The 71513-nt window shown below is 35.5% G+C and overlaps 5 protein-coding genes, 1 long non-coding RNA gene and 2 other non-coding genes across 9 annotated transcripts in view; 1 reads left to right on the top strand and 7 right to left on the bottom strand.

Moving 5' to 3' along the window:
* LOC136071322 (uncharacterized) overlaps positions 1-1423 on the bottom strand; it is a 2856-nt gene extending 1433 nt beyond the window's left edge. Inside the window, exon 1 of the long non-coding RNA XR_010632608.1 lies at positions 476-1423. This is a non-coding gene — a long non-coding RNA (uncharacterized LOC136071322). The remainder of the gene's footprint in view (positions 1-475) is intronic.
* Positions 1424-3271: 1848 nt separating this feature from the next.
* LOC111986227 (uncharacterized) lies at positions 3272-5869 on the bottom strand. Of its 2 annotated transcripts, none has more exons than XM_024017862.2 (2): positions 5655-5869; positions 3272-4895 (listed from the first exon to the last, which is right to left on the bottom strand). In XM_024017862.2, exon 2 carries the CDS (start codon positions 4709-4711, stop codon positions 3689-3691), a length of 1023 nt encoding a protein of 340 aa, XP_023873630.2. In that variant the 5' UTR covers positions 4712-4895; positions 5655-5869; the 3' UTR covers positions 3272-3688. The 2 variants fall into 2 exon arrangements, with proteins under 2 accessions (XP_023873630.2, XP_065638526.1); XM_065782454.1 differs by having other exon boundaries at positions 3272-4876.
* A 15705-nt stretch (positions 5870-21574) lies between these two features.
* Positions 21575-25645, top strand: LOC112031833 (uncharacterized). The gene is made up of 5 exons (XM_065782453.1): positions 21575-22189; positions 22819-23092; positions 24601-24699; positions 24851-25065; positions 25294-25645. Exons 1-5 carry the CDS (start codon positions 21735-21737, stop codon positions 25367-25369), a joined length of 1119 nt encoding a protein of 372 aa, XP_065638525.1. The 5' UTR covers positions 21575-21734; the 3' UTR covers positions 25370-25645.
* A 733-nt stretch (positions 25646-26378) lies between these two features.
* LOC111986236 (probable galacturonosyltransferase-like 10) lies at positions 26379-28003 on the bottom strand. Its single transcript, XM_024017872.2, has one exon. The coding sequence runs from the start codon at positions 27835-27837 to the stop codon at positions 26704-26706; it is 1134 nt and encodes a 377-aa protein (XP_023873640.1). The 5' UTR covers positions 27838-28003; the 3' UTR covers positions 26379-26703.
* A 2268-nt stretch (positions 28004-30271) lies between these two features.
* Positions 30272-33529, bottom strand: LOC111986238 (uncharacterized). Its single transcript, XR_010632607.1, has 3 exons — positions 33477-33529; positions 33288-33348; positions 30272-30685 (listed from the first exon to the last, which is right to left on the bottom strand). It is a non-coding gene; the product is annotated as an uncharacterized LOC111986238 (transcript).
* Positions 33530-38848: 5319 nt separating this feature from the next.
* On the bottom strand, positions 38849-53139 carry LOC111986240 (paired amphipathic helix protein Sin3-like 2). Its single transcript, XM_065782452.1, is given in 36 exon segments — positions 38849-39088; positions 39199-39357; positions 39578-39689; positions 40150-40325; positions 40407-40559; positions 40635-40773; positions 40853-40953; positions 41041-41655; positions 42262-42353; positions 42501-42572; positions 42723-42794; positions 42948-43577; positions 43720-43974; positions 44126-44253; positions 44628-44782; positions 44891-45084; positions 45292-45321; positions 45409-45447; positions 45450-45483; positions 46658-46722; positions 46725-46777; positions 47220-47499; positions 47502-47545; positions 47627-47781; positions 47891-47928; positions 47931-47988; positions 48718-48901; positions 48991-49118; positions 50297-50433; positions 50886-51183; positions 51270-51434; positions 51544-51642; positions 51724-51907; positions 52002-52247; positions 52778-52861; positions 52989-53139. Coding segments are annotated over 34 exon segments (5337 nt in total). The 5' UTR covers positions 52855-52861; positions 52989-53139; the 3' UTR covers positions 38849-39088; positions 39199-39228.
* Positions 53140-62306: 9167 nt separating this feature from the next.
* LOC111986228 (uncharacterized) lies at positions 62307-62836 on the bottom strand. Its single transcript, XR_010632606.1, has 2 exons — positions 62751-62836; positions 62307-62612 (listed from the first exon to the last, which is right to left on the bottom strand). It is a non-coding gene; the product is annotated as an uncharacterized LOC111986228 (transcript).
* A 115-nt stretch (positions 62837-62951) lies between these two features.
* Positions 62952-64560, bottom strand: LOC112013817 (paired amphipathic helix protein Sin3-like 2). Its single transcript, XM_024046193.2, has 6 exons — positions 64376-64560; positions 63995-64165; positions 63714-63904; positions 63534-63632; positions 63273-63424; positions 62952-63175 (listed from the first exon to the last, which is right to left on the bottom strand). The coding sequence occupies exons 1-3, from the start codon at positions 64450-64452 to the stop codon at positions 63844-63846; spliced, it is 309 nt and encodes a 102-aa protein (XP_023901961.2). The 5' UTR covers positions 64453-64560; the 3' UTR covers positions 62952-63175; positions 63273-63424; positions 63534-63632; positions 63714-63843.
* Positions 64561-71513: the final 6953 nt, after the last annotated feature.

The raw sequence follows: 71513 nt of genomic DNA, 5'->3' as shown, positions 1-71513 counted from the left end.
TTCTATTCATTCAAACATTTTGTCAAACATAAAGTACTCATATTAAACAGGAATATACAACCAATTTTCTCAAGCATGCACCTGTTCCACCATATCCACATTTAAAATAAAAATAAAAAACCCACGTTTGATTGATTACAGATAGCTGTAAAACATACATAAAAATTGTATATAGCTTTTGAATATACTTTTCTTTTGGTTTCTCAAGCCCCAAACAGATGAATAATAAAAACCCCATATCAATTTGAAGATGGATGGCAGTAGTACTAGTGGGACACACGCACAACAAAAGCAATAATACTCGTCACCACTCAACCAATCATTTCTTCCTACTTTTCTCTTGTTTTCCTACGGTTTCTCAGCTCCCAAACAGAAGGAAAGCCCATAAATAAAATAAAATTAAAATTAAAATAAAATAAAAATTTTTAAAATTTTTAAAAATTTAAAAAAAAAATGGTTAAGGGAAGAAAAGTACCTGGTTGGAAGTTGTTTGTGAAACCAAACGACCACCTTAACTTTTTGAAGTGACGAATGATGATTTATGTAGTTTTCTATTAGGTTTTGAGGTTCAGTGGTGGTGTTTACCCGCCACTCATTCCGCGCCTTATTTCAAGAATGAAAATAAGTAAACAAATAATCTAGTAATTCTTTCATAATAAATTGCAAAAAATCTAGTAACACAAAATAATTTACATTTTTTGTCGCAACTCTCTGTGTAGGTGACTGTGATTGATGGAGGAAAAATAAAAAGTTTATGTGAAAGTGACATGTATTCTGTCATTGTTATATACAAAAATTATGATAAAAGTTCCGGGTTTGTTTGGGGCAAAAGAATTGAGGCCCAATGTAAGTTAAAAGAAATTTAAAAAATTACACCCGCCACAACTCAAAGATTAATGTGAAAATGTTGCACCTTTCTCATATTTTATTTCATAGACATTATAACCATTTTGGTAAACTCCTTTCCAGAGAATCTCATATTTTCTTAAATTTTTGCTCTAAAGTCATCCATTTTCACAAGAGATGTAATTAATTCATCGAGGCTAATTCCATCTTGGCCAAAAGAATCATCATTTAAGACACACTTGTGCTAATTTATTTTCTGATTTGCATCCTAATAATTTTGTTGAGTACCATATTTGCGTCCTTCATTTTTTTTCTTCATTGTAGGGATTTACTCATCACCATCAACATTGTATTTGAGGCCATATATAACATTAATGGTCATGGCCTTACGAAGCTTTCTTCATCCAAATCTTGGCTGGGTCCCAAAAGTCACCAAGGTAGGCTGAAGTGTTGCTATTACTTTCTCTGGCACATCTAAAAAGACTAGCCCTGAGGTATTCTGTAGCTCTTCAGCCATTTGTTCTAATATGGCGTGAAGACCATGTTCAAGCATGTCAGTCCTAGCTTCGATGTTATTCTGAGCTTAAACTTCATAACTTGTAGCTTCGATATCCTTACTCCTAGCTGTTTCTAGCATATCTCTCACTATGGTCGTCAATTTGTTTGAGAATATTTTGTTTTTAACCTGCTTAAATTGATTACAAGTAGTTTGATGCCTTGGTTCAAGTCTTGAAATGGTTGATTATGGGTTCGTGGTGGATTATTTGACTTCGTACTTAAAGGGATGTGGTTCGATATTACCTCAATTAAGATGACTTCTGATGCTCAATATAGGAAATGCAGGTAATAATGAAAAATGGAAAGCAAGTAAATAAAATCCCAAGTTTTCAAGTATCTCTCACAAGTGAAATATAATGCTAATGATTTCTCAGAAGCTAAGTTATCCATGAGTACACTAAAATTGATTGCAAGAAAAATAAATCATAGCTTAGGCTGCCTAATAATTAACAGATCGAAGCCTAAGTTATCATTCTAGACATCAAATTGGATTAAAGGCGAAGCATTATGAATCAATTAAGACAAACAATTAAAAACTTAAATCAAAGTTCACTAAACCTGTATAAAGGAGATTAACCACTTTAAAAAGCCGTAAGGAAACACTTAGAAGTATGAACACTTCACAAAGCCCTAAGAATTACGAGAGAACCTCCTAGCCTCCAAGGAACTAATATTTCAATTACCTTTGTGTAAAACATGTTCTTCAATGGAGTGTGGTGGTCCTTTCTTCTTTTTATTCTGATGACTCAAGGCATACAACATTTCTAGGGAGCCAACTATAGAGGAGTTACATTCCTCCGTCAAAACATCCAGTAAGCCAACTAGCCTAGTGCTGTCATAGTCGTGAAAGGCATAGCATCACCATCTTCTAGGAAAAAATTGGCAAATGCCATTTTTAAGCAAAAATTGAAGCGTTTTACCTTATTTTCTAAACTAATTAGGGAAATGCTCCTCTTTTGTAACTCAATTTGAGATAAATCGAGTTAAAAAAAAAAAAAAAAAAAATCCAGAGTCCTATAGTGCAGTTTTAAGAAGCCTATAGTGACGTTTTAAGAAGCCTATAGTGGCATTTTGTAACTCGACCTCTATGAAATTATAACTCGAATTCATGAAGGCCGAGTTACAAAACGCCACTATAAATCCTTAAAACGTCACTATAAGCTCCTTAAAAACACCACTATAGAACCTAACTCGATTTATCTCAAATTGAGTTTTAAAAGATGGACATTTTCCTAATTAGTTTGGAAAATGAGGCAAAATGCTACATAATTTGTGCAAAAAGGGCATTTGCCCATTTTCTCCCCATCTTCTGAGTACCACATATTCATGTTTTATAGTGCAAAAAAATATTCATGTTTTAGTGCAATTGTAATTAGAAACGTATGGCAATGATACAATGGAGGATTAAAGTTTACTTGTAATTTTTTTTTTTGAATCCATTCGTACTTAGTTTCCGCAACTCTGACATTCTGGAAAGAAGCAGTTAATGGTGAGTTGCAATGAGTGAAAAAAATAATAAAAAATAAAAAAATAATAATAAAAGAAGCCCAGCCATATGTTTCTCCATCTTCATCTATCTACTGACATCTTATGTTCTCTTTGAAATTAAAAAACCCTGCATATTTTGGTGTTCCATCCAGTCACATTTATGCTTCCCAGCTCTGTGATAGATCAGTACAAGGTTCCAAGCTCGTTAGTTTATTAAAAATCTAACAATCAAGCCAATACCAACAACAAACAAAAAATACATGAAGAAATTTTTACTGGCTGGAAGACAAAACATTGTTGGATTTTCATATCACAAAAATAGTTGTGCAGTTTGCACTAGTGGACCATTTGAGAGCTGCAAAAATGGGCAGCAGGAAACTCAAGCAAACCTCATAGCAAGTAATTTTCTTCAATGATTAGCCATCAAAAAGAGTTCTAAAGTCATCAATAAGGGGAATAAAAAACAATAAATATATAAAGAGAGATGCTACGTCTACAACAATTTTACAACAATTTTACAACAAATCACAGGTGGTTAGTTGTTATTGGTTCAAATTTGAAACTAACACTGAGATTACTTTTTTGCCCTAACAATAATAACCAGTAACAACCTGCCACTTAGGATTTGTTGTAGAAATGTTGTAAAAATGTTGTAGACGTATCATTTCTCATATATAAAACACTTCAATGTCTTGTCCAAATGACTGCTTCAATAGAGGTAGGGAAGATGAACAAGAAGAAATCCTAACTAGTCATCAACCAAAGAATTCACACTGCAAGACAGATGTGGAAAATACTAGAACGGGTAATTGCCTTGGTTAAAATCTGGCATACGTTTTCCTTGCATGATTGGAAAAGATTTGGGATATCTTTTATCCAAGAATTGAACGCCGTATTTGTTAGTTACACTGCCAACTTTGTATATGCAATTAGCACATTGTTGGTGACCGTTCCATCTGGTTATGTTGTACAATCCTGAGCCCGTTCTATGACCCAAAAACAATGCTTGATCTCCTAAACTCTGCCGCTGAACCCATTGCATCTTTGAAAAATTTAGCTCATAAACTGAATGATAGTCAAATTCAATTATTCCACGAATCATCAGGAGCTGTTCATCAGAAGCCAGTAACCGAAACTGCAGTCGACAATTCAAATCTGCAATGCCTTTTACTTTCAGCAGGGTCACATAAGGATGAGAATTCAGATTTAGTATCCCAATTTCAGCATGACTAGCTAAAACATATACCTTGCCCTTGAAGACAGCTCCATCAATTATCATCCAAGGATTGTGTCTAGGACTGCTGTTAAATTTGTCATTATAATCATATACAGTCCAATGGACATCTGTGGATCTACGAAACTGGAAATATGGCTGCCATCTACAAAAAGCTATGAGTACAAACTCTGGCAAAGGCGTAGCTAAAGCAGCAAGGATGAAGTGACAATAAGTTTTGGGAGGGCTCGGGAAACAGAGTTCATGTCTTGTAAAAGGATTCAGAAGCCAAATTTGAGAATCTGTCCTTTCTTCCTTGTCCTTCAGGACCAAATATCCACAAGTGATCCCCAAACATGATTTGCCAATAAGGTTGGGCAGTATTGCCTTGTATAACTTTCGATCAAAGATACTATAGAAGTAACAAGCTCTCCTAGCATGTGTTGATAAGAAGAGAACAAGTGGAGGTTGGGATGCCAAAAAACCTTTTTTATATGTCGCAACATATGACCTCCATGTTCTACAAACACACCCAAACATGAGATAGTCTATAGGCCCTAGTGACTTTGTAATAAGATCAAGCATAGATCTGGAAGGTCCGGCCATGGCCTCCAATTATTATACTCATCCAGCTTTTTCTTCTTACATCTAGGCCCCTTGAGATTTATATAACTTGCCCCTAGCACCACCATGATTACCTACCCACAAAAAGAAAATCATCCAGCTTTTTCTTCTTACTTCTAGGCCCCTTGAGATTTATATCACTTGCCCCTAGCACCACCATGATTACCTACCCACAAAAAGAAAATTTAGATCAGATCCTATACATGACACTAATTAAACATCTAACACGTCTACATTCATAACACTATCTAATGTTTCCAACCCAATTTTCCATTTTACAAGACGTTTAAACTTAACAACATATTATGCTATACTTGGAGCCAACATCCATCTTAGAAGATGCCAACCAGTTTGAATGTTTAGGATGACAATATCAGCATTCAGCACCTCTATCAGGCAAATTACTTCAACCACCATATAAAAACATAATAAAGGAATCGTAAAAGTACACACATATACAAATACTTAAATCATGCTCTGAGGTACAAGTCATAATAAAATAGATTCTATTCTTTCAAACATTTCTTCAAACATATAGTACTCATACTTTATACAAGAATACACAGATAATTTTCTCGCGCATGAACCGTTTCTAACACATGACAAATCAACATAATGAAACCCCATATTAATTTGATGATAGATCGTAGTAGAAACACGATCCAAGGCTGTTCATTATTTTGGTACACAACAAAAAGCAAAACTCACCACTCAACCAATGCTTTCGCTGAGATAAAAACTCCAAAAAAAAAATTTATATATATATATATAAATATATTTTTTAACATAAGACTCAAACTTTTCTTAGTAATTTTCTTTTGCTTTCCTGCAGTTTCTCGGCTGCCAAACAGAGGGAAAGCCCAATACAAAAACATGACATTAAAAAGTTAGAAAATAAGAAATCGGTGAAGTAAAAGAAACGTACCTAAATGGAAGTTGTTTGTGAAAACCAGACGACCACCTTAACTTTTTCGGAGTATGCGGTTTTAACTTTTAAACGACAGTTATTAAGCTCTGGAGATTCAGTGGTTTTGTTTTCCCGCTATTCATTCCGCGCCTCAAATTTCTATAAACAAAAACGTGAGTAAATCGTATTTGTTTCATTATATGGTTAACATTTTTTTTTTTTTTTGGCATATGTGTTAAATCTTTTTTTTTTTTATGACTATATGTAGTCAATCTTGACCGTTCATTTATTAATTAATATTTAGGGTAAATTACGACCTTAACGTTTGCATTTTTCTTCCATTATTTAACGGCATACATGCATGGCTGCCATGGCTAAGGCAGTGTTCACACAAGAATACCATGGGCATGCAACATGCCCAAAGGAGGTTATTTGGGTATACCAGAATGCCCAAAAAAAAGTTATTTGGACATATTACTATTAGGGACTAGACAGAAACATTTGAAATGTTAGTAACTAAATTAATATATAATGTAAATATTAAAGATCAAATTAATATTTACTAATAGTTACTATATTAGTCTATTATATATAGTCAATCTTGACTGTTCATTTATTAATTAATATTTAGGGTAAATTACGACCTTAACGTTTGCATTTTTCTTCTATTATTTAACGGCATACATGCATGGCTGCCATGGCTAAGGCAGTGTTCACACAAGAATACCATGGGCATGCAACATGCCCAAAGGAGGTTATTTGGGTATACCAGAATGCCCAAAAAAAAGTTATTTGGACATATTACTATTAGGGACTAGACAGAAACATTTGAAATGTTAGTAACTAAATTAATATATAATGTAAATATTAAAGATCAAATTAATATTTACTAATAGTTACTGTATTAGTCTATTATATATTACAATATAATATTTTAGTTGATGTAGTATTATAAAAATATTATATTAAATAAAGGATATCTATATTAAATCTTCCAATGTTGCAAATGACAAAAACTTGATAGCAAATTTACCTATGCAGTCCATATTGGTCCTATTTGGTCCAGCTCAGTCTATTTTGTTTACTTCAGTCTTATTCGGTTCAATTTAGTCCTAATCAGTCCACTTTAGTTCTATTCAGACAATGCGGTCTTATTTGGTCCATTCTATCCATTTTGGTCCTATTCGTTCTTAATCGGTAAACTTTTGTATTAAGTTCATTTTGTCCACTTCTGTTCAATTTGATCATATTCGGTCCACTTTAGTTCTATTCGCTCCATTTGGCTTTTTCAATCCACTTTGATACCATTCGGTCTTATTCGGTCCACTTTTGTCCTATTTGGTCCTAGAGGTTATAGTAGCTTCTTTTTTTTTTTTAGAGTTATAATATGCTACTAACCTTACAGCTCGAATCCTTTCTTCTCTAGACCCTTAAACACTTTATGTATGAATAAGTTTCAATTAAACTACAAGGCTCTTGGCTATGGTGACTTTTTAATGGTAAAAAATAGTTGCTATACTTGACATCAGACATATATCATGCTCTGTCTGTTACCAATATCATGCATTCTTCCCATGTGTAATTTAAAGGTGATTCACTTACAGATTAAAATACTAAAAAATTGTATATATGAAAAATCTCAACTTATTTACCTCACAAATCTGAACTCTCTCTCCCCTGATCTATGTAATTATGGAGTCTTTTAACCCATTGACACTAGCATCCTTCTTGCTTAGAAGAAAGCAAAGATATCAGATAAATACTTAAATGAGAAGAATGGAACAAGCAGAGAGGTGTCACCGCGTACTCCCTGCAGATACAAGAGGAGCTAATAATTTATTACTTTTTGTCCTTGATTAATAGGGAAGCATTGTGGATAACCTGGCTTTGAGAGCATCACTAAGTGACACTAGCTCACATCCGTTATGAAAAGAAACTGCCTGTCCTTTCACTTTCCAAGAATAACTGATCCTGCAAACAAAGAATCTAATTTGGCGTTAACAATAAGTCTAAGACAACTTCTTTTTCTTCTTCTTTCACAAAATTTGGTAGAGTCTATTGTGAATGATGCATAATAGAAGTGGTTTTAATGCTAGATCTAGGTGAAAATAATGTTACTCCAATCACAATATGTTATGTCAGCAGTTGAAAAATATATTGTGTCCCTAACATTACTATTGGCTTCAAAATTCATGGAAGAATTACAATTTACAAGCATCACTAAACATAGCTATTATCTCATATTAAGGAATTGATTGTAATCCATATGTCCATATTTTTTATCCATTTTTATGATCACCTCATTAGTATAATTGTATAAGTATACTTTGAAAATGAATCATGCTGGTAATCTAAGAAGCACGGACATTAACATGAACATGGACATAAGTACAGGACAACACAGTAACACAAGCAATTTTTTAAAATTATAACATGAAATTGTTAGTTCAACATTGATACAATACAGGTACGACGTCCTAAATGAAGTATCCGTGCTTCCTAGCTCGTAATACACGATAAGTAATTGAGGGTCTAATTGAAGCAGCTTTCTGAAAACTGTTCTAACAACACCCTTCTTGCTGTTTTATGATATTCACCCCTCAGCTGTGTGGTTTCTGTAATTCAGGGCTTGGTTTAATTGAGATATAAAAAGAGTGCATCTTAGACAATTAGGACCTACCAAATGGCATTATAGACATTATCTCTAGTTCAATATGGAAAATGGGGTCACAGATATCTATCTGATTACCGTATCAATTTACGGAAGAAGGGTTAAAAGTAGCAATATTTGTGGTGCTAAGCTGCAGTGGTGTTGGCATCGGAGCCATACCAACCACTTAGTGATTGGTCCACACCCTGAAGTTTTGTGGTTCATTGAAAGAAACTGGACCTACATCTACATAGATACGTGACTCTCCACGGTTATCCATATTCAATTTCTTCTAATCTGACTTCTAGTTGGTCAATTGTTGTGGCCCTTGATATTGTTAAATTACAAAGAAAATGGCTCAGCCAATAAATAAACAATTTTAATGAATAATATAATTAAGAATAACTCTGTCTGTGTACGTGTTTAGTATCATATATTTATTTCACACGTTCCTTTGAGAAAAGGAGGAGGGTTACAAACTTACAATAGAATTTTTTTTTTTTTTTTTTTTTTAGGGAGAGGGTTACAACACTCTTTTATAAATTCACTACAAATAGTATTATGGTGTTCTCTGTTACATGTGTTCCACTCGAACTAATTTATGGAGATCTATAATTAACCCCAAAAGTTTGAGACTAATAAGACTTTATTGTTGTTAATACTTGCATGTTCTTAAACATGACCGAGAGAGAGGGGGGGGGGGGTGGGGGGATGTAGCATCTGACAACACAGTCTACTACACATGATAATTTTAAGAGTAAATTGCAGATTACACCCCTAAAATTTTAGGGTATTGGATTTTACACCCTGAAGTTTGAATTTGGATTTTACCTTTTAAAGTTTGGGAGTGTTTGGATTTTACACTAACATTTAAGAATTTGGATTTTACCTCTTATATTTTAGGAGTATTTGGCTTTAACTCCCTAAAGTTTGGGGTATTTGAATTTTACATCCTAAAATTTCAGAATTTTGGGGTGTAAAATCCAAACCCCTTAAACTTTAGGGAGTGAAACCCAAATTCTGAAACGTCATAGTGTAAAATTCTAACACTCCAAACTTCAAGAGATAAAATCCAAATTCTAAAAATTCATGGTGTAAAATTCAATCCCCTCCAAAATTTAGGTGTGTAATTTGCAATTTACCCTAATTTTAAATTAAAAGTAAACCCACTAAAGATCTTGTCTTAAGTCTTTTTTTTCTTTTTCTTTTTCAAATAAGATAATGTCTTAAGTCTTAATTGGTCTTTATATAAGAATTTTATTCCCTCTTTCTTACGTGTATGTTTGTTTCTTCAAAAAAACAATATTATAAATACAATTATATTCATAACCACTCTAGTCAAAATTGAAATTGGAATATTGTTATTCTCCCAAGAATTTATTATAAATCCTATGTCTATCATGTATTAATCATGAAAAATATGTTATAATTATTAAAAAAATTATTTTGTGCATATAAATTTATTGGAAAATAAAGAAATGGGTGAGGGAGGACAAGGCAAGGTAGGGTCATGGGTGCCCTCATGCCCTATTATCTCTTTGAAAAAAAAAAAAAAAAAACCTTGTGTGGGATGAGAGCAAGGCAAGTCATGTTCAGGGCAAATTAGAAGTATTTTACTAATTTCAATAAAGTGGCTATGACACTACCGCACACCATTGGCGCGATGGTCATTCCACAAAAATAAGTACTTGTGGAGTGTAGGGGCAAGGGTCGGAGTTCAAATCTTCAGAAGGGAGATTCATACACATATACACTTAGATTAGGTTATAGTATAATTTCTATCTTGTATAAAAATAAAAATAATAATAATAATAATAGTGGCTATGACATTAATGAGAAAAAAATTGATGATGTATGGAATCAGTTAGTTGAACACTTCGGCTTCGGTGGACTATAGCGCTAGCGGAGGCCTACAAAGAGAGAAAGCAGTCAAAGGGTGACCAGGGTGAGCCGGCCAAACACCCTCCGATGATGAAGTTAGTTTTTTCTCTTCTAATGGAGTTTCAACTTTACTCAATGTAAAATCTCAAGAAATTCATACCTTTGCGTGGTGAAGACCGGGCCTTATATAGGGTACTCTAGGGTGGTTACTAGTTCAATAACTTCCCCCAGAATCTTGTAATTCGGATATAACCTCCTCAACGGCTACAAAAAGTTATAACCGCCGTTGGAAGTTACATGCAGTGGAGGGATTGGCGGCGATGAACGCGGGTTGATGAACCGCTACAAAGTTCGCCAAGTGTTCGCGTAGTCGTCCATGTGCTCTGCGCATGGACGACTCTTTGTTGTGTCGTTGTGTGGTCGTCCATGCACCTTGTGCATGGACGACTCTCTCGACTTGATTCCTTGGAGTGATCAATTGCCCAACATCCCAATGACGAGATATCTGGACGAATTGAAGATGGCCTGATGTTTGGCTAACCGCAACTCTCTAGACGACCCGTCTGGACGAACCATAGATGTGATTTTTGGTTATACATCAGTTGCCCCCTTGTCCAGAGTGTCGTCCAGGGACATTATGGAGATTTTATCCCATTTATGTGGCCACGTGTCACGGTTTAATTCGTTGAGCAATTAAATCGATTGCGTTTCCCCACACTATTGCCACGTGTCATTTTCTTAGTGGGTGGTGTTGCTTCGCTGACCCCACTTCTGGGCCCTATAAATTGGCACATTCTCTTTCTTGTCCTTCACCTTTCTCATAAACTTCCTTTCGCTATCTCGTCCAAGAATCTCGTCTAGCGTTTCGTCCTAGTTCTCAGGTACTTCCTCTTCTTTTTAGGTTTTCGTCTTCACCTTTACTTTAGTTATTTCTTCGTCCAGTAGTACAGAAAGAGAAATAGATGAGTATCAGGACGTTTCGTCTGGAAGCTATGAGAGTGGTGAGAGTAGTACTAGTTTAAGTAACAGTTCCTCAAACGAGCAGTATTCGTCTGGGGTGCTTGACATTTCCTTAGAAGAATTTCAGGAAATGCAACGTAAGATGGCTTCTGGGACTGGGGCTAACTTGTCCAGAGTGCCACCCAGCCCTCCTCAGGACGAGGAGGAGGAAAACATTATATATAGCTGTGCACCTGAGGTAGCATCCACTTTGGACGCTCCTAAGTTAAAAACATTAGTAGATAGATACCAAATTCCTACCGAGTTTAAACCTCGTCTGCCTAGGGAAGGAGAATGGTGTTGTTCACCTTCTTCTGGTTTGGGGGTTTACTCGTCTTATCTCTTAGCTGGTCTAAGGTTTCCCCTCAATTCCTTTTGTAGAGGTCTCTTCCATAGGTTAGGTATTGGTCCCAATCAACTTAATCCCAATGGTTGGAGGACGATAGTCGCCATGCAAGTGTTATGGCGTGAGGCACTGGAAGGGGACCGTCCTATAACAGTGGACGAGTTCCTCTATTGTTATAAGCCCTCAGAAATCAAACAGTCAGCTGGTTTTTACCAGTTCTCGTCCAGAGGCTCTCCTTATAGCTTAATAAAGGGCCGTAGCTCGTCTGATAGGCTCTAAACAAGAATTTTTTATCATTTCTGGTAACTGGGCTGGGGACCCAACAGATGTTAGTAATGCCCCCTTCCCTCCTTTTACAGCCCATAGGTCGTCCTTCGTCCTAAGGGTATGTTTTTCTTTTCATGTGATTCACTTTTATTATATTCTCTATCTTTCATTCGTCTAACCATTTTTCTTTTGTTGGTGCGCTGTTACTCGTCCACATTTAAACAAAACTTTCTTAGAACGAATTGATCGTGTACGTGCCTTCCCTAGAAGGACCTTCCACGATTTAGTGACTCTTAGCAGTTTAGCCACGTGGGGTCTTGGTCCAGAACCAACTGCTGAGAATCTAAGCCACGAAGAAACTACGCGTAAGAGTAAGTATCGTCCAGCTTCTTCCATTTCCATATTCATTATTAACATTGCTTATTTTTTATTAACTGACTTCCTTCATTGCAGGAATATTTACAATGAGAGAGAATAGAGAAAAAACAGTAACTAGTGGGGACGAGGATGCTCCTCCACCTCCAGTCGTCCAGAAGGCTACCGTCCAGCCTGGGAAGAGGAAGTCCAAGAAGATTTCAAGTTCCGTGGACCTGGATGACCTTCCTAGTCGTCGAGGTCCTAAAAAATCAAAAACTACTCAGACTCCTCTTCCCAAGGTCCCCAAATTCACTCCTCCCCCCACGGTGAATTTGGACGAGTCTCCTACCAACGTGGAGCCTGTCCAAACAGTTCATCCTGTTCAGACTAACCATGCACCTTCAACCAAGACTTCTAGGAAGCCTCATCCGTCAGAGCAATCAGATCGTCCTTCTAACTTGGTGCTGGACGAGGGGTATGCGTGGAGGACGTTCAAAGGGATCGTCACTGACAATGAGGTTAACGAATGTTACAACATGTCAGTGAAAGAATTTGAACGTTCTGGCATCCACGACCTCTTTAAGGTAGACTTTAACTCATCCTTGTGCTTTGCTTTTTTTATTTTATATATATATATATATACATATATCTGGCTAACTCTTATTCATCCATGCACACAGGCTATGTCAAAGTTTTATACAGCAACGTGCCAGGCTAAGGAACTAGCTGAGGAGGCCAAGACGGCAAATGAGAAGGCTAAAGAGTTAGGTAATGAAGTCTTGCTGAAAAAGGGGGAGGTGATCAGGCTGACGGATGAAATCAACCGTTTGCTAGGAACTGAGACGAGATTGAAAGATGAGGTTGAGGAACTTAAGGCAGATGCTGTTGAAAAAGATACTCGCATCGCCTACTTGGAGGGACAAGTTTCAGAGTTTAATTCGTCCTTGGAGAAGGCACGTGAAGAAGCCATATCAGCCTTCAAGAAGTCTGGCGAATACAGGAATCGTCTAGACAGCCATTACGCTGCTGGGTATGAGGACTTCCGTGCTGATGCTAAAGACGCATTCCCTGACTTGAACTTTGATGCATTTAAGATTCCTCAAGCCACAGAAAGTTCCTTGCTTATGACGGGTTCTGAGGACGTGAATATGGAGGACGATGCCACCAACGAGGTGAACCAGGACGACCCGAAGAACCCAGCGAATTGAATTCATCCAGAAAGTTTTTATGTTTTTTGTTTAAAGTGCCCTAGTGTTTTGGGCTTTTACTTTTACCCTTTTTTAAAAAAAAATCTATTTGAGTACAATTTCTTTGTCCAAGTTTATGGACGAGTTTTATGAACAGGCACTCATTACTCTTTATGGGTTTTTGGACGGTGGTCGTCCACCCTATGAATTTTATATGAATGTATGAATGCTTTTCCTTTTCATTGTTTCTTGTGCTTGAATATTCCTTAAGTTTTGTGAACAAAATTTCATTTATATCGTCCATACCATTTTTGGTTGTTGTGGGATTTTCCTTATGTGGATATTTTATCTCGTTTTGAACATATGGACGAATTCCTTCGTGTATAACATTATGAAATGTTCATTAAGTAATGTTCGTCCATGAACGATGTCCTTTTGCCAGACTTAATCGTTACTCAAATTTAGGACGATTATTTATTCGTCCTTAATAAAATTTTCCCAACAAATTCTCGTCCATGGGCTGGATTGTTAAGTTGGCTAGATTCGTCTATGGGCCCATGGTGTTTTCACACGCACATTGTTCGTCCATAGTGTAGACGATTGCTCTTCAGGTTTGTCTCGTCTTGAGCTTAGACGGACATACCTTCGTTTATTTTTCTTGCTTTATCCTTCTCTAAAGGAAAGCTTTTAGACGATATTTCCTTGCGTCCAAGGATTTTACTCGTCTTTGGCCTTTCGCCTTCCGTGGATCATTTTGAATCATAGAAAATGGGGGATTCCCATACAATCATACACATACTTAAAACGCATCATTTTCAGAAATCCATACTATATAATCATTCGTCCACAATCATGGCACATGCTTGAGAGCTTGTGCTTTTAGGGAATTAAAAATACATAATACAACATAACTTCGTCCATGAGTAGCATAAAATACTTATCCACTTAAAACACAATAGTAATAAGCACACTGGAAAATAATATTTAAACACATTACTTAAAACGTCCAAAGATCTCGTCCATCTCATGGCTCGTCCATGATCACCTTTCATTGATAGTACCTCCTTAGGTGTTCAACGTTCCACGGGTGCTCTAACTTTCGTCCATCCAGGGCTTCCAGATAGTAGGATCCTGGTCTCTTGGAGTTGATAACTCTGTAAGGTCCTTCCCAGTTTGGTCCCAGTTTTCCGTGGGCCGGATTTTTGGTGGCCAAAGAAACCTTCTTCAGGACGAGATCCCCAATGTTGAAGCGCCTAGGTTTCACCATGGCGTCATGCTGTCTTGCCATGAGATTTTTGTACCTTGCTACTCTTTGCTCCGCGTCCATCCTTACCTCGTCTATGAGGTCGAGATTAAGACGAATCTGTTCATTATTCTCTTCATCTTGATACTTCATCACCCTATGGCTGGCCATATGCACTTCTGCGGGCATGACTGCTTCGCTCCCATACGCTAACTTGAAAGGAGTCTCTCCTGTGGGAGTCCTCACTGTTGTTCTATAAGCCCACAAAACACCTGGTAATTCGTCCGGCCATACTCCCTTTGCCCCTTCAAGCCGAGTCTTGATAATTTTTAACAAGGATCGGTTTGCTACTTCTGCTTGCCCGTTGGCCTGTGGGTGGGAGGGTGAGGAGTAGTGATTTTTGATCCCGAGTTGTTCACAAAATTCTCTGAAGGGTGTATTATCAAACTGTCGTCCGTTGTCGGACACTAACACCCTTGGTACTCCAAATCTGCATACAATGCTCTTCCAAACAAAGTTTTTGACATTTTGCTGCGTGATTTTCACTAAGGGTTCAGCTTCCACCCATTTAGTGAAATAATCTATCCCCACCACCAAAAACTTCATCTGTCTGGTTCCAATTGGGAAGGGACCCAAAATATCCAAACCCCATTGTGCAAAAGGCCAAGGGGCCATCATTGGGGTAAGGTATTCAGATGGTTGCCTAGGAATATTGCTGAATCGTTGGCATTGATCACACACCTTAACATACGCCTTAGCGTCAGCTTGGATGGTTGGCCAATAATACCCTGCACGGATGACCTTGTGGACGAGTGATCTGGCCCCCGAGTGGTTACCACACGCTCCTTCATGAACTTCTCTTAGTAGATAATTAGCCTCGTCTGGGGCCAAACACCTTAGGTATGGTTGTGAAAAACCTCTTTTGTAGAGAACCTCGTCCATGAGGATGTACCTGGCCAATCTAACCCTGAGCTTCCGAGCCTCGTCCTTCCCTTCTGGAAGCCTTCCGTCCCTCAGGTATGATACTATTGGGGTCATCCAATTCTCCTCACCTTCTATTGTAGCATTTCTGGGAGATCTATGCTGGGCATGTATCGTATTTCATCAAACTTGTCCATTGCTTCATTGGTAGAGGCTTCCTTTGCTAGAGTGTCCGCTTCCATGTTCTCTTCCCTTGGGATTTGTACAAAGTTAGTTTCCCTGAATTTCTTTGCAAGGCGTAATACTTTCTTCAAATATTTTTTCATTCTATCTTCCTTGGCTTCACACGTCCCATTTACTTGGCCTATGACCAGCTGTGAGTCTCCCATGACGAGTACTGAGTCCGCTTCTACAGATTTGGCCAACTCCAACCCTTTAAGAAGGGCTTCATATTCTACTTCATTGTTAGTAGTTTAGTATTGCAAGCGAACCTTGCACTTCAGCTTGTCTCCTTCTGGTGACTGTAGAACAACTCCTATGCCTCCTGTATGCTGTGTAGATGATCCATCTACGTGGACGACCCATCTTTCACTATCTTCTTTCGCATCCAAGTCCTCATAACTTGGAGTGAATTCTGCAATGAAATCTGCCAGGGCTTGAGCTTTTATTGCATTCCTCGGTCGGTACCGAACATCAAACTCACTAAGCTCAACTGTCCACTGAATTAATCGTCCTGCAGCTTCAAGTTTGTTCATTGCCTTCTTGAGTGGATGATCAGTCATGACATTGATGACATGACCTTGAAAGTAGTGCCTCAACTTCCTTGAGGCTGTTATTAGCGCGAAGGCTAATTTTTCTATCAATGGGTACCTTCCTTCTGCTCCTCTTAGTGCCCGGCTAGTATAATACACAGGCTTCTGTACCTTTTCTTCCTCTCTGATCAACGCTGAACTTACGGCATGTGGGGACACTGCTAAATACAAATATAGTTCTTCTCCTAGCACGGATGGACTTAGCAACGGGGCTGTGGTAAGATATTGCTTTAGGTCCTGGAAGGCCCTTTGGCAATCGTCCGTCCATTCAAACGCCTTCCTGAGGATTTTGAAAAAGGGTAAACACTTGTCGGTGGCTTTTGAGACAAACCTGTTCAGAGCTGCAACTCGTCCAGTTAAGGATTGGACTTCCTTGATGTTCTTCGGTGGCTCCATATCCAATATGGCTTGGATCTTGTCTGGATTTGCCTCAATTCCTCTCTCTGAAACCATAAATCCTAGAAACTTTCCCGACGATACTCTGAATGCACATTTACTTGGGTTCAACTTCATCTTGTATCGCCTAAGCGTTTCAAAGGTTTCCTGAAGGTCGTCCAAGTGGCTACCTTCGTCTAAGCTCTTCACAAGCATATCATCCACGTACACTTCCACATTCCGTCCTATCTGTGGACGAAACATGTGATTCACCAACCTTTGATAAGTTGCCCCTGCGTTCTTCAGACCGAAGGGCATCACCTTGTAACAAAACAAACCCTGGCTGGTAATGAAAGATGTTTTTTCCTGATCTGCCTCGTCCATCTTTATCTGATTGTATCCTGAGAAGGCGTCCATGAAGCTCAACAGTTGATGGCCAGCTGTAGAATCAACCAATTGATCAATACGGGGTAAAGGATAACTATCCTTAGGGCAAGCCTTGTTTAAGTCAGTAAAGTCGACACACATCCTCCACTTGCCGTTTGCCTTCTTTACCATTACTACATTTGCCAACCAATCTGGGTAGTAGACTTCCCGGATAAACTGTGCTGCAGTTAGCTTCTGAACCTCTTCCTTGATAGCCTTCTCTCGTTCAGGGGCAAACACCCTCTTCTTTTGACGAATAGGCTTCGATGAGGGGGATACGTTCAGTCGATGAGTAATTACACTTGGATCAATACCAGGCATATCGTCATGACTCCATGCAAAAACATCGGCATTTTTCTTTAGGAACTGGACGAGGTCTTCTTTCGCCCTCTTCTTCATACTTGTCCCAATTCTAGTAAACTTTTCACTATCATTTTCTTGCAATAAAACATCTTCCAATACCTCAGTCGGTTCTGCAACAATTTTTCTTTCTTCTATAATCATAGCTTGCATTTGCTCGTCCACAGCCAGCATGGCTAGGTAGCATTCTCTGGCTGCCAATTGATCTCCTTGTGCTTGCCCTACCCCGCACTCCGTAGGGAATTTAACTGACAGATGATAGGTAGATGTTACCGCCTTCCAGCTATTCAAAGTTGGTCTTCCAATGATGGCATTATAAGAGGAGGAACAATCCACCACAAGGAAATTTACATCTTTGGTTATCTGCTGCGGGTATGACCCTACTACTACAGGTAAGGTAATGGTGCCTACGGGCTGCACTTTCATTCCCCCAAATCCTATCAGTGGCGAACATGCAGGACGAAGCTGATCTCGTCCAATCCTCATCTGCTGGAAGGCGGGATAATACAATATATCTGCGGAGCTTCCATTATCCACCAACACCCTCCTGGTTTTGTAATCTGCTATGAGCAGGGTAATGACAATTGCATCGTCGTGCGGATGATGGATCCTTTCAGCTTCTTCGTCCGTAAAAGTGATGGTTGGTTCGTCTGTTTCCTTCGTCCTTGGGGGTCGTCCAGAGAGTTGGACGTTCTGCACCGCTTTGAGGTACGTCTTCTTCGCCTTGGAGGACTGCCCCGTCGACGTCCCACCAATGATAACTCTTATTTCTCCGAGTGGGGGCCGTGATGGTTCTTCCATCTTCGCTTTCAATTTTTCATCTTTATGATCTCTTCCAACGAAATGCCTCAATTTTCCTTGTCTGATGAGATTCTCAATCTGCTGTTTCAAGTCATAACACTCATCCGTGTCATGACCATGATCCCTATGGAAGCGACAATATTTATTCTTATTGCGCTTGTTAGGATCTCCCTTCATCTTTTCTGGCCACTTTAAGGAAGGATCATCCTTGATCTGCATGAGCACTTGATCGAGTGGGGCATTCAAGGGTGTGTAATTCTGATTCCGTGCTGATGGGCCTGCCTTCCTATTATCCCTGTCTCGATCCTTCTTGTCTTCCGTTCGTCCCTTCTTTGGACGAGGCCCTTGGTCAGGATGACGCGGGGGGTTGGCTTCCATTCTCTCAACTCTCTTCCTCTTCTTAGCTATGATAGCGTCTTCTGCATTCATAAAGTTTTGGGCTGAATGGACGAGTTCAGCCATGGATTGGGGCTCTTTTTCATACAACTTGTGAATAAATAAATCAGAGTTAACCCCATTATGGAAGGCTGCCAATAGGAGCTTGTCGTCCACCTCGTCTACTGTCAAGGCTTCCCTATTGAAGCACGTGATGAAGGAACGCAGGCTCTCATTTTCTCCTTGCTCTATGGTCAGCAAACTGGACGAGGAACGTTTGTGTCTTTGTCCCCCTATGAAATTATTGACGAATAACTTGCTCAACTCCTCAAAAGAACTTACAGAATTCGGGGGTATTTTGCTGAACCATACACGTGCTAGTCCCTTAAGGGTGGTAGGGAAAGCTCTGCACATGATCTCGTCCGGAACTCCTTAGAGAAGCATTGTTGTCTTGAAAGTAGCGATATGATCGAAAGGATCACGCGCTCCATCGTATGAGTCTAGGGAAGGCATTTTAAACTTAGGCGGCAAGGGATGCCCATTGATGGAAGCAGTAAAAGGGGAATTTGTTCGGTGGACCAAATCCTCTACGGGATTTGCCCTTCTCATGTTCTCCTTCACCTCATCCATAACCTTCCTCATCTGATCCATTTCATTCTCCAGATGTGGCACCCTTCGCGAAGTGGTGCCTCTTGATTGAATCTCGGGCTCAGCATTTCCTCCATCTCCTCGACTCTGGGATTGTCTCTCAGCTTGCCCTTCTCGTCGCTACCTTTCTATCTCCCTAGTCAACTCTTGGTTTTGGCTGGTTAATTCCGCCATCGCGGCCGCCATGGATTGTATGTGTTGGATGGAAGGCGACTGCGTGACAGGCGCTGATTGGTGATTTCGATGGGGATGGCTAGAAGCATCCCTACTCCCTTGATGGCCTGGGCTAGTAGCCTTCGATCTGGTCCGAACCATTTGACTTTTGTTCCAGGAAAAGCAAGTCGCAAATCGTTTTCACGAAACAGTATATTCCCACAGACGGCGCCAACTGATGATGTATGGAATCAGTTAGTTGAACACTTCAGCTTCGGTGGACTACAGCGCTAGCGAAGGCCTACAAAGAGAGAAAGCAGTCAAAGGGTGACCAAGGTGAGCCGGCCAAACACCCTCCGATGATGAAGTTAGTTTTTTCTCTTCTAATGGAGTTTCAACTTTACTCAATGTAAAATCTCAGGAAATTCATACCTTTACGTGGTGAAGACCGGGCCTTATATAGGGTACTCTAGGGCGGTTACTAGTTCAATAACTTCCCCCAGAATCTTGTAATTCGGATATAACCTCCTCAACGGCTACAAAAAGTTATAACCGCCGTTGGAAGTTACATGCAGTGGAGGGATTGGCGGCGATGAACGCGGGTTGATGAACCGCTACGAAGTTCGCCAAGTGTTCGCGTAGTCGTCCATGTGCTCTGCGCATGGATGACTCTTTGTTGTGTCGTTGTGTGGTCGTCCATGCACCTTGTGCATGGACGACTCTCTCGACTTGATTCCCTGGAGTGATCAATTGCCCAACATCCCAAGGACAAGATATCTGGACGAATTGAAGATGGCCTGATGTTTGGCTAACCGCAACTCTCTGGACGACCCGTCTGGACGAACCATAGATGTGATTTTTGGTTATACATCAAAAATTATATAAGAGGAAAATGTGACCATGAGAGTAGTAAGATAAAATGATAGGCAAGTGTTTTGAATATTGTAATAGAATATGTATAAAAAATATATAAATTATTACTAGGCCATGTATATAAGTGATTTGTTTTTTTGTATAAATAATTTAGATATGTATTGTGGGGGAGGATTAATCTTGGCCACCCGCAAGCTTGTTTGTCCGCTTTGGAGAGTCAAGCCCGCGCGGTTTTGTTCTCAAGCAACATGGGAAGACTTTGAGTGCAATTCCACATCGACAAGAGAAGCGCCCCACTCATGCTTTATAAGTGCTTCGCACAGGCATGAGTGTACCACTATTACACATGTACTATTTATTATATATACATTTGAGGCAAGGCAAGTAAAACCCATCCTCACCCCCATCAAAGTGGAAAAAATTAGCCCGAAGTGAAGTGCGAATGAGAATTTTTGTCATCCCTAAAATCACTAAAAGCTCATTTGTAGCAAACATTAGAGAATAAAATCACTCAAAGACTAAACTTTAGCATATGGTTTAAAAAATAGACTATTAGTATAGTATTTAAGAAAAAAGAAAAGGAAATGGAGAATATAAGCTTTTCAAAAAAAAAAACAAAAAAAAACTCTTCACTGAATTATTCTTCAATATGGAAAGTGTAAATTTTATTTTTTATAACAAAAACATAGGAGGAGGCGATAAATGTGGCTTCTTTACCTCTTTATTACTATAATAGCATTCCACCTGCTAGTTCCACGCTTATAAATAGACCACCATTGTCGATTGTGGAATTTACAATAAAAAACCCTAGTGACACACTTAAACCTAAACCCAAATTTGTGATTAGTCTACTAAACCCATTTACAACTAAGTGAGTGTTTGGATTGCACTAAAATGGGAAACACGTCTGCATTTGTGCGTTTTGCTGAAAAAATGGAAGTCTCATGGTACTGTTCACAAATTCACAAAAGTTATCCAAATACAAATTTCAAGATGAATTTAAATCCACAACACTATTCACACATTTAAAAATTATTTTACTATAGTATTTTTAGTTTTCAGTAATAAGCAACATCCAAATAGACTCTAAGCATGTTATGAAATTAGATGTATGGATTGATTTGCAATTTTAAGCCAAAGAAAAGAGAAACTTGCAATTAAAAACAAAACCAAGTGCAAATGTTAATGTTTTCACCAAACATCCACTTACAAAAGCAAACAAACAAAATAAAAAGATCAGACTTGAGGCCAAGATATAAGGGTAAGAATAAGTAAGAAAAAAAAAATAATAACAATAATTCGAGGAAGCCGTGAGAGCAGCCCGTAGAGGCATCATCATCATCAAACAAAGATAGAGAGCAAAAGCCAAAAAGAAGAGAAAATCTCTTCGTTTCGTCTCCGCTCACCAAAATTCTTCATATCATATGGCCTCTGCCTCAGCTGCTCGAGCTTTCATTCTCTCTCGCGTCACCGACCTGTCTCTCAAACCCCTCCACAACCACCAACCCCTCCTCCACCACCACCCTCAACTACTACCTTCTCGCCACCCCAGACGGCCCCGCTATGCCGCGTCGGCGTCTTCCGCCGTCAACTGCCTGATCTCCGGCGTCGACGGAGGCGGCGTCTCCGACGACTTCGTCATCTCGACGCGGAACTCGAAGCTCGACCGCGGATTCTCCGTCATCGCCAACATGTTGAAGAAGATCGAGCCCCTGGATACTTCGGTTGTATCCAAGGCGGTTTCGGATTCGGCCAAGGATTCCATGAAGCAGACCATTTCCACTATGCTAGGCTTGCTCCCGTCCGATCAATTCTCCGTCACCGTCTCCGTTTCCAAACGGCCACTTCATCGCCTCCTTGTCTCCTCCGTCATCACCGGGTACCACCACCACAACCATTTCTTTCAATTTATTAATAATTTTATTTAAAAATTCAAAAAATTTAAGTGATTCTTGTATTGCTTTTAAGTTTATTAATGTTATTAGGAGGAAAAAAAAATCGAAAATTTTGGATTATTAGGAAAAATATTTATATTAAAAAAAAAAAAGTGATTCCATGTGTTAATTATTAAGAAAAGAAAGGTATCCCAAAAGGTAAATTATAATTGACCCCTTTTGCTATCAATTTTGTATTGTTGACAGGTTTAAGAGTTGTCCAAATTGATCAGTACATCGTAATTTCTGTTAATTATAATTGACAGCAAATGGTCATGTGGTGTGCATTTGATAACTTTAATATAAAATGAATCATTTTAAAAATAATATGTGACCATTTTCTGTCAATTTGGACAATTCCTAAATCTCAGGGGTCAGTAATACAAAATGAATAGCACCCCGAGATGGTCTTTTTGCATTTTGCCCCAAAAAATTGGATTGGGTTAATTATTGGAAAAAGAAGTATAAATTTTTTTACACAATTGATGTAGCCTTTACAATTATTAATTATTAGAAGAAAACTTATATGAAAATTTGGATTGGTTTTGATTGGATTGATTGGTGTTATGGTTAGGTATACGCTGTGGAACGCGGAGTATAGGATATCGTTGATGAGGAACTTGGAGATTTCGCCGGATAGTTTGGAGAATTTGAAATGTTCGGAGCGGAGGCGCGAGGTGGAGGCGAATAAGGTGGAGGAAGAGAGTAAGGTGAGGGATAGTGGGGGTGGTGGTGATATAAGTATTGAGGATTTGGAGAGAAGGGCACCTCAAATTTTCGGGGATTTGTCACCGGAGGCATTAAATTACATCCAAAAGTTGCAATCGGAGTTGTCTAATGTAAAAGAGGTCAGTGTTTGCTCTGTATTTTGGGTAAATTTGTTACTTTGATTGCTGTAATACTGCATTTTAGAATGTGTTTTGTGTAGTTTTGCTCTGTTTTTTGTGTGATTTTGTTACATTGGTGCTATGAATACTGCATTTTAGAATGTATGGGTTTTCTTTTTTTGGTAATATTTCTCTGTATTTCACAGAAATTGTTACTTTGTTGTTGTCAACATTGCATTTGAGAATGTATCTTGTTTAACTTGCTCTCTATTTCGCATAATTTGTCACTTTTCTTGCCCTGAATACTGGATTTGAGAACATATTTCGTGCTATTTGGCTCTTGTGTTTTGTGTAATTCTGTTACTTTGTTGCTGAGATTGTTGTATTAGAGAATTTATTTCTGCAATTTTTGTTGTATTTTGCATGATTTGGGAACGTTTGAAGTAGGAATTTTCAAAAATGGTATTAGGTGGTGTTTAGTTGGTATTTTATGGGTACTTGATTTGAAAGGAAACATTTATATGGGTTTAATTCTAGGTAAACAAGATCTTAGAGATGACTCTATTTCTAGGTTTGCAACGCATGCAAAGCATGGTCTTTTAATTAAGTGATTGAAAGCATTTCCTATGCCTCTTCCAAATGGAAGACCTTGAATTGTTGTTTCCTTGATTTGCTTAATGGAATTTGTCCTTTCCAATTTGCTTATGGTTGCACAACATTGAATTAAAATGTTGCCACTCTGGTTGAACTTGACTTGATGTGCTTTTTTTTCTTACCTGCATCTATTAAGTATTGTAATTATTACATGACTTGAATTCTTTTGTATTTTTTACGCGTGTATGATTATGACAAACCATTATGTAGAATGATAGCATTTATCTCAGGATTCATTTACTTGTAGTCCCCTCTAATGACTGATTGAAAAGAGTCAATAACACATATTCAATGTAAAGGGACTGAATATAAGTTATTTTCTTCCTCAAATCTCCTCTCTGTTACATTGCATGTTAAGCTTGTATCTCTTATATGAAGATCTAGAGTTCATCATATGGCCTTCAAGATTGTAGCTATTGCTTGTCAATTGAAGGTACTGTGGAACAGAAATGATGAAGTTTTCAAACTTGCATGAGTTGCTTTCGTACCTCTAAAATGTCAGTCACTAAGTATACTTCCCCCCACCACCCCCCCTCCCCACAAAACAAAAAAAAAAAGGTTATCAAGTATTACACATTAGATTTCACTAGGGGAATCTTGAAAAAAATCTGTGCATTGGCTCTAGAGCTTTCCTGTTATCTATCTAACTCACAGTAGCCCAGCTGGACGTGCCAGATGCATTTTCTGTCTGCTTTAAATGTAACTTGCTGTTGTTATGCACTTTGCTGTTGCAATCAACATTATGCTGGCCTACTTTCAGCCATGCATAAATGATGATGTGAAACTTACTGAACATGCTTATGAATGTGATTTGCTTGAGATGTTAAGGTGCTTAGATACTCTCACTTTAAGCTGACTAGTGTATCTTGTTTCAGGAACTTGATGCCCAGAAGCAGGAAAATTTGAAAATAGAATATGACAGAGAAAATAGGAACAATTTGTTAGAGTATTTGCGATCCTTGGATTCTGATATGGTAATGTCCTAAATTCCTTTGATTAGATAGTGTTACTCTACTCTGTCATTCTAGCCTCCGATGTTCAATCCCCTTTTTCTCTTCCCCACCTGGTTTTAAGCCTTTATTATAACTAAAATTTCCTCTTTTCATACATTGTTTATTTCAACAGGTGACTGAACTTTCTCGTCCATCATCTTTAGAGGTCGAAGACATTATTCACCAACTTGTTCAAAACATATTGCATAGATTCTTTAAAGATGAGACTACCTCTGATTTTACGGTAGATTCAGTCAAGGCAGGTACTGAGAACCGCCCAGATGGTGATGATGAACTTTGTGACACCATAGGCACTTCCCGGGATTACCTAGCAAAGCTACTTTTCTGGTTAGTATTTGTTACTCCCTTAATAAATTGCTTTTTCTCAGGTTTTCTGTGGGTTAGTTTTGAACGAGTCACTTATGTGTACTCATCGTATGCACATGGGAGAGCACACACACGTCCATGCTTACATAGACCTTAGACGTTGTAGCCAGTCAAGGCCTCTTTCTGTCTTATTAACTCAATTGATTCCCATCCGGGATCACATACTAAGTTTCACTCTTCTGCTGACAGGTGTATGCTGTTGGGTCATCATTTGAGAGGCTTGGAAAACAGGTTGCATTTAACTTGCGTTATTGGATTGTTGTAAAGGGAAGGAATTCAGGAATGACCATCAGAAAAAGAAAAGGCAGAAGACGTGTAAATTCTTTTCTTCTTTTTGTTTTTTCTCCTGTTTATCTTCATCAATATTATTGTTCAAGTGAAAACCATGTAATAATACCACATTTAATTCTTGCTTGTACCTCTTTCATGTCAATTTTCCAACTTACCTCACATGAAAGGCAAAACTCTGACTGGTGTAATTGAAACTACTGTCCAAATCAATCATTGTAGAGTCATATCAATGCCATCTGCTCTTGAATTATCCCATGCCATTCTATCAAAGGTTGAAGTGGTAATCTGTTTTGACTTTGTGATGCGCTAGACAAAACAGCTATGCATTTGGACTAAAAAGAATTCCATCTAGTATCGCAGTAATCACACCTCACGAGCAGGAAGTCTTGGTTGTCCAGATACTCTGGGAGTACATGGTCATGTTTTAAACTTCTCAGAAAAATTGAACTTGCTACAACAAAGTTTTGGTTTCATACTTAATGCCAAATAATATCAAATGAAAACCTTGATTATCATTCCAATATTGGGATTTAGTTTGTGGCTCAAATTTAGATTCAATTTGCTAGGTACTAGTACTTTAGGTTCTTCAATTGAATTTAATCGCGTAGTTGTATTGATCAATGGTGCAAAAACAACGTTGTCTTTTTTGAGAATAAATATATTCAACAATCTAATAAAGTGTTCAATGCAATCGCATGGTTGAATTTAATTGGAGAATCCAAGACACACAACCTAAGGAACTAAAACTAAATTTTATTCTTTGCAATAGAATTGTAAAATGCCCGCTTCATTGGTCTTTCATTGAACATTAGTCTCCAGAGTCATTCATGATTCAAGAACTGTAAACCCTGATTAAGGATGACATATGAGAATGTATACCCCATTCATTAGTGCACAAGTATTTTTGAGCGTGACAGAATAATAAGCAGCCATGTGAATTGCAACCTGAACAGAAACAATTTTGACCGTAGAGCTTCTAGATGTTCTTGACAATGAAAATTTGGTGTTCTATATGATGGCTTCCACGGATTAGTGGATTATAGGACCTTTGACAAATAGAAGATGGCAACGGAAAAAAGTGGACTGACGATACAGACGTATACAGTGTATACAACATAGACAAAACTAATTTGACCAAAAAGAGAAGCTGCCTACTCCATTCAATTGTAAAGTTGCTCTATTTCCATCAATTTCATTGCAAAATTTGTGCTTTGGTATTTCTCTCTATACACATAAATGAATGTTCCTAACTGTAGAAAGAATAAAAAAGAATCATACAAATTATAATGCTCTAGAAGAATGTATCAACTACTGTTGTTTTTGTTTCCTGTAACGGTGGTGGTGGTGATGTGGTTGGTCATGGGGTTTGTAGAGATCATAAGGAGCCCATAGGTAGTCAACTGGGCACGGCCTCCTCGCATCAAGTCTTGCCCATGGCTTCCCCTTGCCACTCCAATGCAGCAAACTCACAGGACCAGGATGCAAAGATCTACAATTGCTAACCACATTATCTCCACCAAGGCCATGTTGGTTCCATCTATGATCAATGGCCTCAACATCTCCACCAAATACCAACATAAACGGTGGAAGAGAACCCAACTCATAAATCCTCCTCTCCTTTTGAATTTCCATCCATTTCTCAATCTTTCTTGTGTAGTCTCCCTCTCTCCACCTCACCAAATCCATCACCATCACACCCGTGTTGAAATAACAAGGCCTTTTCCCTGCAAAAACCTCGGAAAACTCAGGGTCGGACCAGAATTCAACTGAAAAGTACTTGGTGAAGTTTGCGTGACAATACTCCGGAGCTCCAATTGTTCTTGACCCAGATAGAGACACACTCCATAGCTTTTGAATATCATCCACAACAATGACATCAGAGTCTAGATAGATCACACGTTTAACACAAGCCTCAAGTATATCAGCTAAGTAGCTTCTTGCATAGTTTAATGGGTTCTCTAGAGCCTGGCGAACTGAGGATGAGATTAGACTATTGACTATACTTTCCTTGAAGACGTAAACTTTGAAACTCAAAGAAGGGAATGTGGATTGTACAATCCGAGTAAGCTCAGCTAAATCAACCAAGCTGGAATCAGAAGCAATGAAGTGAAAGAGAACATTTTCAGGACAAGAACTGTGTTTGAGAACTGAATGGACAGCCGCAACAGTGCCTCGCAAGTACTCCAAATCAATAGTCATTGCTATCTGAACAACTGAAGGGTCACATGCCAATAGCATTCCATTTCTGGCCAAGACAGCACATTTGGGTCCATTTTGGTACCCTGGTGCCTCTGAGAATCGCATAGACATGCCAAATTCAATGTGTGCTTCATCACCACCACATGCCAACTTGTTAGGCAATGATCTAATTGCATTTCCATAGGACAGAAGAGTGAAAACTAGAATGGTCACAACAGAAACAGCTCTAGGAAGAAACATCATCAAAACAAAATCGATTGGGTTTGTCAATTTGGTATGTTTCTTTTGAACTAAGAAATTTGCAAACCTTGTAAAACAAAAACAATGGTTGCAATGCAAATGAAAGTGAGAAAAGAAGAGAAGACTCTATATATAAAGGAAGACTCACGGAACTCTAGAAAAGGTCAAGAAGTGGAGAAGAAGCAAACACGTTTAGATACATAAATAACACGGGAGAGAGAACACGGCTTTGATAAGAGAGGTTGGCCGAGTTTGAATGAGTTATATTGGGTTAGTGTATTGGAATTTTCTTCTTCATTTCCGTTCCTAATTTATTTCTTTATTTTATTTCAACTTGGTGAGCTTCTTGGAGACCACCTTGTACGTTTCATTTTCATTACATATTTCCATTGAAGACAGACATGTGACCACGTGCACTTCACAGATTTCATTTATTCATCCTCCTTATTTATATGCCCTTTAATTACACCCATGTGACCACGTGCTATGAACAAATTTTATTTATATTTGCCTCTTATTTATTACTTAATGCTTTCAATGCTTATGGATTGGGCCTTATGGTCTCTCTCTCCGTGTGTGCCTGTTTGTATTGGAAAGTGGGAAAGTTAGGTGACTTAAGTCTAAGTCCAAAGTTATGGTAAAAAAAAATAAGTCCTGTGTTGCAACTTGCAATTCCCCGTGGAGTAATACTAGTTCCACAATATTTTACACAATTTTTTATATTACTCATTATATGAGTGATGTAGATATAGACTCACATAAACTCACAAATTTTTTTTCATCACTCACAACTCGTAACATGACGGGTTATGGCAAAAATTGTGTAAAATATTGTGGTATTAAATTGCTGGTCAATCAATATCAAGACATTCAAAGATTCTATACAAATATCCCATGTAATGTTGGTTGGTTTCTACAGAAACCAAGATTACCCAGCAAAATAAAACTGGTTTTAATTTAAGATTACATACTTGCTAACGTGGACAGTTGTACATGACAGCCATGCAGTGATGCAGTCTTCTCAGGTTTCACTGTTGTTTGTTTGCTCTTGTAGTCAATGTTTTATGCGCCCAATATTTTTACCGACATTTTTTTTTCCACTAATTTTCTGGTTATGTAAACAAAAATTATAAAAAAGGAGAATCATTTCAAATTATAAACCCGAGTCAATGGTTGCCAGGAATCTGTTTCACACCTAATCAAGAAGTTTCTTTTTAAAATTTACGCCAGAAACAATCCTTTCTTTTTCTCTCACTACAAAATTGCAACCAGGTCTTAGTGTAACTTACCCCAACCAACAGCCAAAAGATAGAAAGTTTTCCTCTCTTTTTTCCCCTAACGTAGATGTGCAGAACTCTTCGAGCTACTGAAGTATTCAAGTGCAGAACCCTTCAAACACCTGACTATTTCTTTGTGTTTATAATCTTTTACACAGGTAATTACAAGAAGGAACTCTTCAAGCAACTCTGTGTCTGTAATCTTTCACACATACAACAAGTAGTTATAGACAGGAATCTCTTGAAAGTAACTGGTAAAGTTATGAACGGGGTGAAAAGGTAATCCATTATAGAGGAAACATGTCTGAACCAACTAGATCTAATTGTGGATGCAATACCGGACTGGATATAGCAACTACATAGAAAGCACAACTAAGCAAAAACATGAATTAGTCGCTTTGCAGCTTAAAAATATTTTTATGAATATTTTTCTTGATCTGATTTTATGTTAGAATAACACAACCATTTTAAATGAGTAGCAGAACTTGAAACCGTGAAAAGCTGACAAGGATCCCCATAGGGATCCGGGTCCTCTCCATTTCATTCTCTTTATAGCAAACGGATGGCTCATGGCTGTGCTACGGGAGTTAAATGCGAGGAAATTATGAAAGTAGCAATTCTACAAAAGCAAAACCACCCCATTGCATCTAAAGTCTAAACGACTTGATTCACCCCAATCATCACATATAATTAGGAAAAGAATCCCCATCATCATGATTTAAGTTATATATACAAATCTAAAGATGTATCTAGATCCTCCTCATGTACACTCTTATTGGTATGAGAAGTAAAATCTTAACCCTGAAGGGACTCTCTCCATGAATAGAGAGAATGTTAATCCACATAATCCAGGGCTTGATAAAATGCTTAACTTAGAGCAACCACATCAGTCCGTACAAAATTCTTGTCTATTTTGTAAGAAAAAACATAATTTTACTATTTTACACACCCACTTTTACAAAATACTCACATCAGTTTATCTATTCTATCATCTATTTTATTTAAATAATAATATTTCTTTTATTTTTTATTATATCAAACAAACCACTACCCACATGGCCCCATTCACCTTTTTCTTTCTTTGTTGTGAGAAGAAGACAGATGAGAGAGCAACCTGACACGGAGAGAGAAAAAAAGAATAAAAAATTATTTACACATGAATAGTAATCGTGTATATATGCATAGTTATTATTCATTTGCAAAGCAGTTTTGTATATTTGCACATTTTTACAAGTACTAATGTGGATGTTTTTTGGATTAAAATGTGCAAAATTGAGCACTTTTTGTATTTTGCAACCACTAATGTGATTGCTCTTAGTTAGAATTTGCAACTCTAAAGGCTTATGAGTTATGACATCGACTGTAATGAGAATAAGTTTTTTACAGAATGAGTAAAAGGTTACAGATGATAACCGCAGTACATGTTTTTCATTCATAAATACATTTGAGAAGTTTTTCATGATACACAACGAGCACGTCAAGCTGGCATCATCCTGTACAATTAGCTGTGAAACAAGCAAAGACAAGGTACCCTGCACACTCAGCTCTAATTTCTTTTCCTCCAGCCTAAAGACCTATAGTTTATGCAATTGACAAGTAAAAAAATACATAAATATACAATCTGTTAGACAATATAAATGACTGGAGATGAAGGTGAAAAATAAAATTACAAAAATGGGAACATATAATTAAGTTCACATTCAACTAAGAATCAATTACAACACAGCCACCAATGTTTGTTTGTTTGTTTTTTTTTTTTTTTTCTTACTTAGAAAATGCAGCCCCTTCATCACAATTTGTAAGATAAAAAAGCAGCAGATTCAATGGAGTCTTTCAACCATCACACAAAACACCAGCAGCAATATTACACAAAAATTAACTTCAACTCAAAAATCAAGAGAACATATCCCAGAGTGAAGAAATTGAAAAGTAAAATATTGTACTTTATTTTTGTTATTTTCAAAGTATCTATAGGGGGTATTCACAGAAATCCATCAGTTTCCTAAATCAACATGCACAAAACAGCATACGGCTAAGAATCAGACTCAATAAAAGTCCAGTTCAGTTCTTTGAATGTTTCAAACCCCTCTATCACTATACTCATATCGTCTTCAAGGAAAATTGAAGTCCTAGAATTTAAAAAGGGGAAAAAAAAAGACTGCAACATAAGAGAGAGTGTGAACGAAATATTCAAAGAATGGAAACTGTCTTTCTAAAACCTAGTACTCATACTACAAGAACGAGATAATTGGAAAGGAGCGACCCTTTCATTGAAGCACATATTGACATTTATCTGATCATACTGCTTCCTGCAGCCTGGGCATCGCCCATCTGCCTCAAGAATCCTTTTGTGGCAGAAAAGGCAAAGATGAAATCCACATGAACATGGCAGAAAGCTAGAGTCTGTAACGTCTAAATCCTCATAGCAGATAGGACATGAAGAAGGTTGGGATGAGAGCCTTTGCCACGTCCACGTGATAGCTCCACGGCCACAAGATTTCATTGGAAAACTGTGCTGCTTGGAGAGAGTGGGCAGACTCTGTGGACGGCAAGCATCATCAGGTCTCCACGCTCGACAGTTCACACGTGATTCAGGTACCACTTTCCCACTCTCTGTTTTGGACAAGTCCACTCCAGGATTATGGTTAGGTACTTCAAGATTATCAGATTCAACCCTAGTTTCAGGTTCGGCAGGAGACTCTGCAATTGGTTTGTGCTGATTGTCATCTGCATACAAAGCATCTGCAACAGCCTCCCAGTCATCCACGCACCCATCATCCTCTTCTTCCTCGCTGATGTTTCCAGAGCAACAACCGCTGCTTGTGATACTGCTGCTGCTCCCAGTAAGACCCTTACTTGAATCATTGTGATCCAAAGTGATTCCAATTGGGCTATTCATCAGGGACTCCAAATCACTATCATGGATGCTTGAGCCCTCATTTTCCTCTCCTCTCGATCTTATTTCCAAATTATCCAGTGATCCATTCTGCACATTGGCTATTCGCATGGATGATGAGTGAGACTCATCCTTCCCATTTGAATCCACCTTGCATCCCTTGTTCTTGACTGCATTACAACAGTCCATTATGAACAAATGGAATTAGCAAATATAAGTTTTGCCAGCCAATCCAAAAAATGAGTCTTTATCAAACATCATTCTCCTATAAACATAAAAGACCATATACTCACAAGTTCATTTCACATCTAGCATTAAGCTTGTGACCATTTGTAGTAGAGAATATGATCAGCATCATGAGACACTCTAGGACAATCAAATCTAGAACACTAGAACTTAGACCAATCTTCTATCTCTTGTAGTCAAGGCTGTAGCAAGAGTTGTACAAAATGAGTTTTTACCCTCTACTTGACAGAGGAAACGGAAGAAAGTACACATAAAATTTTAGCATCATGCAATTTTGCGCTGTTAGCATTTGGTGTTTTAGACATCTATTGAGATAAACCCGTCAAATATTGGTTTGAATTCAAGCTAAAAAGACCAACTCAAACATTCAGAAGAAGAACAAGCATATAAGACCAATTTCTTTATACAAAAACTCAAAAAGCTAAAATGTTATTCATATTTCATTCTATATGGTTCTTCCACAACCATGGACAGATTTTGGCTAGTGCAGAGTCATGTTCTTGGTTGAAGACGAACCAGTTACCAATTTAAAAAACTGTTCTTGGTGTTTCACTTCATTTCATTGAGCAGCAAATAATAATAATAATAATAATAATAGATTTACATTCTTTCTTTTTTTTTTTGATAGGTGATAATAGACTTACACTCTTTCCCTATACACTATTGTTGTTTCCAATAGTTCATGACTGATATTTCAATTTCATGGTACAGCAACACGCATTACCTTTATTATTCAACCTATATGCACTATCTCTTTATTATTCAATCTCAAATACTGATTTTCTTTACACGCATTAAAATAAGCAAACATAAAATAAAAGCACCCAGAAAATGAAAATATATATATATATTAAAAGAATCTAAATTGCTAAGAGACAGTTTTATTCAATTTTGATTTTTTTTTTTTTAATAAACAATAACACAGATATTTCTTGCTCAATATTTTAATAAAAATTATAATTTTACATTCAATTTTGACTAAAAACATCATGAAATTCAGAAAACAAAGAGATAAAATAAAAGGCTAAGCGTACCTTGAGAAAGCCATTGTTCACGCCGAACATCGAGCTTGCTCTGCTTCAATTTCTTGTTCGTCTATAAAAACAAAAACAAAAACAAAATTTTCACAATCAGAACGAACTGAAACAACAAAATGCCACAGAAAAAAAAAATTAAAATTTTCTAGGGAAACAAACAGAGTGAAGAAGAATTGTGAAATTTACCCTCTTTTTCTTGGTGAGGTCTCTGGGGAGAGAAGCAGGGGCAGAAGAGGTAGCGATTGAATCGGCCATTGGGAAAATTTGTGAGAAACAACGAAATTGAAATTGAAATTGGAATTTTGGCAAAAACCCTAATTTGAAAAATATCTGAGAGAGAGAGAGAGAGAGAGAATTGAAAGGTAAGAAAGTAATAAGAGATATATAGAGAGAAATGAAATGAGGATAGGAAGGGAGTGGATATTACGAAACAACAAACAAAAGCCTCTCTCAAATTCTCTACACTCCTCTCTTCTTTCTCTCTGTTTTTGTGTGTGTGTGTGTGTACTCTTTTCCTCCACGCCCATATTTTTAAAACTCTTGTCCTTTTTTTATTTATATGTTAAGTTACCAAATTGCCCTTTTCATTTTTTTTATTAAATAAAATTATATTTTAAATCCTATAACTTATGTATTATAATGTTTTCACAATACTTTTACAATAAATCTTTAAGTGACTAGTTATTTTAATTTTGAGAACATCTACAATTGAAATTACTATTATTTTTCACCAATAAAAATCTACCACATAGTATTTGTTATGAAAATTTTATAAATATAGCATTTATCACTTTAAAAAAAGTTGATCTAGCTATAATATAGGGTTTCAAACGTAATTTAGAAAGTTGTGATTTATATTTTTCCAAAGATAAATGACATGAACACAATTTTATTATTACACCTAAATGACATCAACAAAATTTCCAAAAATGACATCATTATTAAACCAACAAGTAATTCCTAGATGGAAGCTTTAGAATATTCTTTGAATTTCAAAATCATACAAAAATTTCGTCACACTTTCTTGTATTATTAGCATATGGACACCTTTAAAGGTAAGGTTTTTATCTTTGTGCAAAGAAAAAATATGACACTGACACATGACTATTTTAGAATATATGATAATCTTGAGTTGTTTCTAATACACAAAAATGTTGGAAGGAAGCCAAATTCCTATTTAAAATAGTATTTTGAATTTGAAAAGAAAACTCTTCTTATAATTTCATGAATAAAATCAAAAGAAAATTACATTTTACATTTAAACGTAATCATTATGTACTTAATACTTTAAAGAAGTAATTGGGAATTTTTTTCTAGTTTTGTATTAACCGAACAATTGATTATTTGTGAAACCATTAGAATTGAGACTTTTCTCATTGTGACATGAAAGCAAGCTCAGAGAGAAAGAGAGAGATGCATGAATTACAAACATCGTATGGTGTCATATGGTGCCATTTGTAGTAACTTAATTTATCTCACCAATATGTTATATCAAATACATCACACTTAATTATTAAACTAGTTCCATATATGTATTTATAGTTTCAATAATCAAAAAAAAAAAAACAATATTATATATAACATATAGGGTCTAGTAAAAAGTTTACCATCTCACCAACATGTAATTATCATTATTTTACTCGTAAAATTAAGATATTTTAGTCTAAATTGATTGGATTTCCCATTGTCCCTCAAGGGACAAGATAGTTTAGTTAGTGTTTACCACAACAGCAACACACAAAATATATATATATAGTTAGTAACTTTCTTATTTTTAAAGAAACCTTTTTAGTTAGTAACTTTGTATTACGTAAAGAACCTTATTATCTTTAGAAGTAAATCTTAAATCTTATTTTAGATTGGATTGCTATTTACCCAATTTCCAAGTCAAGTTTAAATGAATTTGGTGTAACTTATTGGATTATACATTTCCGGGTTTTTTTTTTTAATTAAAAAAAATGCCATTTACTATCCAATCAATAGATTTTTTTTTTTTTTTTCAAAACTATTAAAAATATGATATATGGTCCATATGGAGTCATGGATAGCTAAGTGATGACATATTTCATAATTTTCACAAGCGTTGGTATCTTGTAAGAATAGAAGAGTATTTGTATGAGAAAATAGAATGGGACGGTATATTGTGAAAATGCTTATCTAATAAAAAGTATTTTTAGAGGTATAATTTTGATAGCTGTACAAGATGTAAATTTCATGTAATCCATATCTTTATAGTTTCTTTTCACCCATGTTTCTTCTAAACTTTTGTTGGTGACTTGATGTTTAAATGGCTTACTTAATCCATATCTTTCACGTAATCCATATCTTTAGAGGGACTCGATTGCCATTTAAGGGGAAAAAAAATTGTCAGCATCCTTTTCTCATGTACAAATTTTTATTTTTTATTTTTTAAGAGATGATAATATAAAAGTAGAAACAATAATTGTATTATAGGAGCAATTTTGTGATAGACAATCTTTCTCATATGCTCTATTTGTTTTGATAATAATGTTTTATAGAAAATAAGTCATTTTTCAAAATGTATTTTTTATAAAATTATCTAATTTTCTTATATTTGGTAGCAACTTTGAATGAGTTAAAAAAAAAAATCACTTAATTTCCCATATTTAACTTATTATGAGATAAAGTTTTTTTTCAAAAAGAAATTAGTGGAAAGTAATCTCTAAAAATAAGTTATACTTTTTTTATTGACAAATGATCTGTTTGGATACCACTTATTTTGCTGAAATTGAAAACTTATTTTTAAAAGTACTATAAATAAAGGTAAAAGTTAGTTGAAATAGTACAGTGAGGTCTATGAATAGTGCCGAAAAGTGCAGTGAGACCCATGAATAGTAGCAAAAATAAGCTGAATAGTGAAATAATTTATAATTTTAATCCACGTCTAAACGCATACTAAGTGTTTGTTTGGCATGATTAATTTTGCCAATTTATTTTACTATTCAGTTTATTTTTACTACTATTTATAGGTCTTACTGCACTTTTTGGTACTATTCATGAGTTTCATTATACTATTTTAACCAACTTTTACCTTTATTTATAATGCTTTCAGCAAAAAAATTTCAGTTTTAGTAAAATAAGTGAATCCCAAATAGACCCTAAGTATCCGCTTGGCAAAAATTATTTTTGTCAACTTATTTTTGCTACTATTCATAGGTCTCATTACACTTTTGATACTATTCATGGGTCCTACTGTACTATTTCAGTTAACTTTTATCTTTATCTACAGTATTTTCAGTAAAAAGTTTTCAATTTCAACAAAATAAGCGGATCTCAAATGAACCCTAAAATAGTTTTCTTTTAATTAATTTTTTCTGATACTATCAAACACTAAAAAACATAAAAAACTATATTTACACAATTTTTTCCATCAAAACAAACAAGTGAAAATTTCTTAATTCCTAATAAAATTAGAAATAGCATTTTCATTGTACGGGGGGTATTTTAGTAATTGCCGTAGATTTATATAGTTAGTTAGTTTGGGGATTAACTTACATTTTTAAGGCGTAATAAAAGCAAGCATGCCGAACGTGGAAGCCTCGTAGAATAGAGTAGGATGTTGTACTAAGGATGACAGGTGTACGCCAGATATCACAGATCTACGCACCATAATAAGACTTGGGCCACACTCACCCCTTGGTGGACCCCAATTGCTAGGANTCAGTTAACTTTTATCTTTATCTACAGTATTTTCAGTAAAAAGTTTTCAATTTCAACAAAATAAGCGGATCTCAAATGAACCCTAAAAATAGTTTTCTTTTAATTAATTTTTTCTGATACTATCAAACACTAAAAAACATAAAAAACTATATTTACACAATTTTTTCCATCAAAACAAACAAGTGAAAATTTCTTAATTCCTAATAAAATTAGAAATAGCATTTTCATTGTACGGGGGGTATTTTAGTAATTGCCGTAGATTTATATAGTTAGTTAGTTTGGGGATTAACTTACATTTTTAAGGCGTAATAAAAGCAAGCATGCCGAACGTGGAAGCCTCGTAGAATAGAGTAGGATGTTGTACTAAGGATGACAGGTGTACGCCAGATATCACAGATCTACGCACCATAATAAGACTTGGGCCACACTCACCCCTTGGTGGACCCCAATTGCTAGGTGGTTGTGGCCCTAATTCATTCTCCACATGGTTTGTAGTACAGTACAGTGTTTGAAGAAAAATAACAAGAAATAATCTGATCCCAATTTTTAAAAAAATTATAAACCCAGAAAATCATACATCATAGAGTATAAGTATTATATTAAATTTAAAGCCCAATTAAATTCAAATTTATTTTTTAATTGTTATTTAGTTTTACGCCACAAATTCAATTTAATTTAATTTTTTTTAAATTTAATACAAAATGATTATTTCTTTATATCGAATATCCATTACATCACAAATTGCAATTGAGTAAGTAAAAACATTGGACTATGTATTCTGCATTCATTATTTTATCTATCTCACTCTGTTTTTGTTTCAATGTCCATTACATCACATATTGCAATTGAGTAAGTAAAAACATTGGACTATGTATTCTGCATTCATTATTTTATCTATCTCACTCTGTTTTTGTTTCAATGAAAGATCTTGTATAAAGATAGTTTTTTATATTTTTCAATATTTGGTAGCATAAGAAGAAGAAGAAAAAAAGTCAACAAAAATTTATTTTTAGTCAACATAAAAAGTATACCTTATTTTTTAAGATTGTTTTTCACTTAATATTTTTGAATATTTTTGAAAAACAACTTTATTTTACAACAAGCTAAATAAAGAAAGTTAGAAGACTATTTTTTTGAACTTATTTAAAATTGCTACCAAACATAAGAAAATGAGAAAATTTTATAGAAAATGCTTTTTGAAATATGACTTTTTTTTTAATAGAAAATATTACTGCTAAAACAAACAAAATGTTTAAAATGACGAAATGACCATCTCACTCACCTAAGTTACACCACAGTCCCAATTTTAGTCATAACTATTGAGGTTAAATATTATGATTATCAACTTTTTATTATTATCAAGAAATAATATAAAATTACTTTTTTTATCAAGGAAATTTTTAAAAATAGCTATATAACTTCTCTTCTTAGTTAAGTTGTAGCCCATGACTTCATTTTCTGTTTGTACAGCGCAAAGTTTCCAGATGAAGATGCAAGAGATTCAATAAGTTGAACAGGTATCAACTGCAACTTTATCCATGTAACTTTGTTTTGTTAGAACACAGACCATTTCACTACAATGCAAATCGGTGGTCCTTGTTATGGCCCTCTGGAGCTGATACAAATGATAGTACTGAACTTTAACTTGAAACATGGGCTATAATTGTTATTTCTAGAGCAACTCTATCTGAGTAATAAACTTGTTCTCACACCATGTGGAGCTAATTGGGCGCCTAAGCGAAAAGATTTTCTCCATTTCTGCTAACCTGGATCCATCATTAGGATTTAGGATCCATTGTCAAATGTGGATTCAGAGAGAGAGAGAGAGAGAGAAGGGGGGGGGGGGGGTGGTTGGAATACAAAGAAATGCTCCTATCTACAAAAAGAGCAATAACAATAGAATAGATTTATTTGTACAATATATTATGCATCAACCCTATTTATTTACATAATGGCTTAAATGCCATTCATTTGACCTCACAACATAATACATTGCCGAGCCATTCTCGAGCTATCACCTTCAGTTGTCGTTGGGCAAATAGATGTACAACACGAGAGTACAAGAATGATGTCACCTCAAAAAAAAAAATTTATCTGGGTTTCATCATGCCAAAGGCCTACAAACATACAAAAGCAGGACGAATTTCCAGTTACTATGTGCTATGCTATGGAAGAAGACCTAAAAGTTAACTGTTCAAGATTTAAACAAATGCAATCTCATGCGTACCTTGATTGTCCAAGTTGCATTACTATCAATTTAAGCCGATAAGAAACTGTGGAACCGTTGTACTCTTTCCTCATCACGACACAAAATGCCTCTAGATGAATTTCTTCTATTCCTTCTAGGTCGGAAGAAGAAATCCTCTGTGTCAAGAACATAGGAGATCTGCCACAAGATACTTTGATGAAGACAAAACCCAGCAAAAACAAACTAAACATACATGCATAAATTTTGTGGCACATAACCACCTGCAATTCACTTACGCCTAGTGATCATTTCAAAGCAAGCATAACAGAGCAATGCAAATTTAGAAAAAGAGCAAGAGCAAACATGTAGAATATAAAAGAAACAGACTTAATCATCTATACAATTTCCATGGAGATACCTTCGACGAATTGCAAGCTATCTTACATTCCAAACCATTGACAGCATTGACGCCTTCCATGGCTTCGCATAAAGCAGAAGATTCATCTGGGCCTGCATATGCTCGCTTGTTCCTGCAATTATCAACAATAAGCAACAAGTTACACCTACTTGATCAACCCAAGTTTTCAAAAACAACCATCTTGGAATTGAAGCATATGTAAGCTTCTTCCTGCAAATAAGCCTTACAAGTTACACCCTATCATGGCCTCCCAAAACAAAAAAAAAAAGAAGCTACACCCTACACCCTGAACCTATTGTGTATACTAAGACCAAAGAGGATATCAAGTACCAATCATATGCCAATTATTTTCCTTTTTGTCCCTTTTTTTTGGAGGGGGGTTCAAGGTTGGAAAAAGACTTGACAGAATAAATGATTAAAACCACTGGTTCAGAAGACTATTGAAAAAAAAAAAGCATTGTATTGGTGGATCCTAGACAATGTATAAATATGCCATGCACCAAGTAATCTCATTTGGAACATAGAAAACATACATTACTGAAGTGCGTAAATAGGAATTGCAAGATTACTACCTTTGCAGTAGAATGCCACGTGGCTCCCCACGTAGCTCCTTTTTCCCAGGAAAGACGGACAAATAATCATTCTGCAGATAAGCTGCAAAATTGGGATCCATGGAAACTGCAAACACCTCAGGCTTTTGACTCACACTGTCCATCAGCTGAATGGACAATCGGGAGGTGGCAGGGGACTGCATAAGGGATAAAAAAAAAAATCACATACGGGCAAAATATGATCTACAAAGAAAGCAAATATAGGACAAAGGACTTACACATTCCAAACGATATATGTTTTCCTCATGAAGGATGACACGTGCATTTTCATAATATACAGAATCAATCAACTTCCCAGGTTTCCGGGATTTTTCATAGTCATATAATTGAAGAAGCTTATTGTCTATCTCATCAGCTGCAACAGTTTGAAGCTGCAGGGAGAACCACAATTCAGAACCTTTGCTGAAAAGCAAGGAATGAGCAAGTGAAAAGAGATGTGACGAAACCTGTTTGACTAATTTATAGATTAACTTGTCCAATGTGAATAAAACATATGATTGGTTTCCAATGATAGCTCGACATTCATCCTCAAACTTTGCATTATCTGCAGATCCGTCAAGCAAACTGTACAGTGCACTCATAAATCTGCAACATACATATACCAAAATTGTTATGCATAAGCATTTATGATTTGAATAAAACTAAAGATGCAGCATTAGAGTACCTAGCATAGAGATCTGGAGAACCAGTATCCTTTGAAGTTTTCCATTTCAATTCAGCACCCGTTGAATTCATTTTTGCTGATAAAATTCTTTCATATAAAATCTGACAAATTCAAAGGTAGGTTGTCTTAATTACACTGAAAATATAACCATACATAATTACCAACCTTAAGCGATAATGTTTTCTTACTTGTTGAAGCCTAAAAAGAACATAAAAATCATCATTTCCATAAAAAACTCGAGAATCTTTTCTTTCCTTTTCAAGAAATGCTGCCGGCACATGCTTTGCAAGAGGCTTCACAGACAAAAGGAACCGTTCTGACAATGGCAACAAGCCATCCCCTCCACCAGCATGTCCATCAACCATGCCCTCAGCCTCACCTTCACTCTCAGCCTTACCATCAGCTTCATCGTGCTCTGCATCTTCCTCCTCTTCATGCTCATCTCTGGAGCACTCATCACCACCAGACTCACTGCCTGAGACATCTTCACCAGCCTCAGAAACATTTTCACTATCTTCATCATCAGCATCCGCATCATTTTCTCCTCCAGTATCCTGACAATTCATCTGCTCTCCTTTCCCGGCTTGATATTGCCTGCTTTGCTTTGCCTTAGGCATAGACAGCTCACCAGAGCCTCCATAGACAACAAAGTTATCCTCCTCAAAATCACCATTAGGTGATAACTCACCCTCTTCTTTTTCAATTTTTGAGGGTCTTGCAAATGCTTCATGACATCCATTAACATTACTACCTTCTGTATTCACACCATTTGCCAATAAAACTGGTTTGGCAGCATCACCTCCCTGAAGCACCAAAGAGATGCATATTAATATATTATTATCAATAATATCCCCTTAAAACCCCAAGGGAGGAAAAAATATGAATTAATGTGTTATCTACTCTAGCTGTGATAAACAGAAATTCAAAATTGCCAAAGGAAAGCTCAAATGGGAGAGCTTCCTAAAGAATCACACATAAGTTTAAAGGACCCATGAAATCAACTGTGAAGTTACAAGAACCGCCCACACAAAAAATAAAGGGGGTAAATTAACTTTTCCACCCTAAACTTTCACCACATTTACAATGTCCTCCCAAACTATCAATTTGCTCAATTAACACAATTTGAGAGAATTGTATCAATATACCCCCTACCGTCAAAATTGAGAGTTGAATTAAGAGGGAAATTGAGGTTTTCCATTGCGCAACCAATGTAAACAATTTCATAATCACACCCAATTTTCACATCATTTAATACCCAATTTAGAAGGCAGGGGGAAAATGGGTACAATTCTTTCAAATTGGGGTGTCAACCAAGCAAATTGATATTCAGCTTCCTTCCAAATTACCATCATAAGACAATGAGGAGTCACATTCCACCTGATTATATTGCCAAAACTGTAAAATCATACCTCAGATGAAGGTATAGAACCAGCATTAGCCTTAGATACAAGGTCTTCTTGACTAGCAGTGTGACTAGGTCTGGATGGAGCTGCAACCCAGCCTTGAAATTCATAAAATAAAAAAATAAAAACTCAGTATCAGCATAATAAAATCCACCAAAAGAGAAGATCGTATAACTAGGCCAGCTCAATCAAATAGCGAAGTTGAGAGAAGGATACAAATTGAAGATGTAAGCCCTAATACAGACCTGAAGTTGCTTCCAAGCTGGTTTTGCCATGACTGATCTCTGGACTAAGTCTGGGTGGAGCTACAGCCCAGCCTTGAAATTAATCAAAAAAAATAAAAACTCAGTATCAGCATGATTTAAAATCCACCAAAAGAGAAGATCATAAAGATAACTAGGCCAACTCAATCAAATAGCTAAGTTGAGAGAAGGATACAAATTGTGGAAGTAAGCCCTAATGCAAACCTGAAGTTGCTTCCAAGCTAGTTTTTCCATGACTGATCTCTGGACTAGGTCTGGGTGGAGCTGCAACCCAGCCTTGAAATTCATAAAAAAAAAAAAAAAAAAACTCAGTAGCAGCATGATTAAATTCCACCAAAAGAGAAGATCATAAAGATAACTAGGCCAACTCAATCAAATAGCTAAGCTGGGAGAAGGATACAAATTGTGGAAGTAAGCCCTAATACAGACCTGAATTCGCTTCCAAGCTGGTTTTGCCATGACTGATCTCTGCCCCAGTAGTAAATGATGCATTGGAATGGGCAACTCGTTCACTAGAGGCACCTTGTATGCTACAAATTGTATCATCTCTACATGCATGATCTACGTTAAGAAATTTACTTTCTTTAGATACAGTGTCCCCATTTTCCATAGTCCTACAAGAATTTGCTAGTTCGGGTGAGGTATTCTCATCCTCATTACTAGCAGCTTTTGGTTGCTGAGAATTCATTACAATAGCACCACCACTAGGACTTCCATCACTTTCTCTTACGATTGATACAGTACAATTCATAGCACGACACTTAGATTTTCCAACATCTTCAGTACTTTCTGTATTATGAGACTGAGAAGGAACACCTAACATTGGCTCTAAGAAGGTCGTCCAGAGTCTCATAACTTTATTCACCTGTTCTTTGGTTGAGCAAACCTCTTCACATGAATATTGGACAAGTTTATACAAGTCTTCATGAATGCTGATATTGGAGTAATCAAATTCCAGATGTGAAATTACAGGTTGCCTATTCCCAGCAGCAATAGCCAGAAGAATATCATCCTCTTTTTGCTTTGTCTCCTTCAAATCCTTGATCTCAGCCACCAAAGCTGTGTATTAAAAAGGAAGAACCATTAGAATAGGAGTTGATAAACAATAGTAAGAATATGTAACAAACATAAGTTTCACTATAATAATGTAATATTTGTAACATTTGCAATGGACAACATCTTAAAATTAAAACCCACTTACATTTTGTGCTCAAGTTCTTTGAATCCTGTTGCTTGAAATAGAAGCTGCGGTGATCAAGTGACTTGTAGTGGTTTTTAGCATAGATTTCAGCCCAAACCTTGTTGAAATCAGAGCGGCACCTTGTCCACTCTTCTTGTTTCTGCTTTAGGCGAGTTAATATGACAGGTAGTGCAACAGTTGGATTTTTTCGTAAAATATCCAACACATCAAGTCCATGATCACCATATAAACGTTCAATACACCTTAAATTTAAAGCTGCAATGATAAGCAAGTTGGGGGGGGGGGGGGGGGGGATGGGAAGCCAAGATAGTCAGAAAGAAACAAAGCTATAAAACTCAAAAAACTGGAAGTACAGATTAGTAAGTCTTGAAATTTATTGGTCAATACTAAGCTAGTAAATACCAACCAGTGAATTTGTCTTCAATATGGAAAGGAGTCTCCAGATTGACATTATTTTCATTGATGCTGTTCAACAATTCCTCTGCACGCTTGGTAGCTGAGCTGACGGACTCTAACAGCATATCCAGCTCAAATCTAAATTTAACGCCAAATAAATAAATAAATAAATAAATAAATCCCATCATTACATGCCAAAGTTGGAAAAAAAATAAAAATAAAAATAAAAGAAGAAGAAGAATTATCACGCTCCACTCTAGGAAGGTCAAGAACAATCTCATAATTGCAAATAGCTGATAATGCATTAAAAAGAAAATGGAATATTCAGTAAAGAACTACATCAGATCTCAAAACCTTATCTTTAAACTCCTGCTCAACTAGATTAACATGTAAGCGCCATAAAAGTCGAATGAAGATATAAAGAAACACAAAAAAAAAAACCTTATTAAATTATATATTAACAAATAGCAAAAAAATTCACAACTGATGAAGACTCCTATAAAGTCTTTTACCTATCATCTTCACATCTGAATAGACTTTCTTCATACTGATTTCTACGCATATGTTTAAAAGAATAGTCCTCACTTCCAGAAGTCACTGATACCCAGTGATCATTCAATACTTGAGCACCAAGCTCTGACCTCTGGCTTGCTGAAGGTATTGGATACTGCAAGTGACAGACACCAAATAATAAAACATCATCAAAGAATTAATTGATAATATCTACAGAAAACCATATATACAAAAAAATAAACAAAATAAAATAAAATCTCACATCGTCTGGCAGAAGCCTATAGCTGGGAGTACAACGTTCACAATTAGAGAGGTCAAGCTCTTGAATGGATTTAAACATATACTTTTCCCTGTATCTTTCCTTTTCTTTAGCTCCATCAGTTTCACGCTTCTGCTCTTTATCTTTGTCCTCTACCTTCGGCGATCTAGAAGAATGTCCATCACTACACACAGATTCTGCAATCAACAGGTTAATTACATAAGATTTAACAGAATACAAAAGAAAACTTAAAAACATCTGGAAAAATCATCCAGCAGGTTAAATTAAGTCCTGTAAAAGATATAGATATATATATATATATATATTAAAAATGTGTCAAGAGATTGATAATATCTACAATTCTATGTGAAAGAAAAAATGAAACAATGTGTCATTTTACGTACTTTTACTAATAACGCCAGCAAGAAACCCATCTGTAACAGAAATACTCATCAGAAACAACCTAATGGATAAAGAACCAAGGGAAAAGAATTTAACAGATAGCAATAATCAACAATTACCTATATTCTCACAGCGCTCAACGAAATCATTAAACCGTGCATAAGATCCGGATATTTTCCAAGTATATCAGTCACCTGAAATGAGCATAATTTGAAACAACACGACTTTAAATGAGTGGCAACAGCATTTGTCATTAACTAGTAGCAGCAAAGGTCAATTTATCATATTACTAACAAGGAGGATTGTGGACAGCAGCTGTTTCAACAATCAAGCTTTAACACCAATACAGAACATTTACCAACAGTTTGGCCCAAAGAAAGCTAGTGTCTACATATATACACTGGAAAAACAAGTGATAACTTTAGTTCTGAAACACAACTAGAGAATTTCGGATATATAAGATTGATCTTCTACTCTGTTTCTCAATTACAATTAATTCCAGTATATACCAACTGCAGTTTCTTGAGGCCTTTGAGCAAAAGAAAATCCGAACTTTAACATAACCACTGACACAAAATCTTTTTTATAACCCTGATGAACCACTATATTTTCATTAAAAGGTAGTGGTTTATAAACTGAGAAATACAAAGAGCAAAAGACGGAGAAATTAGTCATAAATATGATGCTTTATGAGTTTGATATACCATGCTACTAAATATTATGTGATTGTCTACGAAAGATGTACATGTTATTGAGAGAGTAGAACATTCTCAAGGTTATGCATTTTTTATGCCCGCTATAGTGATAAAGACATTTAAAATATTTCAGCAAAAGATATTCTCCCAGTAATTCAAGGATTAGATAGATGAATTCCATTGTTTTAATCGAACTCCCTAGAAGTACAAGATATAACTGACTGCTGCCCAGCAAAACATCCTATTTCTAAATAAAACTCCTAAGAATTTTTGCCAAAAACACTTACTAGTTATTAAAAAAAATTCCTACATAACAAAAAAAAAAAAAAAAAAAATTCAAGCAGTAAGAAACTCATATAAAATTAAGAAACTATGACATGTTGAGTGAGATTGTGCTTTACATGTGTTGATTAAGCCACTGCCACACTTCCAAGCAATTTTACAGATATGATAAACATCCCTTTTATATAAGTAGAACTGACAAACATCCTTGCTTCATCACTTAAAAATTTTCAATTTTATAAACTAAAATCAAACACTAAATTGTAACATATAATATAATTAACCAAACAGGCAATAGAAGTATAGAGTTTGCAGATGATCAATATGTGCCTAAAGATGGGCTCTACATGACCTCAAGTATGGAATAATTGCAAAAAGGTATAAGACATACCAGAGTTTGTAAATCATTCCGTCCAATAATTCCACTGCTGTAAATATCAAGGCACTTCAAGAATTCTGGTAGTCATCTGAGCTGCCCAACTTCTCCTTAACTTTTTCAAAGAAACGAATCCTTCTTGCACATGCCTGGCATAAAAGGAAAGAAACCAGAAAATCATTAAACTGACATACATACATTATATATAACACACACAACTAAAAACCAATTTTGAAGGAACAACTGGTCTTTTCTGCAAAATGATAATCTTTTTTTAGCAGAAGGCATGGCAGGGGATGTTTCTTACAACACAAGTTTTTTTTTATAAGTGTCTAAAAGATAATTAACATTGACAAACAAACCTATGTTACCAAGACAATCTAGTAAAACATATATATCACAAGCATATCACATCATTTTTTTTTTTTGGGGGGGGGGGGGGTGTTAAAACAATATCATGTGATATGTAACAAAATGATAACTTCCTCTTCAAGTAAAAAGCCAGAAAAAAAACTATACAATCCAAATATAAAGCATATATAGATGGGCATTTTTATTTGTGATGGCTCAATCAAACAGCACTGTTGACTCACTCTTTAAGGTATCTTTGTCATCATATGAAGCCAAATTTGCATTCACTCCAAAACCTTCAACTTTCCTTGCAGATTTTCTTTTGTCAGGTAAACGCTGCAAGTTGAAGTCCCTATTGTTGTCGTGATCAGGTTCTCTATCATCCTGATCACGGCTTCTCCTATCCCTGCTGTCCTTTTCAATACGTTTCCTCTGCTCCTTGTGCATTTTCACCATTCCTTTGTCATCGTCCAGCTCAGGGTGATCAAGATTAAGATCACGATCGCACTCGTGACAATCCTATCCCGCCGGATACGATTCTGAAAGAAACAGATTTATTTGCTCACCATTAAGAATCGATTGAAAAGAATACAAAGATGAAATGTACAAGGCATTAAAAATTAACCTTTTCCACGTGCCGTATGCTGGTGTGGCGAGCTCCGCTCATTGATACGCTGAAACGAGTTCCGTGGAAAAGAAGCATGATGTGCTGAAACAGATGCTGCTTCTGGAAGAAATTTTGTGAACTCATCAAGCAAATCTGAATGATCTTCAAAAAGATTGGAAACCTGAAATTGAAAAACATAAACCACTAAGAATACTGAAAATTACATTAACAAGAAAACTTTCCAATTAAACAAGAGCAGAGAAACAAACAGAGCCACAACATATATTTACCTCACTGTAGACCTCATTTATGTCCTTGTGCTCCTTCGGTACATATTCAAAATGTCTAAGAACGCTTTATAAACATGTTCATCATTTTGAAAGCGTTTCTGTAGGAACAAAGGTCATCATTAAACACAAGGACCAACATTTGCAACTGAAATTCAACATGACAAAAAATATTTTCACCTTTATTTTGTTCACAAAGCTTATAGCTTCTTGAAATTCAATCGCTTCTTTTTGAGCGCCTCATCATCATCAAGGGTTATTTCATACCCTTGGCAAGAAGGTGTTAAACCCAAAAATCAAGTTTTATGCCCTTTAAATAATTCCTTCACTCTGCAATGANAAAAAAAAAAAAAAAAAAAAAAAAAAAAAAAAAAAAAAAAAAAAAAAAAAAAAAAAAAAAAAAAAACAAACAAACAAACAAACAGCCATAACACAATTCACAAACCAAGATTCTTTGCTGAAACATATGCTTCTTCTGGAAGAAATGTTGTGAACTCATCACCCAAATCTGGATGACCATCAAAAAGAGTGGAAATCTGAAATTGTAAAACAAAAACCTCTAAAAAATACTGAAAATTACATTAACCAAAAAAAACTTTCCAAAAGAAGAGCAGTGAAACAAACAGAACCATGGCATATATTTACCTCATTGTAGACCTTATTTATTATGTCATTGTGCTCCTTCCTGTACGTATTCATAATGTCTAAGAATGCTTCAGAAACACATAGATCATTTTGAAAGCGGATCTGTAGGAAAAAAAGGTCATCATTAAACAGCAAGGAACCAACAATTTCAGTTGAAATTCAAAAGAGCAAAACAATATTTTCACCATTATCTTGTTCACAAAGTCGATGGCGCTTCCAAATTCAACCTTCTCCCTTTGTGGAGCAGCCTCATCATCCTTAAGGGTTATTTCATAACCCTTTTGCAGGAAGATGTTAAACCCAGAAATCAAGTTATTATGGCCTTCAAATAATTCCTTCACTCTGGCACTAGCACCAACAGTATCAATTCTGCAAGAACAAACAATGGCATAATCCGTTAGGTTTTCAGTGCAATGTTCCATTAATCCAAGATAAAAAGTAAAAACTACATACTGTACCTTTGAGCCTTCAAATCTTTTAAGACCTCAAGGAAAATGTCATATTTCTCTCTTTGATCTTGAAATGTTTCCTTCACTTCCTTAAACCCGTGCATAAGATCCGGATATTTTCCAAGTATATCAGTCACCTGAAATGAGCATAATTTGAAACAACATGACTTTAAACGAGTGGCAAGCATTTGTCATTAACTAGTAGCAGCAAAGGTCAACTTATCATATTCTAACTAGGAGGATTGTGGACAGCAGCTGTTTCAACAATCAAGCTTTAACACCAATACAGAACATTTACCAACAGTTTGGCCCAAAGAAAGCTAGTGTCTACATATATACACTGGAAAAACAAGTGATAACTTTAGTTCTGAAACACAACTAGAGAATTCCGGATATATATGATTGATGTTCTACTCTCTGTTTCTCAATTACAATTAATTCCAGTATATACCAACTGCAGTTTCTTGAGGCCTTTGAGCAAAAGAAAATCCGAACTTTAATATAACCACTGACACAATCTTTTTTATAACTCTGATGAACCACTATATTTTCATTAAAAGGTAGTGGTTTATAAACTGAGAAATGCAAAGAGCAAAAAACGGAGAAATAAGTCATAAATATGATGCTTTACGAGTTTGATATACCGTGCTATTAAATATTATGTGATTGTCTACGAAAGATGTACATGCTATTGAGAGAGTAGAACATTCTCAAAGGTTGATGCATTTTTTATGCCCGCTATAGTGATAAAGACAATTAAAATATTTCAGCAAAAGATATTCTCCCAGTAATTCAAGGATTAGATAGATGAATTCCATTGTTTTAATCAGAACTCCCTAGAAGTACAAGATATAACTGACTGCCTGCCCAGCAAAACATCCTATTTCTAAATAAAACTCCTCAGAATTTTTGCCAAAAACACTTATGACATTATTTAAAAAAAAACTCCTACAGTAACAAAACAAAAAAAATTATTCAAGCAGTAAGAAACTCATATAAAATTAAGAAACTATGACATGTTGAGTGAGATTGTGCTTTACATGTGTTGATTAAGCCACTGCCACACTTCCAAGCAATTTTACAGAATCGATAAACATCCCTTTTATATAAGTAGAACTGACAAACATCCTTGCTTCATCACTTAAAAATTTTTCAATTTTATAGAACTAAAATCAAACACTAAATTGTAACATATAATATAATTAACCAAACAGGCAATAGAAGTATAGAGTTTGCAGATGATCAATATGTGCCTAAAGATGGGCTCTACATGACCTCAAGTATGGAATAATTGCAAAAACGGTATAAGACATACCAGAGTTTGTAGATCATTCCGTCCAATAATTCCACTGCTGTAAATATCAAGGCACTTCAAGAATCTCAGGTAGTCATCTGAGCTGCCCAACTTCTCCTTAACTTTTTCAAAGAAAACGAATCCTTCATTGCACATGCCTGGCATAAAAAGAAAGAAACCAGAAAATCATTAAACTGACATACATACATTATATATAGACACACACAACTAAAAACCAATTTTGAAGGAACAACTGGTCTATTTCTGCAAAATGATAATCTTTTTTTAGCAGAAGGCATGGCAGGGGATGTTTCTTACTACACAAGTTTTTTTTTAGTAAGTGTCTAAAAGATAATTAACATTGACAAACAAACCATATGTTACCAATGACAATCTAGTAAAACAGTATATATCACAAGCATATCACATCATTTTTTTTTTTTGGGGGGTGGGGGGGGTGTTAAAACAATATCATGTGATATGTAACAAAATGATAACTTCCTCTTCAAGTAAAAAGCCAGATAAAGAAACTATACAATCCAAATATAAAGCATATATAGATGGGCATTTTTATTTGTGATGGCTCAATCAAACAGCACTGTTGACTCACTCTTTAAGGTATCTTTGTCATCATATGAAGCCAAATTTGCATTCACTCCAAAATCTTCAACTTTCCTTGCAGATTTTCTTTTGTCAGGTAAACGCTGCAAGTTGAAGTCCCTATTGTTGTCGTGATCAGGTTCTCTATCATCCTGATCACGGCTTCTCCTATCCCTGCTGTCCTTTTCAATACGTTTCCTCTGCTCCTTGTGCATTTTCACCATTCCTTTGTCATCGTCCAGCTCAGGGTGATCAAGATTAAGATCACGATCGGCACTCGTGACAATCCTATCCCGCCGGATACGATTCTGAAAGAAACAGATTTATTTGCTCACCATTAAGAATCGATTGAAAAGAATACAAAGATGAAATGTACAAGGCATTAAAAATTAACCTTTTCCACGTGCCGTAGTGCTGGTGTGGCTGAGCTCCGCTCATTGATACGCTGAAACGAGTTCCGTGGAAAAGAAGCATGATGTGCTGAAACAGATGCTGCTTCTGGAAGAAATTTTGTGAACTCATCAAGCAAATCTGAATGATCTTCAAAAAGATTGGAAACCTGAAATTGAAAAACATAAACCACTAAGAATACTGAAAATTACATTAACAAGAAAACTTTCCAATTAAACAAGAGCAGAGAAACAAACAGAGCCACAACATATATTTACCTCACTGTAGACCTCATTTATGTCCTTGTGCTCCTTCTGGTACATATTCAAAATGTCTAAGAATGCTTTATAAACATGTTCATCATTTTGAAAGCGTTTCTGTAGGAACAAAGGTCATCATTAAACCACAAGGACCAACATTTGCAACTGAAATTCAACATGACAAAAAAATATTTTCACCTTTATTTTGTTCACAAAGCTTATAGCTTCTTGAAATTCAATCGTCTTCTTTTGTGGAGCTGCCTCATCATCATCAAGGGTTATTTCATACCCCTTTGGCAAGAAGGTGTTAAACCCAAAAATCAAGTTGTTATGCCCTTTAAATAATTCCTTCACTCTGGCAATGACGCCAACGGTGTCAGTTCTGCAAGAACAAACAATGTAAAAATCTGTTAACATTTAGATGCAATGTTGCATTAATCAATCCAAGACAAAAACCTCTTAGATGCAATGTGTACCTTTGAGCCTTAAAATCTTTCATGACCTCAAGGAACATGTCATATTTTTCTTTTTGGTCTTGAAACGTCTCCTTCACATCCTTGAGATAGGATAAGGCATCATTTGTTGTTAGTTTTTGCGAGGGAACACCAAGACCACTACCTGCTCCTCCTCCTCCTCCTCCTCCTCCTCCTCCTCCACCACCACCACCTCCTCCTCCTCCTCCTCCTCCTCCTCCACCTGGTGGAACTTGGGATTGCCCAAAGCTTCACACCCACAAATATATATATATTAAAAAAATATTAGTATAACCACGATTCATTAACATCTATATTAGTATAACCACAAAACATATTCAAACTATCTAAAAAGTTTATAACTTTCTGCTGATACTCAACCAATTCCAACATCAAAAATAACAATTCTTAACAAAATCCCCAACAGAACAAATTCCAAGCTTTTGTTTCTCTCAATTCACTTCAAAGATTCTCTCACAAAACTTCCCCAAAAAATAACATCCAATTACAAGAAACAAGCAGAACCCATTACAATACCAACCCATAAGAGCATTATTCCAAATCCAAACCACAGTACAGAAAGAAAACCCATATCTCTCTTCCCTCACAAAAACCCCAGATAGATAATTTCAGCAAAATCCCATCATTCAAACTAACAACACAACCACCAAAATACAAACACATACGCGCACACACGAAACATTTTTCTAGCAAACCAGACAGAACGTAAAACGAATCAAACGAATTCTACCCAAAAGCGTATAGAGAAAGAAACTCACGAGTCTCCACGCGAAGAACCAAACGGCCGCTTGAATTGCGAAGAGCTACCATACACGTCATCTCGTAACCTCTTCATCTTCGAACTAATCTACCACGAAAAAACACAAAGAACCCAGAAAAAATTACAAAGAAACTAAAGCAAACACACAAAGCAATTTTGATAGCAAAAGCAAAAAACCAAAAAATAAAATAAAAAATAAAAATACTCACAGCTCTGAGGCTCAGAGATTAGAGTAAACAGATCTCTACAAGAGCTTGATCGCCAACAAAGAACGAAGATGAGAAAATAGTTTTTTTCCTTTTCACGTTGGCGAATTGTACAGGAAAGATTTATATAAAAATATATATATGCGTGAGTTTGTGCATGTGTTTTTCAGAGAGAGAGAGAGAGATATATATATATATATATATAAAGGGAAGGTTTATGGTTTTATGTGTTAGAATGAAAAAAGCTTATGGTTTTGGTTATTGGGTTCGTGAGACAATTTGAGTCATGGATGCGGACCCATGGGTTTTAGTACAAAGAGATACGGATCCATGTTTTTTTTTTTTTTTTTTTCTCCTCCTCCTCCACCACCACCACCTCCTCCTCCTCCTCCTCCTCCTCCACCTGGTGGAACTTGGGATTGCCCAAAGCTTCACACCCACAAATATACATATTCAAAAAATATTAGTATAACCACGATTCATTAACATCTATATTAGTATAACCACAAAACATATTCAAACTATCTAAAAAGTTTATAACTTTCTGCTGATACTCAACCAATTCCAACATCAAAAATAATAATTATTAACAATTAATCCCCAACAGCACAAATTCCAAGCTTTTGTTTCTCTCAATTCACTTCAAAGATTCTCTCACAAAACTTCCCCAAAAAATAACATCCAATTACTAGAAACAAGCAGAACCCATTACAATACCAACCCATAAAAGCATGATTCAAAATCCAAAGCACAGTACAGAAAGAAAACCCATATCTCTCTTCCCTCACAAAAACCCCCAGATAGATAATTTCAGCAAAATCTCATCATTCAAACTAACAACACAACCACCAAAATACAAACACATACCTACCCCCACACACACGAAACATTTTTCTAGCAAACCAAACGGAACTTAAAACGAATCAAACAAATTCTACCCAAAAGCGTATAGAGAAAGAAACTCACGAGTCTCCACGCGAAGAACCAAACGGCCGCTTGAATTGCGAAGAGCTACCATACACGTCATCTCGTAACCTCTTCATCTTCGAACTAATCTAGCATGAAAAAACACAAAGAACCCAGAAAAAATTACAAAGAAACTAAACCAAACACACAAAGCAATTTTGAAAGCAAAAGCCAAAAAACCAAAAATAAAAAATAAAATAAAAAAAGACTTACAGCTCTGAGGCTCAGAGATTAGAGTAAACAGATCTCTACAAGAGCTTGATCGCCTACAAAGAACGAAGATGAGAAAATAGTTTTTTTCCTTTTCACGTTGGCGAATTGTACAGGAAAGATTTATATATAAATATATATATGCGTGATTTTGTGTATGTGTTTTTCAGAGAGAGAGAGAGAGAGAAATATAAAGGGAAGGCGAGGAAATTTATGTGTTAGAATGAAAAAAGCTTATAGTTTTAGTTATTGGGTTTGGGAGACAATTAGAGTCAAGATGTATTCGGACCCATGGTTTTTGTACATACTGCCTGAAGTGGGTTTTAGTTCAAAGAGATTCGGATCCATGTTTTTTCTTTTTCTTTTTTCCTTCTTTTTTTTTTTTTTTTTTACCGGTTTTTTTTTCCTTCTTATTTTGCATATCAAATTTTATGGTAACATTGAATATGATTTCTTGTCTAGTTGTCTTCATTGAATAGCTATACATCATTTTGTATGAAAATGTGTCAATAGAAGCTTTTTTTTTTAATGTATAAATAATATGATTTCATAGTTAGTTTACACATATGTGTTAGTTCCAACGGTATGGACAGTAATACCGTTAAAGTGGGAATTCCCAACACAATAATAGAGAAAAAATAATCTAACATAACCAACTTAACGTAAGTTTATTTTTTACTACAAATTGGTGAAGCGACATCATCCACCAAGTGGGAGTTATTGCATGAGTGAGGATGTACCATATTATGGTGGAATCACCTATCACTATTATGCACAAACATACAAAACTTTGAAAATGCTTGGAAAATTGAAAAAAAAAATGTATGGGATAAGGATAAGGTAGTGATATTTGTGTATATATATTTAGATGACACTATTAAAACATTTTCACCCTATCCCAAAAAGTTGTAATTATTTTCAAAGCTAAAAAAACTTGTTCAATTTTGGACTCCATAGTCCATAGTATTACTAAACATTCCTTGTGGAGTAAGTCTTTAAATCTTTTAACATAAATAGTATTTCTAATATTGACTGTATCTACTCAAGGTCGTTGAAGTTTAGGAAGTTAAATGGGCTATGGGAGCAAACTATTGATGACAAATATTACAATTGAACATAGAAAGAGATGCTCTAACTCTGTTTCAAGATGTGAGCCATTCAAAGAATAATCCAAGTTGTAGAAAACATATAGGATCAACTCAAAATGGCATGCCTTTTTTTTTTTTTTTTTTTTAACTCTCCTTTAAGTGGGTGAATAGATAAATAAACCAAGTTGCACATGAATTAACCAAATGAATGTGGAGTCTGGTTTTTGAGATTGCTGTATCTTCATCCTGAAGAAAAAAAACCAAGTCCTTTGTTTAATCAGTTAAGTAAAGTTAAGTTGTTAACCACACCCACCAAGTGAGTTGGGCTAACGCTAAATTAGTAGATGTCTTGGATTGTTAACATTGCGCTGAGAGCAAGTCTAATGAACCAATTGGGATTTTGGTCTTTTTTTTATAATCCAATTGGGCTTAAACTTGTCACAATTCAGAACTGCATTATTTGATTTTATTTGGGCCTATAGCCCAGTAGCCAGCTTAAAAGATAGACTTGATATGAATCCCAATAAAGCAGCTGCGGGAGATTGCTCAACTAGAAGTCCAACTCATTTACTCATCGGATCGTATGAAGCAAAAGTACAAACTCTTGTTCCCCACTAAAAAATAAAAAATAAAAAAAAACTGAAAAGCAGTCAAAAACACCTGTTCATGTGATTGCGTTTTATACCTACATGCTTGAGTTGCAATTTTATTTTCCTAAGTTGAATTGTAATTTGCCGTTTGTATATTATTATGAGCAATACTAGACTTTTTTTCCCCCTTTCTTCTGAAAGTTGTAAAATTTGATTAAACAATATACTGTTACATAGTTCTACCATTAACATACATATATATGTATTTGTAAGTAATTAAATATTTTGAGGGTATTTGAGAGAACCTATTACAAAAGAAAAATCTAGCTAGCCTACACTTGCACAAAATAAGCATGGCATCCCTGATAGGGATGGCAATGAGCACATGCCAAAGCTCAAGTTAAGTATCCAAGAAAAAGGCTTTACAAAAAGTGTGAGTTTTTGGCTCTGAACTTGCATCCTTATAAGAAGGTGGTATCGTATTTATACCCCTAATGGCATGTGATTGGCTATGTAGAATACATCATTGCCTTCTATGTTGTTTTGTTGATGTGAGAAGTTCTTGCCCATCTTGTTGGCTTAGTGCTTCCAGAGTGGTTGGACTTCTATCGGGGGACAATCCACATTGCATTAAATGCTAAAAGGGTTATTGAGTGTAATAAATCAATATTGACTTATTTAACCCCTTGATCAACTTTTTAAAGACTCAACTAGACCGGCTATGTGAACAATGTATTGAGAAATTAAAGTAAGACAGATCTCTAGTGGTGAACAATGTATTAGAGATGATTAAAGTAAATAGATCTCTACAAAAGCTTGATCGCCTACAATCGAAACAAAGATGAGAAAATAGTTTTTCCCTTCACATTAGATAATTGTACAAGAAAGATTTATATATGCGTGTGTTTGTGTATGTGTTTTTCAAAAGAGAGAGAGAGAGAAAACTATCAATCTTCAGTCGACTCAAGGCCTAAGACTCTCCAGTAAAAAGAAAACTATCAACTTAAAATTCCCAATTTTTTTTTTTTAAAGCTCAATCTAATAATTGAGTTAGCCATATTATCAGTTGAAAATAAGATATACAAAATCATTAAATACTAGTGTAGGGTCAGTTTTTGCGGCCCAAGCCCAAGAGGTATGGATTTGGAACCCTCTGAGCCCAAAACAATAAATTTTGTAGAGAGTGGGCGAAAGGGCTAGGCAAATAATGAAAATGACAGTATTAAACAGCAACACCAATGAGAGAAGTTGAATTAATGTGCTCTCGGACTAATATGAGTACTCTGTCCGAAGAGAAGTTGTTCATTGATAATCAAGGGTTACAATTGCTGGAGCTACAACCATCTAAGGTACCCTTTCTCTCTCCTGTTTTTCCTCCCTTCCATCAGAGGTACCCTTCCCTATATAGCATTACCTTCTTACATCTCCTCCGTCCACTTGTTCATCATCCAGGCATCCACTCGAGTACATGTCCCATCATCCCACTTTAGCCTTTGTGAGTGGCGGTAGCTGAGAAAGCACCGTTCAGGTGTCCTGTCCACATAAATGCGGCCAGAAAGGTAGGTACAGGGCATTAAATGTGGTGGTTGAAGTACGCCTCCTTGATATTCCCCTGTTGCTGTTATCTTCATGTGTGTTCGAGGTTCCTCTCCTCCTTACACTTGTCAAATAGATCACTTGAACCTCCCATACTCGCGTTTGATCAAACCTCTTCGGATCCGAGGACTCATGACTGCTCGGACGTATGAGCATCTCCTCGGATGGTATACGTGTTCGTCTCCAGGCATCCCCATTGGCGTGGGCTTCCGACTGAAGGCTTCATCTCCTCGATGAAGAATGTTCCTCTTTTAGGGCCTTGGCCGAATAAGCTGGGCTGGGTTTTTCTCCCCCCACAACTAGATTGAGATGAAAAATTATTAATTAAATATAAAAATGCTCTATTTAAAATTTACCACCTTAGACCTGAAATTGTATTAAGCTAGCTTTGGTATGGAATAATTTCTCTTTTATATTGATGTATTATATTTCGGCTATGTTAATAAATAATTTTATATAAATGTTAAAATTAGAGATTAGAGTAAACATATCTTTACAAGAGCTTGATCGCCTACAAAGAACAAAGATGAGAAAAATAAATTTTCTTTCTCATGTTGGCGAATTGTACAGAAGATATATATATATATATATATAAAGAGAGAGGGAGGAAATCTACGTGTTAGAAACTTGAATGAAAAAAGCTTATGGTTTTGGTTTTGGTTATTGGGTTCGTGAGACAAGTTGAGTCAAGATGGATTTGGACCCATGGTTTTTGTAAATACTGCCTGAAGTGGGTTTTAGTTCAAAGAGATTCGGATCCATGTTTTTTTTTTTTTTTGGTTTTTTACATGGTTATATATGTGTTGTGGGATGTTTTTTGTTGTGTACTGATGTTTTATACATTTTTGAGTTGTGTTAATAAATAGAGTTTATGTCTGTTAAAATCAGAAACAGGATTAAATGTATGGAATAATATCTTGTTGCTCAAAAGTATAGTGTGTGTTAGGTTAGAAAATAATGGTATACATGTCAAAATTGGAATTAGTCTTATTTAGGAGTAATATGCCTAAAGAATGGAACATAGGCAACTAAAGGCATAAGGCCTCTCGTAAAAAGAAAACTAATAACTGAGTTAGTCATATTATCAATTGAAAATGAGATAGAGAAGTGTGGGGGGTAAAAACTCAGAGATACTTAATGGGCCTGGACACCCTGTTAAGGACTATTATACTTCCGAGGAGCAATAGGTGGTTGGGACGACCCATTTGAAGGCAGGAAGCCCGAAAGTAAAGGGGAGTACCGTCCGAAGAGGTCACTATTGGTCCGAGGACGTCCTACTCCTCGGCCACAAATAGCCTTGATCAAACAAACGTGGGGAAGGTCTGAATAATCTTCATAACAATCCCAATGATAAGATAAGATCTAGGTGGATCCGGAGATGATCAGAACTAAAAAATATCTAAAGGAAAAGCTGCTACCACCGTATTTAATGCACTGCAACAGCTTTTCTGGCCGCATTTATGTGGAGAAGACCCCTGAACAATGTAACCTCGGCTACCGCCACTCACAAAGAATTAAAGTAGACACATGACGTGACATGCACTTGAGTAGGTACGCAGATGAAGAACAGGTAGACGATGGAGATGATAGGAGAGGATGCTATATAAAGAAGAAGGGTCCTTGATAATAGGGGACGGAGGAGAGAGAAAAAAAGGAAGAGAAAAGTTTTACTGTAACTCTGAATGTTGTAATCACTGTTCACTTAATAAAATATCTCTTCGAACATACATTTATGGAGTTTTTCAAGCATTAATTCATGTTATCATCATTGCAAGTAACCTAGCCAACAATTGTTTACTTCATAACCAGCCTAGCTCTTTCGTCCACTCTCTACAAATTTATTATCCTGGGTTCGCTGGGCCTTTAACCTATATCTTTTGGGCTTGAACTACAAAAACTGACCCTACAACAAGAATCATTAAATACTTTATCTAGAAAATTACTAATAATTTGAAAGGTTTGTATATTAATTAATAATATACGACTACCTCCATCCCACTTTTTTTGTCTTCTATTCCATTTTGAGATGTCCTAATATATTGTCCTGTTTCTAAAAATAAAAGTCATTAATTTACTAATGTTTCTATTATACCCCTATTAATTTACTAATTCATTTTTTTTGATAAATTTTTTTAAGAGTAGTTTTGGAAACTTATACATTTTTAAAAGGTAGACAGGATAATAAATGATATTTTCTTAAAAAGTTTAACTTTTCAAACAGGACAAAAAAAATGGGACGGAGGGAGTAGTTTTATACATGTTTATATTAGAATTGGTTCATGTATTTTCTTCTATTTATCTTTTAATGTCAATTAATTTTAATTACTAAAGACACTAAGAAAGTGCATCTTGGAATTTAAGGGGAATAAGAGAATAATATTTATATGAGCCTAATATAATGTTATAAACAAAAGTGTTTTGGAAAAAAAAAATTTACATTAAATATGATGCCATATTTTGCATGTCAAATTTTATGGTAACATTGGATATAATTACTTGTCTAGTTGTCTTCATTGAATAGCTAAATATCATTTTGGTATGAAAATGTGACAATAAAAACATTTTTTTTTAATGTATAAATGAAATGATTTCATAGTTTACACATACATATTAGTTCCAACGGTGTGGACGGTAATACTGTTAAAGTGGGAATCACCAACACAATAATAAATAAAAAAATAATCTAATATAACCAACTTAATGTTAAAATTATTTTTTACTGCAGATTGATGAAACAACATCATCCGCCAAGTGAAGGTTATGGCATAAGTAAAGGTGCACCATATTATGATGAGATCACCTATCACTATTATACGCTAACAATACAAACCTTTGAATATGCATGGAAAATAAAAAATATAAAAAATATGTATAGGATAAAGATAAGATAGTGATATATATATATATATATATATATTTAGATGACACTATTAAAACATTTTCATCCTGTCCCACAGAGTTGTAATTATTTTTCAAGGCTAAAAAAACTTGTTCAATTTTGGACTCCATAGTCCATAGTATTACTTTATAGTAACTGTGGAATGTTAGTATTTAAATCTTTTAACATGTTTCTCAAAAAATAAAAGTTAAAACATAAATAGTATTCTCTTTAAAAAATTGTATTATCGACTGTATCTACTCAAGGTGGTTCAAGTTGTGGAAGTTAAATGGGATGTGGAGCAAACTATTGATGAAAGATTTTAAAAATTGTATACAGAAAGAAAGAGATGCCCTAACTGTGTTTGAAGATGCGAGCCACTCAAAGAATAACCCAGGCTGAGAAATAGCTCAAGTTGTAGAAAACATATGGGATCAAGTCAAAATGGCAAGCCTTTTTTAAAAAAAAAAAAAAAAAAAAAACTTTCCTTCAAGTGGGTGAACAGATAAATAAACCAAGTTGCAAATGAATTAACCAAATCAAAATGTGGTGTTTGGTTTTTTGAATTGCTGTATCTTCATCTTTCTTTTAATATAAATATTTTCATGAGGAAAATATAGGATTCTCTTTTTACCCCAAAAAAACCTTTATTTAATGAGTTAAGTAAAGTAAATTTAAGTTGTTTAAGTGTAAACCACCCCACCAGTAAGTTGGGCCAACGCTATATTAGTAGAAGTCTTGTTTTGTTAACATTGCATGAGACCTATTGGGTTGAGATCCCAATTGGGCTTAAATTTTTCACAATTCAGAACTGCATTATTTGATTTGTTTGGGCCTATAGCCCAGTGCCAGCTTAAAAGATAGTACATGAATCCCAGCACTAAGCAGGTTGTGGAGATGCTCAACTAGAAGTACCAACTCATCACTCATCGGACTGTATGAAGCAAAAGTACAAACTCTGCTCCACATCAAAAACTGAAAACGTAGTGCAAAAACTCCTGTTCATGTTTTGTGTTTAAACCTAAATGCTTGAGTTGTAATTTTATTTTCCTAAGTTGAATTGTAATTTGCCGTTTGTATATTATTACGAGCAATGCTAGACTTTTTTTTCCCCACTTCTTCAAAGTTGTAAATTTTGATTAAAACAATATAACTGTTACATAGGTACGATTAACGCTACAAATATTATGTATTTGTAGTGGATAGAATATTTTGAGGGTTTGAGGGAACTCTTGCAAATGAAAAATCTAGCCATTATGCACTCGCACAAAATGAGCATGGCAACCTTGGTAGGGGTGGCAATGAGCACTTTGAAGCTCAAGTTAATATCCAAGAAGAAGACTTACAAAAAAGTGAGTTTTGGCTCTGAGATTTGCATCATGAGAAGGTGGCAATGGGGTATTTATACCCTGACAGGCATTGCTTGGCCTATGGAAACATCATTCCTCTCTATGTTGTTTTAGTTGATGTAACAAGTTCCTACCCATCTTGCTGTCTCAGTTTTTTGGAGTGGATGGGACTTCTTCGGGACAGTCCACATCCATTAAATGCTAAGTGGGTTATTAAGTGATATATAATGATATGAACTGATCAACTAACTAGCATTGTGAACAATGTATTGAGCAAATTGAGTTGGCCACGTGTGCCAATCATGACAAGTGTAATGAAGGTTACCATTTTACCCTTGCATATATACGACCCCAATGATATCAATCTATATCAACAATTATTAAAAAATTTATAAACAATTTATGTTATTAAAATTATGGTATTTTGCCAATGTGCTCAATTCAATTGACACTCCTTCCTTGTAAGTGTTAGGTGGGAGGTCAAGTTGAAAATTCAAAACCTATATCCACTCGATGGGTGTGTAACTTAACATAAAATAAATAAATTATAGTATTTGTATAAAATTTTAATTAAAAAAAAAAAAGGGAAAAAGAAACAGTATGCCGTAACTATGTTTAATTCTCTAAGTATTGACCCAAAATGCTAAGTACAAAATATGCGTTTAACTCAAACCTGCCACCTGCGAGTCTATTGGACATGGTACTATGATAGTACACTGCCAAGCCAACTCAACTAGTTAAGGGATTTATACTCAATAAATTACCAAAATTCAAACAGAAAACAATTATATCGAAATTTGATTGCAGGGAATTTTCATTGCTTTGTCTTTGTCCAGCCTGAGCCGGTCAAGACTGAGATCACAATCAGCATTGGATTTAAAGACTGCATCTGGTACAAATCTTGAAAAATCATCAAGCAAATCTGGATGATCATCAAAAAGAGTTGCAACCTGAAAATTTAAAACAAAAACCACTAAGAATATTAAAATCCAGCCCACTATAAGACTACTGAAAGTTACATGAATTAGAAAACTTCAGAATTAAAAAAAAAAAAAAAAAGATAAAAAAGAGCCTTAACACATGTTTACCTCATTGTAGGCCTTAATTGTTATGCCCTTGTGCTCCTTCTGGTACACATTCATAATGTCTTGGAATGCTTTATAAACACGTTCATCATTCTGAAAGCATTTCTGTACAAAAAAAATTCAACATTAAACTGCAAGGAACCAACATTTGCAGTTGAAATTCAACAAAGCAAAACAATATCTTCACCTTTATTTGTTCACAAAGCTGATAGCTTCTTGAAATTCAACCTTATTTTGTGGAGGACCTAGAAATTCAACTGTTGACTCACTCTTTAAGGTATCTTTGTCTCATAAGAAGCCAAATTTGCATTCACCCCAAAACCTTCAACTTTCCTGGCAGATTTTCTTTTGCCTTCGTTTAACTCAAGGTGTTCAACACTAAGATCATGATCCGCATTTGTGATGGTCCTATCCTGCCGGATAGGATTCTGAAAGAAATAGATTTGTTTGCTCACTATTAAGAATCTATTGAAAAGAATAAAAAGATGAAATGTACAAAGAAGGTACTAAAAAAAAAAAAAAAACCTTTTCCACATTCATTTTCCGCAATGCAGGAGTGGCAGAGCTCCGCACAGTAAAAAGCTGAAATGAGTTTGTGCTAAAGCAGATTCTGCTCCCGGGATAAATTTTGTGAACTCATCAAGCAAATCTAGATGACCATCAAAAAGAGTGGAAACCTGAAATTGAAAAACATAAACCACTAAGAATACCGAAAATTACATTAAGAAGAAAACTTTCCAATTAAACAAGAGCAGAGAAACAAACAGAGCCACAACATGTATTTACCTCACTGTAGACCTCATTCATGTCCTTGTGCTTCATCCGGTACATATTCAAAATGTCTGAGAATGATTTATAAACATGTTCATCATTTTGAAAGCGTTTCTGTAGGAACAAAGGTCATCATTAAACCGCAAGGACCAACATTTGCAACTGAAATTCAACATGACAAAAAGATAATTTCACCTTTATTTTGTTCACAAAGCTTATAGCTTCTAGAAATTCAATCGCCTTCTTTTGTGGAGCAACCTCATCATCATCAAGGGTTATTAGACTTATTTCGTACCCTTTGGCAAGAAGGCGTTAAACCCAAAAATCAAGTAATTATGCCCTTTAAATAATTCCTCACTCTGGCAATGACGTCAACTTTGTCAATTCTGCAAGAACAAACAATGGAAAATCTGTTAACATTTAGATGCAATTNCATTAATCCAAGACAAAAAACTTCATTGGTGCAACGAGTGTACCTTTGAGCCTTAAAATCTTTCAAGACCTCGACGAACGTGTCATATTTTTCTTTTTGGTCTTGAAACGTGTCCTTCACCGCCTTGACATAGGTTAAGGCGTCAGCCATTTTTATTTTCCGCCAGGTAACACCGCCTCCTTCTCCACCCTCCGGGACTTGGGATTGTCCATAGCTTCAAATCCACAAACACATATACCAAGGGCACAATTCAAACTCAAACAATAGTACAGAAATATTACATAACCCATATCTCTTTCCCTCACAAAACCCCATATAAATTCAGCAAATACCATCATACAAAAACTCACCAAGCAAAACACATAAGAGAGGTTAACCCAAAAATTTTGGAAAAAAAAAAAAAGTTACAGAGAAAGAAGCTTACGAGTCTTCACGAGAAGAACCAAAGGGTCTCTTGAATTGAGAAGAGCTATCATAAACGTTGTCTCCTAATCTCTTCATCTCTGAACTGATCCACCACGAAAGAAAATCACAACTCACCAACAAAAAGAAGAACGAAAAAGACCTATAATGAGACACTGTTTCGAGCCTAATTTATTTTAATTAGTTTTGGATAAACATTAATGATATGAATATATGTTGTGTTGATTGAGATAAAATAGTTTTAAATTTGGAAGAGTTAGAGGAGTTTGGATTACCGTTTACGATGAATTATATGATTAGTTTTGCTGATAGAATGCTACAATCAGAGGATTTTTGTAGTTTGGAATGCTCCTCCTTCTGTAGAATTGTAATCCTTGTTTATAGGCTATTTGCTACTAGTATTATTTATCTAGTATGAATGGATTAAACAAATTTGGATAGATCTCTACAGTTGCGGCGGGTTCTTTGGCAAGGGACTGAGGTCATTGCAAGATTACTACGTAAAAAAAAAAAAAAAAGGGAGAAATATATATATATATATATATGGCTAATTAGTTTCTCAAAAAAAAAAAAATATATGGCTAATTACAATTTACCTACTTATGATTTTGTCCACCTAAAGTTAGCTCAGTTAGGGTTTCATAATCCACATCTATTAAAAATGAGGCTAAATAGGTATTTTTGCTCTCTTTTATGTCTCTCGTGTCTCAAAACATTAAAAAAAAAAAAAAACACATAAAAAATGAAGAGAAAACAAGATCAAAAAGTTAGGGTTTTGTAAAAATTAAGAATATACATTACCAACACTATAGAAGCTTCTGTCAAGATCAATCATCTACCACTATTGTTTAATTTTAATTTTTCCTAAACTTGTTCTTTTAAATTTTAGTATCTATATTGAAAATACTGGAACTCAATTAGTCTAATTATTGTTGTCAAGAACTATTTTTCTTGCAATCTTAGGCTCTACAATCCTAATGTCAACAGACTTGGGCATCATCCCATGAATACGGCTAAAATCTAAAGTTGGGTAGTGTTTTTTGCCAAGTTCCATGACTATATGTAAGTACAAATCCAACTGCGCCTAACTGCCTAAGTCTTCCTTCAGTCAAAACTTCTCACCTAAACCCACCTTTAACGAACCCCAAAAACCAATTACAAACCCAGCCATCTTCTGTTTCTTCTCTTTAGTAAAAGGCGAAAGAATAGTTCGCTCTGTGCTCACCGCACATCTCCGTTCTGTTGCTTCTCATATGAGCTATGGAGGTGCAACAAATTTGAAGTCTGAACTTATTGATGGGTATTATTTTCGATTTTTTGGTTTGCCTTTGAATTATTATTATATATTACGTTCTTCTAGAGGATTATAGACTTCACAATGAATTGGGTAAATAAATTCAAATAAACAGGATCATATTGAAAATTTTAACATCCAGATCCAACCACCACAACAAGATTATCGGCCAAAAAAATTATGTATTAATGAGTTCTAACTTATACGTTCAGTCAAAAATTAAAGATATCATTTATGTGGTTGACATCATTAAACCAAATGTTGAAGAAAATATTGGAAAGGTCTTCTATGGTGTTGGTAATGTTTGTTCTTTTTTTGAAAGCTTGGTAATGTTTGTTCTTAATTTTTACAAAACTCTAACTTTTTGATCTTGTTTTCTTTTAATCTTTTATGTTTTGAGAGGAGAGAGACATAATAGAGAGCAAATACATAATTAGGCTAATTTTAATAGAAGTAGATTATGAAACCTTAATTGAGCTAATCTTAGACGGGCAAAGTGGCAAATTTCAAACCACGGGTAGACAACTTAAATTTCGGTTAAACTACAGATAGATAAGTTGTAAGTTGTATAGGCAAAGTTTTTAGAGAAAATTTAATTAGATTCTACAATTGAAGTCCAATTTTGCACCACGTGTCCTAAATTATTTATTTTTAGAGAGTTATATTTCTTAATTTTGGAGTCAAATGTGAGACCACATCATAAATATCCATCTAAGTGAGTTATTATATACAAAAATCAAAGAGTCTAAAATTAATGAATAGAAAAAAAAATGGACAATTTATATTTTCTACGTAATAATATTCTTACAAGACTTTTTAAAGAGTTAAAAAAATACTAAGAATGATTATCAATAATATTTAAATTATATATGTAAGAATTATACTATGCATCTTAATGTATATCTTTTAAATATATTTATACATATGCATGAGGTTATAAATTAGTTACATTTAATCCTTGAGTGATCGAAATGCACAATTGAATAGAACATTAAAAATGATAATTACTAGTGCACACACTCTAGTGTACTCATAGTACCCACAAGTATGATTGCGTTGTAAATTGTGATGTGTACTATGTTTACACTAGAGTGTGTTTAATAGACACCACTCTATTAAAAATTAGTTATGCATATTGTTTTTTTTTTTTTTTTGGTTAAGTCTAACAAAATTTAGTATTAAAGATCAATTCTTGAGAGATCAGGGGTTAATTGGTCTTTTAATACTAAATTCCTTCATATGTAACATAAAAAATAACAATCATGTGTTTTGATAGTTCAAAAAATTAATTGTAATTAGGGTGGAAAAGTGTAATTTGCCCAAAAAGTTAAATGAGTATTTCAATGACTATACCATTTGTCATCATTTTTACCACAATCACTAATGCATGGAACCTAATTTTTCTTCACCACTCACTCAAAAGCTATTTAAAAAAATAAAAACCTCTTTAAGTCACAACAACTTTCACAACTATGGAGGTGATAAGTTGCTAACGGTAGATAATAAAATAATATCAATAATTAGGTAAGATATTGATAAGACCTTACTCAATAAGCAAAGTCTCTTGTCTCTCAAATAAGAGATCCAAGAGCATACACCATATGTTGATATTATCTGTTTAAAAGAAAATTGGCTAATATAAAAACCAATAAAAATTTGTAAACTCACTTGTGAAAGATTCTGAAACAGTATGTGTCATTAGATTTATTGTACTTCCATACCCAAATAATAATAATAATAATAGTAATAATTGTAGTCTGTAAATTATGTCGTCTCTTTCAATTAAGTTATGGACCCAAAACGGAAATACAAAGTTTGCGTTTATCCCAAACATTCCCCAACAAGCATTGGATAGATTACCAAAATTCAAACAAGAAAAAGTTACATTGAAATTTGATTGCAGAAATTACTTTTTCATCGTCCAGCTTTGTATGGTCAACACTGAGATCACAATTAATACAATGCTAAAAGAAAAAGATTTATTGGCTTACCATTATGAATCCATTTAAAAGAATAAAGGAAAAATTCCACACAACTACCCGGGTGTTTAGATTAATACTAAGTAAGTTCAAGATTTCTCAAAACTAATCAATTTTGTCCCTAAAAGACAATTTTGTCCCTAAATGGCTAAACACCATTACTCTCTCTCTCTCTCTCTTTTCTTGTCCCTTTCTATCTCACTTTCTCACCAAACCCATTACCCCCTCTCTTGGTAGTGACGGTTGGAGCTTAGGCCATGTGGAGATCTTTGGCTAGTAAGGTAAGGAAAAAGAATGTGATCCAAATTATGTTCATATATTTTCGTCTTTCCATATGAAAGTTCACTTGGTGTATAAAACACTAGTGAGTGTTTAGACCCCAATTTCAAAATAACCAACACAAACTTATACTTAAACAATATATGTGCGGAATGATAAGTACAAGCAATATCCAAATAAACAAACTACTCTAAACTATAATTAATCACAACACAACAGCAATTAAAAGGCAAGAGTAAGGGTTAGAGAGATGCAAATACAAAAATAACACCGGCACGTGTTATCGAAGAGGAAACCGAAGGACTTGGCGAAAAACCTCTTCGCCGCCTTTCAAGCGGTAAAATGATCCACTAAAGAATAAAGCTGGGAAACACGAATAGCAATAGACCTTCTAAGCCTAATGTATCCAATGCACCTAAGCCCTCCAAGCTTTTAGCTCCAACAAAGTTAAGCCTAACTGTGTTTTCTTTAGCTTTTTGGATCCCGCAATAAGCTCCATATTGCATCTACCATCCTTGGCATCTTCCAATGCTTCCCAAGCTCCAAAAACACTCTCAACACTTTGAATGGGTGTGGGTAGTGTTTGGATACAAATCTCCTTTCAATGGGTATAACAATGGGAGAGGGAAGGAGAAGAGATTACAAAAATTTCTCTCTAAAAATAAGTAGTTCTCTCTCTAATAAGGTGGGTGTGTTATAGGAACATTTCTTAGGGTTTTTCTCTCAATAGGCTCCTCACAATTTCTATGGGTAATGAGAGTATATATAGTATGAGTGATGGGAATACGAAAAGTCACTACTTTTAGTAAAACAGGGGAACTTCGCGGGTCACTCATAACTGGTGCAAGTCGCGAATCCAAGTTATGAGTTAACCTCTTGGATAGGCTCTACTAAGCTGGACACCTGGCTTGACTGTTCACCTTCCTTCATGTGTTTTTCATGTGACCTTCAGCTCTCTTGTTCAAATCTTCACCACTTAATACTAAACTCATTACAAATAAATCCCACAAAAATACAAGGAAATAAATTTGTGCAATTACAACACTATTTGTCATGGAATAAGCCAACACTAATATTATGAGAAAAATCATAACTTAACACCATATATTTGGCTGAGAAAAGAAAGTAAATGTGCTCAAATTTCATAAAACCATAGCTAGAAGATCTAAAGTTATGAGCAAGAAAAGGATTTGGACAACCAAAGTGAATGTAGTTTGGCCAGCGATGTAGTGCTAGCTGATAAGGTAAGGCAACTAGCAGAGATGGTTAGTGGTGACCAAACATAATGTTTGAACTTTTAACTGGTTGTTAGGTTCAGATGATTTGGGTGTGGGTTTGAAAAATTGGATTTTGGGTATATTGTATGTAGATCTATGGGTTTGCTTTTTGATTTGGGTTTTGGGGTTTTTAGTAAATGATGGTTGAATGGATTTTGGGTATATTGTTTGGATTTTTTTTTTTTTTTTTTTTTTGCTGCCCTGGGTTGAAGGTGGTGGCGGCTGTGGGTTGTTGTTGCACTTTTTTTTTTCTTCTATTTGGGTCGGAGGTGGTGCCAACCATGAGTTGTTGCTAATGTTACTGTTTTTAAGTGGCTAGAAAATGTGGAAGATAGAGAGAGAGAGAGAGAGTTGATGCCAAACTGACCTTTAGTAGTGATGGTTGTTCAATGGAGTTGCTGGCACCGATGAACACTTATGGGTTTTGCAGGTGGTTAGCTTCATTGAGAGAGACGAGAGAGAAGACACTAAGAAGAGATAACGATGTTTAGCTATTTAAGGACAAAATTGTCTTTTAGGACTCAATTGGTTAGTTTTGAAAAGTCTTGGATCTAGTTGGTATTAACCCAAACCTCAGTGTAGTTGTTTGGAATTTATCCAAGAATAAAATGATGACATGTAACATCATGATCCTAAGTCCATTTCACATTACTTTTTTCCCTCTTGGAATTGATAGTGTTTTAAGTGTCATTTAAATCACATTATCTCGCCATCCATGAAATGGATCCATTCCAAATGGAGAGCATCCTAATACTTATTGTTTTCACATGTATGTGGGAATGCCAGAGTTTCGCCCATTGGAATGCTCAAATGATTTTCTTAGATATGGGGCATTTTGCGCTAAAAGCAATGCTACTTTTGGTAGAACTATTGTGAACTCATTGAGCAAATAAGGATAATCATAGAAAAGAATGGCAAAAATACTGAAAATTACATGAATAAGAAAACTTATCAAGTAAAAAAAACAGAGCCATAACATATATTTACCATGGTTAGTACCTCTAATGAGAATGTAAAATGTCATATTTTTCTCCATTAATGTTTAGTCTTTTATATTTATTTGGTGCCTAAATGTACTAATTATTCTTATATTTTGATTTAGGATGCAAATGGAGGCGTTAAGTGCAAAACGAAGTTAATTGAGCGATTCTGGACAGCTTTGACATCACTTCGTAATCTGGGCATAACTCTCTCATCAAAGCTCCGATTGAGATGATTCAAGATGCTATGGAACGCCAAGAAACATCTCTAGAACTTTGAGTTTTGAGAGATAATGGCTGAATCAAGGTCGAAATCGGGCTTGAATTTGCTGCACCTGCACTACTGATGTTCTAGAATGTTCCCTTGCTTGAAATTCTAATATGCGGATCTAATGCAGTTTATTTTCGGAAGCTTCCAGATCTAGTGCATGAAAATTCCAGCTGAAAAACACCACTTTCCTAGTTAACTGCACTGTTGACGTTCTGGAATGTTCCTTTGCTTGAAATTCTAATACGTGGATCTGATGCAGTTTATTTTCGGAAGCTTCCAGATTTGGTGCACGAAAATTCCAGTTAAAAAACACCACTTTCCTAGTTATATTAGGACTTTGTTTTATTTCTAATATTTTTCCTTAATTATTCAGATTTGGATATTATTATTTAGAATATTTTTAGGAGATTTTGTAGGCTTAGGAAAGGGGGAATTAACGTGTAAAAGGGGGAGGAGAAATCAGAATTGGACACACACGTCTCTCTCTCCCCTCTTCTCTAACTTCTCCTTTGAGTTTCTGTCATGGCCCTGCGTGTCTGAAACTTTATACTTAGTTGAAGGAAACTGAAGCCTTAGAATCAATATAACTGTGAGATCTAATTTGTTTTTATTGTTCAATTTATGCTTTGAATATCGGATGTTCTTTTGTGCCTATTTTAATGATTGTCTCATTTAATTACTAGGAGGCCTACTAGTTTATTATTCGTTGCAATCTACTGCTAGGTTAGATATTAAATCCGTAATTGTTTTATCTCTCTAATTTATGAAACAACCAAGATTTAATGATTTGCTGCGTCAGAAATTATTAGATCTTAGGAAGAATGCTCAACTAAATTAAATACATCCGTTTGTGCTTGTATTGTTTAGTTTCATCGTTCTTTCTAATTCTTAAGGCCGCTACTAGATTAAACATTTAGCACTTGTCTTGGGTTGTTTAATAATTAGGGTTTATTAGATCGCTTGTTTTCTAATTAACTGCGACTAAGGAGAGGTAGGAAAATAGTTCCAATGGTGAATATTCAAAGTGTGGATTGATATATACTTGTATCGATGGTTAGT

This window comes from Quercus suber, unplaced genomic scaffold, assembly GCF_002906115.3.
Source record: "Quercus suber isolate HL8 unplaced genomic scaffold, Cork oak 2.0 scaffold_302, whole genome shotgun sequence".
NCBI classification, from domain to species: domain Eukaryota; kingdom Viridiplantae; phylum Streptophyta; class Magnoliopsida; order Fagales; family Fagaceae; genus Quercus; species Quercus suber.
The sequence above is the reverse complement of the archived record's forward strand: the minus strand, read 5'-3'. Positions and strand labels throughout refer to the sequence as shown.

Bases quoted from the DNA above. Each gene is read 5' to 3' on its own strand.
- LOC111986227 (XM_024017862.2), bottom strand. From the start codon at position 4,711: ATGGCCGGACCTTCCAGATCTATGCTTGATCTTATTACAAAGTCACTA.
- LOC112013817 (XM_024046193.2), bottom strand. From the start codon at position 64,452: ATGAAGAGATTAGGAGACAACGTTTATGATAGCTCTTCTCAATTCAAG. The intron at 64,166-64,375 runs GTAAGCTTCTTT...GTGGATTTGAAG, and splicing joins GGTTCTTCTCGTGAAGACTC to CTATGGACAATCCCAAGTCC. The intron at 63,905-63,994 runs GTACACTCGTTG...TTGTTCTTGCAG, and splicing joins AAAGATTTTAAGGCTCAAAG to AATTGACAAAGTTGACGTCA.
- LOC112031833 (XM_065782453.1), top strand. From the start codon at position 21,735: ATGGCCTCTGCCTCAGCTGCTCGAGCTTTCATTCTCTCTCGCGTCACC. The intron at 22,190-22,818 runs GTACCACCACCA...TGTTATGGTTAG, and splicing joins GTCTCCTCCGTCATCACCGG to GTATACGCTGTGGAACGCGG. The intron at 25,066-25,293 runs GTTAGTATTTGT...TTCTGCTGACAG, and splicing joins CTAGCAAAGCTACTTTTCTG to GTGTATGCTGTTGGGTCATC.
- LOC111986236 (XM_024017872.2), bottom strand. From the start codon at position 27,837: ATGATGTTTCTTCCTAGAGCTGTTTCTGTTGTGACCATTCTAGTTTTC.